Here is a 69,720-nt window from a genome sequence, read left to right as displayed (position 1 = left end):
ACAGGAGCACAGGAGCACAGGGGCACGGGGCACAGGGTCACAGGGGCACAGGAGCACAGGAGCAAAGGGGCACAGGAGCACAGCAGCACAGGAGCATGGGGGAACGGGGCACAAGGGCACAGGAGCAAAGGGGCACAGGGGCACAGGGGCACAGCAGCACAGGAGCACGGGGGCACGGGGCACAAGGGCACAGGAGCAAAGCGGCACGGGGCACAGGAGCACAGGGGCACAGGGGCACAGGGTCGGGGAGGAGCGAGATAGATAAGGGGATTGTTTTCAGGGAAAAAGTTTAGAGGCACATTTGTTGAAGAAGGGAAAGACAATAAAGAGGGAAAGTTGGAAGATTTGTGTAGAAGTAGAAATTCTTGACCTAGCAGCAGAGAGAAAACGGGCAGGAGCAGGTGGGCTAGGAGCACAGATGTCAGCCTTGAAAAGCCAAAAACAGAGACCAGTCCTCTAATGTAGAGGAGTGTGGTGAGGTAAAAACTAGGAAAGGAGGCTGAGAGATTTTAAAATGAATGGAGGAGAGTTGAGGGTTGTCCCGTATGAATAATTCAAAGGATAGCTGAACTTAAGGAGCGTTTGAGAGGAGCTGGGAAAAGCAGAAAGGCAGTCTGCACATTGTTCAGCAAACACAAAGGCTTTTTCTTCTTAAATCTTAGGTCTTAGACAGATATAAACTTCCCCATGTGAGTAGGGGAATTACAACAGGCCCCAATATCAACCAAAAGAAGTTACATCTGAACCCACAGACCTTAACAAATACAGAGGAGACTAACAGGCTGGGCTACTATAGAGAACATGAACCACATAAAAATCATGGACACCTAGCACTCAGAGGGATCTCCAAAGGTCGTCGGAGAATGCACACATCCCTGACAACACACACGGCTGCACACATGCACCAATTACACTATGCTCTGTGTACAGAGTTTAAACACCAGAAAGTCTTCTATGGAAAGAAGGAGAGAGGCACCACAGTAGATGGCCGGAAAACTGTGAATTGATGAGAAGGGAAAGATGGTTCACAGGACAAAGCCTGAGAAAACTGCAGTTCCAAAACTATGCCCCAGTTCGATTCAACAGATAAAATATTGCATGATGTTTGAGGATCTTTGTATCCAGTTCCCAGAACGATTATTTTAAACACCAAGAGATCGATCACAGGAAAAATAAAGGTTTCTGGATTCTTTGACCACATCAAGTCCCACAGGAACCATGGACACGTGAACTACACACTTGCTGAGCACATAACGTGACACTAGCCCATATTTCAGGACCTTTACTCTCACCTTGAATCCTATTTCATTGAAGTCATTTTTCTAATCGTTAACTGTAGCAACAGGGAGAAAACATTCAATGTGGCAAAGAGAGAAGCTATGACCCTTTGAGTCCATGCCTTCTCCACAGGAATCTCCTTGAAGTTTTTCGTCAGCTGTGGCTCAAGGTGTCCCACACCTCGAGGAACGGCACCTCTCCAGCACAGCTCTCAGCCTGCGGTTGCTGAAGAGCAGAATGATGGGGTGAACTCCTGCACACAGATAAATCACTGACTCCCCCACCCAGAATTTAAAGTCCAGAGGTGGAAAAATACCTGCAGCACTGAGCACCAGTGACAGGAAATACGAGATGAAGAGCATGGCAAGAGAGAGGAGAGCCAGCAGAGCCTTTATGTGTGCCTGCACACTGGGTTCTCGGAATCCTGAGGTTGTAAGGAGAGCCTTCTCCATGTGTCTTCCCAGAGATGTGATGAGCAAAATCATGCAAATGAAAAAGACAGCAGTGGGCATTGTCCAAGTAATCATTTTTAGAGGGAAAAGGTAGAATTTCTCACAGTAGCTCCATATGCTATTGCCAGTGACATTCCAAGGTTGTAGATGGTTCCTTAAATAATTCTGATATATACTGTGGTTGCCTATGAAAAATAGAATGGGCCGGACGCGGTGGCTCACGCCTGTAATCCCAGCACTTTGGGAGGCCGAGGCGGGCGGATCACAAGGTCAGGAGATCGAGACCATCCTGGCTAACACGGTGAAACCCCGTCTCTACTAAAAATGCAAAAAATTAGCCGGGCGAGGCGGCGGGCGCCTGTAGTCCCAGCTACTCGGGAGGCTGAGGCAGGAGAATGGTGTGAACCCGGGAGGCGGAGCTTGCAGTGAGCCGAAATCGCGCCACTGCACTCCAGCCTGGGCGACTAAGCAAGACTCTGTCTCAAAAAAAAAAAAAAAAAGAAAAAGAAAAATAGAATGGTGGTGAAGCTGGAGAGCCCTACAGAGCTGAAGAACATCCATGGTACCCACTCAGACAACTTGTGCTTTAGCCAGAGGAAGACAGGGTGGGTGAAGGTGGCAGTTTTCACACAATAGAAGACACTGAGCCAGCTAGAGAACCACAAGGTGGCAGCATTCAGGAAGTCCCACTGGAAAGCTAGAAACTGCAGTACAGGGTTGTATGGGAAGGCTGTCGGATACAGCAAAACATAAATGGTCTTACCCATTACCACCCACTGCAGACAAAAGCGAGAGGCCCTTAGGCTAACCAGTAACTTATCACAAGGCAACAACGTTCCCCGTAGCACCCACTCCACACCCAGAGCAGCAGTGATGAAGCCATTGCCTGCTATTGCTACCAGGCACAAAAGGAGTAAAATGATAACCAAGATGATGGCCTTCTGGTCAGTCACCGAAGATCCTAGAACCATGTGATCTCCATTCATCTCTCCAGTGGACAAGATGGGTCCCAAAGCTTCAAGGGCTATTTCTGTTGGGTTGCTCTGGAAGGTCTTGTAGGATTTGGTTGTCCCTCCACCTGCCCCGAGTGCAGAGGCTAGGCCAGAGTAGAGGACACAGGCTATCAGCGGAGGGTGGAGACGTTTTTTCTTCTCAGAGTAGATGCAAATATTGTCACGGCTCAATTTTCAAAGTCCCCATACCTGCCCAAAAATTTGCCTGCTCTTCTGCCTATTCTCTGCCCATGTCAACATCAAAGTGGATAATATATCAGGCCCTGGCATTTAGTGTCCTTACACAGGAGGTTATACTTCTCTAAGCTGACACCTAAGACAGGACCATGCACCTGCCGGCTCAGTAGTATCATCTGTGGGACACACCTGCTACTGAGACAGCACTCATATCCACAGAGCGAGGTGATTGTTACGTTGCAGACATTGTTCTGAATGCTCTCCTTAGTCTCACAACAACTCTATGAGGGAAGTGGTATGGCAAGATCCCTCTAACCAAGACAGAGAGAAAACTGAGCAAACCTTTACAGAGAAAGGTTAATTCAAGTCTTATTACTCACAGTGACCATCATCATAAAAAAGAACACAGGAGACAATTATACATAATGAGGCAGGCAAATTTTTTCAAAATTTAAAAATATATATTTTATAACTGCTGGCCTCTAAAATAGCAATTCACAGAGGAACCCCCAGTAGCGATAAGCCGATGGGATATGGCAGAATGAGCCCTGTACTAGGAGTCAAGACAGCCTTTAGTCCAAGCTTCACCCCTTATTGTGAGTTGTTGGATATGTCAGCCCCTCTGCCCCTCATTTTGTCCATCTATAAAATATGAAAAGTATCCTATGTTCTAATTCACAAAGATGTCTTAGAATCTCAGCTTAGAACAAAAGAAGATACTAAAGATAATCTTACAGATAAAAGAAATAAGGCCCCAAATTATATATTAAGACTCCTACCTAAAGCCACAGTTACGCAGAGGAAAGAACAAGATCCAAACTGATTCCAGGACCAGGAATCTCTGCCATGGTTAGCAATACATGTTACATCTCCATCTTCTTCATCCCTAGCTGAACTCAGAAACCCAAAGTTTTGAGTCTTGTCACAATCACTACGGATCCTCAAGCAGTTAACCTCTCTGAACACCCACCTTTCTTCACCTATAAAAAATATGGATCACAAATAAATATGACCATGAATATGGTAAATATATTGGAAACTATGAATCTCTGCATATGGACAAGCAGCAATGATGATGATGACAATGACTTTATTAGAATGGCTGTCTTCTATTCCATCCATCCTGTGGCATAATAAGTAGCACAAGGAGAATTCAGGAGAGCATCAGGGATGCAATAGAAGTTCAGGGCACCAAATGTCAGACCATTGACATCAACCAGAGAAGGGCAGAGTAAAAAAAGACCTCATTCTTTATGGAAATGAGCTTCAAAGAGTCAAAAAAAAATCAGCAATCAACACCCAGGTGAGTGTAAGTAGGTTAACGTGTCACAGGGAGATAGAAAAGCAGAAATTGTTCTGGGTCAAATACAGCAGTATTGAAGGCTCAGGATCAAGTAACATGACAGTAAGGGGGTTTTTAATAGAATACACATCTTCTGGCCGGCACCACAACCTACCAGTTCCGTATATAGGACCCCCACAAAATGGGAATAAAATGCATGTCAGCATCTCTTCCCAGTTCTCAGTCCACTTCCCAGTCCCCAGTCCACTTCCAGATGAAATTGTTTCTTTAACAGATAGGCGAACCATAGTGGACACAGTTCTTCTGGGTAAATGAAAGCAGATGAACTTAGGTAACTCACTCTGCCTTTCTGTGAAGATGCAAATTTCCAGGAGATAGAGTTCCCAACTGCTCTCTTCCTTGCCCTTTTTCTTCTGGCTGACACTTGGCTGTTTTCTCTTGGAACTTGGAGACATGGGGCAAACTTCAGGCTTATAGTTCTGGAGTACGGCCACCTACAAACCTCCCATGTGGAAAACTTGAATCTTTTTCATCCACCTCCCACACCTTCAATGATAAAGATGTGGATTTAACCTTCAGTTCATTTAATAATAATTTATTAAGCATATCCTACATGCCATGATAACCCTTTGAAAGACATTGGGCTACAACAATGAATCAGATATCTGCCCTCAAAGCATTTTTATGGGGTAAACATAAACCACAAACACTTACTGGATGTATACTATGTGCAGAGTAAGTTAATCCAAAAGAGGGAATAATCATTTGAATTTAAATATGCAATGTATTTCGTGGTGATTCTTTTGTTGTTTGTCTGTTTGTTGCATTTGGCTTTCTCATGGCTAGATTTATCTTCTTAGGTAAAAGCCAAGTCTGAGAGTTTTTAACTTTTCATAACCAGTCTTTACAAGTGTAATCATGAGGATAGTAGGATAGGGATTCTGAGTTGGCTCTCTATATGGAATACCTTCAACTCAGTACTCTCAACAAGTGACTCCCAGTCTGTGGCTCTGTGTGTTAGGGATCATGCTATTCCCATCCCAAGATTTCTCAGAAGAGTTTAGCAGTAACAGCCCCATAATTGTGAGACAACAAATATGCTGTCTTGTATGTTGGAAGGAAAAAGATGAGGCATCAGTAAAGGAGGGGGATACATGATTATATCCAGAACAATTAGATACATTTAGTCACAACAGAGGACTTACACAGAGAAGATGGCATATCAAGCCAAAAAGGTAGGCTGGAGAGAGATCACAGAAATTTTTGGAAGCCTTGATGAGACATTAGATTGTATCTTTAGTCAAGATAGAGCCACCAAGTGTTTTGGGGCTTTTATGAGCTAGAGTTTAAAAAAGGAGATTGAGAACATCAATCAATCAGGAACTCCTGAGACAAGTCCACTTAACCTGGTATCACTCAGCTGTGAAGATGGAGCAGAACATGAGAGTTGAATCACCACCCACTTCCCGTCCAAACACCTTCGGTAAACTTCTGGAGCTCTGCCCAAGGGAAGGGCAGTCTTCCAGGTGCTCACAGTTGAGTAGAAGGGATACAGGAGAAAGATCTCCCCACCCCCGCCATGCTCCTGCCTTCCCTGCCTCCAACTAACTTGTGGCTTGAGCCCCAAGGCTCAGTCCCATAATTTATTATTAATCTACCTGTAGGAAGTCATTAACTCGCTCATGTTGCTACAAAGAAAAAGAAAAATTCTTCATGATTGATGATGAGAATAATACCTGTTCTCTAGGTGGGATAATTCATAGACTTTAGGTGTCTATTTAATTTAAAGCCCGGCCACAGTGCCAGCTTCCCACAGGTCCCTCCATCCTGCCTCACCCTCACTCTACCCTCTGGGGGAATCCCCCTGGGTTCCTCACCAGCAACTTGAGAATCTCCTCTTTTAAACCTTTAATCATCTTCTTGCAAGAGAAAATTCTTGATCTTGTTATCTTGCCTCTGGTCATCCCTCTCTCTTCTCTTGCCATATCTTGGCCTCCAGCTAGCATTGTAGCATAATGTTTTGGGGCCTCAGCTTCCCAGTGTTACTGGACATTTGACTATAAATGCATTTATCTATTTGAAAATTCTTTGTAACCTCGGTTCTGTCCTGTTATTTACTGCTTCTATTTTGACTAGTTCAAACATATGAATCTCTCTTAACTATGTGTAGAGTTTTTCTCAATCTCTTTTAGTCTGTTGGTCTCCATACTTTTTTTTATCATGAATTCCATCAGTAAAATGTATATATATATATGTGTGTATATATATATATATATGAACATGCAACCCACCAGCTATGAATTGAATGTTTGTGTCCTCCCAAAATTCATACACTGAAACCTTAACCCTCAATGTGATAACATTTAGAGATAAGGCTTTCAGGAGGTAATTAGTTCATATGGGTGAAGCCCTCATGAATGGGATTGGTGTCCTTATAAGAAGAAACACAAGACAGATAAGTCTCTCTGCCATGTGAGAACACAACAAGAAGATATCTGGCTGCAACCCAGAAGAGGGTCCTCACTAGAACCCAGCCATGCTGGCACCCTCAGTTTCAGCCTCCAGAACTGTGAGAAATAAATGTTTGTTGCATAAACACCCAGTTTATGGTATTCTGTCACAGCAGCCTAGGCTAAGACACCACCATATGCATGTTTATTTTTAATTATATGCGTGTATATTTTACTAATACATTATATGCATCATAAAATACCCCAAAAAATAGGGATTAAAAGAAAAAGAAAAATATAAATTGAAACTGAAATTGCTACAGGCCTAGTGGATCATCTTGCACAAGCCCTGGCATGCAGACATCCCAATCTGGAGATTCCCATCCTCAGCAGCAGCATCTGGGATCCACCTCCTGAGTGAGCAGACAGGAAGAGTAGGATCATCAAAATTAAGAACTGTAGGACATTTCCTTTGTTTTCCATCTATCTTCTGTTGGCCAAAACCTAAAAGCATTTTTACATCAGACAATTCCTTTTCATTCGACATGAACACATGAAGTTATGGATGTGACAGACAGTGGCACCAAACTACTATGTGTCCTTAGCCTTCTGTGAGATACAGCTGGAAAAGTTCCTTGGGTGGAATCAGTCTTAAGCAGAGCACAAAGGAAGGAAATGGTGGAGATTGGCAGAGAAAGGAAAGAAGGAAGTATTGCGTGGGCCCAAGAAGCACATGAGGAAGAAAAGGACTTGGGGGAAGAGGGGAAGAAGATTTATTGGGCTGAAGTGGAGGGACGAGGCCGAGAGCACAGGCGTGGAGCAGAAGGGCAGGCGATGTCAAGTGGATGATGCTAGACAATCCATGTCACTATAAAAAAAATAAGCTTCAAGGGCAGGGCGCGGTGGCTCACGCCTGTAATCCCAGAGGTGGGTGAATCACTCGAGATGAGGAGATTGAGACCAGCCTGGCCAACATGGTGAAACTCCATATCTACTAAAAATACAAAAATTAGCCAAGTGTGGTGGTGCATGCCTGTAGTCCCAGCTACTCGGAAGACTGAGGCAGGAGAATTGCTTGAACACGGGAGGTGGAGGTGCGATGAGATCACGCCACTGCACTCCAGCTTGGGCAACAGAGTAAGACTCCATCTCTAAAGTAAAATAAAATATATTAAAAACAAGCTTCAGTTTGCCAGCAGAGACAACTGCTGACAGTTACAGTTCTCTATAAAGGGCATACAGACCAAAATGATGCTTGGCAAATATTAGGGTTGCTTACCTGTAGATTCATAGGGCTCCATGAGGAAATGAGGCCACCAGCAAAGGCCAAGGTGATTGAAGGCTAGGACTAGAGACTCACAGCAGTAGAGGGGATGGTAAGAACGCAGACAGCAAGATGGAAAAGGGATTCTGAGGCATGGACAAAGTGGGAGAGAAAGAAGAAACTGGAAAGAGAAAGACAGAACCCAAACCATATGCACTCCTGCCGGAACCAGGATCATTCATCACAGGACTGGTTATTGACACGGATGACTCAGGAGCAGAACCACCCTATGGCCAGCACCTTCCAAAGCCCTATGAGCCAGCAGCACATGGGCACTGCAGCTGAGGCCATGTCTTCAGGCTCTTTTTCAGTTTGGGGCTCCTCAGCACCAGGAAGGTAGAGTGCAGACAGATGTTGGCATAGATTAGCACTTCCCAGGCCCAGTGCCAGTGATTCTGAAAGTTTATGATTTTCAAAGCAGAAACAAACAAGAACAGGAAGTACAATGTACAGAAGATGAGGGAAACGGTGAGTGACTTTAGAGCCACGGTGTAAGCCTGGGTGCTGGGATGACAGGGCCCGGGCCTGCGGTCCCTCATCTGCCCCAAGTGCCAGCACAGTGAGACTATGAGCAAGACAGTGGACACTAGGAACAGGAGGAATGGAATCAACAACACAAACCCTTCATAAAGGAAAAAGTAGAGCTCAAATGAAGCCTGCACTCTATAAACTAGAGTTTCGTTTCCGCAGGAATTCAGGGAGACCTTCCTCGGACCAAACAGTACATTCCCAGTGGCTGATGAGATGACTTCCAGGCCACAGATGATCAGGGAGACCTGGATCAGCCTGGGCACTGACCGAGAGATCCTCCACTTCAGCCAGGCGAAGGTGGGGTGGGAGAAAGATGAGATCTTCACACAGTAGAAAGCAGCAAGCAAGGCAGTAAACCACAAAGTGAGGGCATTGAAAAGGTCCCAGAAGGTGTTCACATAGGGAACTGTGCGCCAAAAATCTAAGGAGGCCAGGAAGTTGTTCACCATGGCTACCCCATGGAGGCAGAACCGGGAGGCAGCGAGACAGGCCACAATCATGTCACTTGCAGACAGAGTCCGGCACCTTACCCACTCCCTGCCCAGCACTGTGACCAAGAAGCCATTCTGCATCATTGCAGCCAATGACTCCAGGCAAAAGATGGCCATGAAGATCAATGTGGGCGAGGAGGGCATCTTCTCCAGGGAAGTTCTGCTAAGTCTCGGCTCCTACTGCAGAGGACTGGGACACATCTGCAGGGAAAAACAGTCTCTCTGGCCAAGTCAAGCCACCCTGTTGACACCAGAGACTCAGAAGCCCTTGTCCCTGGATTCATAGAAAATCCCAGCCACCAGCAAACACCCCCAGTCCCCAACATTTGAAAAGATAATTTCTGTAATCTCCTTTGGCATGCAAACCACTCCCAGCTCAAGGACACCGTCTCTATTTGCATAACCTGTATTTGCCTATCCTTTCTCAGAGCCAGATGCAGGGAAATGTTAACAGAACAGAGGCTGCCGGGGTGACTGAAAATACCCACATTCTGTACATTATGTCTTAACTGTACTATTTCTTTCCTAACTCTTCTTTAAAAGACTTTGTTACTCTTATTGTTCTCCCCAAACCACAAATCTTCCCTTCGCGTCCTGCCTTAATATTTTATTCAGTAGCCTCTATACACTGCCTTAGCTCACCTCCTGAATGGGTGGAACAGAAAAATCATTCACATGCACAAGGCTTCAGATTACCAAGAAAAGGCTCCCTAACCACTGACCTCTCATGCTGCCTAAAATTTCACTGTCAAGCTCCACATTGGAGTTCATGGAATCTCCAGTTAAAATGTGGATTTCTCTGATGTGTTACCATCAAATCTATTAACTATTATCCCCTTGGCTCCAGTGTGCTTGATCAACCAAAAGTAATCAGTTCCTAAGAAGCCTCTGAGGAAATGAGAGAGCGTAGATAAGTCATAATGAGAAGACAAGAAAGACAGAGAAGGGAAACTGACCCAGAGAGGACATCACCATAGGAGCTGGGGGAAGCAAGAGTTGGTGGAATGACAAGAGGAGCTCAGGGCAAAGCTGGGCCACACGGGAAGTTCTGCTTTATGTGGACTGAGCTCTGTCCTATAACAATCCTGAAGATATAATAGTAAAAACCATCCTGCTGGAACACCTTGTCTCTTTTTGTTGAGACAGAGTCTCGCTCTGTCACCAGACTGGAGTGCAGTGATGTGATCTCCGCCCACTGCAACCTCCGCCTCCTGGGTTCAAGCAATTCTCCTGCCTCAGCCTCCTGAGCAGCTGGGACTACAGGCGTGCACCACCACGCCTGGCTAATTTTTGTATTTTTAGTGGAGACAGGGTTTCATCATGTTGGCCAGGATGGTCTCGATCTCTTGACCTTGTGATCTGCCCAACTTGGCCTCCCAAAGTGCTGGGATTACAGGTGTGAGCCACTGCACACGCCCCACCTTGTCATTTTAAAAGTGATTTCACACATGTTGCATTTCGCCTTTACTGACAACCACACGAAATGACACTGGTTCAGATCAGCCAACCCAGGCTCAGGGAGCCATGAGGACAGGTTCAACTGAGGAAAGAATGCCTATGAATATGGAAAAAGTAAAAACAAAAAGGTTAAGAGGGAAGAGAGAGAAGGAAGGTAGAAGAAAGCAGAGGTGTGGGTAGAAAAACAGGGAAGGGAATCCCCCGGCAAATGTCTCAGATCTTGGAGTCAGGGCTCTCCACCAAGATGAGTCATAGAAAATGGCCTTGCCTACTTCCCACGGTCTCACTCAAGATTCTACAGGTGAGAGAGGCCTGTGTGTGAAAGATTAAAGAGAAAAAAAACAAGGACAAACATTTATGGTGGCAACTTCAAGAAAAAGAGGTTCAGTTCTCGAATACAGCAATTGCTTGAAGAGCTGTTTGTTTGTTTGTTTGTTTGTCTGTTTGTTTTGAGACGGAGTCTCGCTCTGTTGCCCAGTCTGGAGTGCAGTGGTTCGATCTTGCCTCACTGCAAGCTCCACCAAGCAATGAGTGGCTTCTGCATGCTCCACAACATTTTGGCTTGTCTCAAAATCCTTTGGCCAGAGCCCAGCTTCATGATGTCATCAAGAAGCGAGCCGAGGCCATGGTACACACGCCCTGTTGTGGTCACATGTAACCAAGTAGACATTCAATGTTTGCAGGCAAACTTCATGTTCTCTGCAGAGGTGCCAAAGTGTGCACTTTGCCAGAACAAGTCTTCCCCAGGACTTTTCCTTTCCTACAGTTGATAGCTCTAGACAGTAAACATTTTCTCCTGTTTCAATACTCTTCTATAAGAAGGCTGACAGAGTACCTTTCCCCCAAGCACCTGTTTATCCATCTCTCAATGCTTCACTAGATATATCTTATGGGGGTCCCATGTCCCATTCATAGTCTGCCACCAAAAGAGGTCATAAGCAAGACAATGTTTTAGGTTTTTTCAGTTTTCCAAGACTCCTCCAAATATGAAATTGCAATCAAAATACAAGTTGTTTCTCACAAAAGTTTGGGTCACATTTCTCTTTTTTAAAGGTGTCTCATTCCTACAGCTGAAGCTAACGAATTATTTTCTGTAGCATGATTGGAGATATGTTTTTTAGGATGAAGCCTGAGTCTTCTGTGAAATGGCAGTAATGGTAAACAAGTAACAGCAGAAGACTGGATTAAAATGGAAGATTCTGCAAAGAGCTACTAGCACTTCCCTCACGTTAGCCCTTGACACTAGTAAAGTGCTTTTTGGTTTCTGTTGATTCATTTGTTTTTTGTTTTTATTTTCTTATCACATTCAAGAATACATTGGTTCATCTTAGAGACATACAAAAATACATTTCATTTGACAAGGTTTCTCAATCTTGGCACCCATTTCCAACTGGACCTTTGAGTGACGTGCATTGCAGAACTACTTCCACATATTTCCATGGCATTATCAGGTAACTGATGGCCCACTCCAGGAAAAGGTGGAGGAAGAAGGAAATAACAATGTTTTTAATGGCTAGGCTGTGCATAAATGCTAAGCTAAACTAGGCACAAATTTATTAATGATTTCCCTGCAGGATAAGTCCTAAATATTTTTTCACACCCTGAAGACCTCCTCTGACTCTTATATTTAAGTAAGTAATTTAGAATAAACATTGGCTTTAATAGTAATCCAGCAAAAAAGAATTTTAGCTCTCTGAAAGTAAATTTGGGAATTTCTAACATCTTCCATTATCAAAATGTGAATGTATAGTTAAATATTGTTTAATATTCAAGTAAATCTACAGACTTTCCTGTCAAATAAAAATAGTATTTGATAGTTATTTTTTATCATTATAAAGTTAGCCTGCAAGGAAGTTGAGTCCAATTGTATTTCAACTAAAAGATCTTTAGAATAAATCTTTCTCTTTGCCTTGCTCCATTCGAGCATTCAGAAACAATAAAATTAATATCTAAAGGAATAAATCGAATGTTCTTTCCATACTGCCATGAACTTCACTCAATGTCTAATATCTACTGGAGGGATAAGTTACGTTCAGTAACTTCTAAATCAGTGGTTTACAAATTATGCTTTCCAGGGAGTTCTCATGGTAGGGAAAGGGTAAGAGGAGAACTGAGAAAGTAAAACCACAAACCCTCATTTCCTTTTCAAACAGAGCAGTCCTGCTTATATGTATTTTATATACTGAGCTTCTACATATATTTCAAAGAAAGAATTCCATTGCAAGAAACAAATTTAAACTGCTGCCATAGATGGATCCAAAGTCAATAAGAGCGGTAAGGACAGATTGCATCAACGCACCTTCTTTCCTTTCCTCCCCAAAGCTCTTCTAAATTAACTGTGAAAGATTTTTGAGGCCGGGTACAGTGGCTCACGCCTGTAATCCCAACACTTTGGGAGGCCAAGGCAGGCGGATCACAAGGTCAGGCGTTCAAGACCAGCCTGGCCAACATGGTGAAATCCCGTCTCTACTAAAAATACAACAAAAAAAAAAAATCAGCTGGGCATGGTGGCGTGTGCCTGTAATCCCAGCTGCTCGGGAGGCTGAGGCAGGAGAATTGCTTGAACTGGAACCCGGGAGGCAGAGGTTGCAGTGAGCCAAGATCACGCCACATTCCATCTTGACCTACAGAGAGAGACTCCGTCTCAAAAAAAAAAAAAAAATATATATATATATATATATATAGAGAGAGAGAGAGAGAGAGAGAGAAATTAAGGCATAAATTCAAATAAAATAGTTGGAAGAGTGATCAAAGATACAACAGCCCTATGAAAACAGAATCCTATCCAAGCAGAAGGAAAAGTCAAGAATGAACCTGAGTTTTACCCAAGATTTGCCATACCAGGTTCCTCTAGAGAAAAATTAGTTAAAAGTCAGTTTAAGATTCAGATTCCCAAATCACTGTTCCCCTTTTGTATACCTGGAATACTCTTTTGTATACCTTTTGTATACTCTCTCACCCTAGTATTCTCTGGAAAGGATAAAACAGGATCACTGAGCTGGATACATCTATAGCACAGTTGAGACAAGGGTACTATATTGAAACAGGGACATTAGGTGAGCAAATGCTCTCCTCTCATGTGGTTTTCAGAACTCTGGAACCCAGGCTTTTACCCTACAGGCAGATGAGTATAGTCTTTTCCAAGAACTCAAACATTCTAAAAGGAAGACATAAAGACAATGTCAGATATTCCTCAAATAATTGGTCCAGCCAATTACTTTATAGTGAAGCCCATAGTTAACAAGTCCCATTCATGAGTTCAGAGTTTCCAGTCAGCCTTTCCATCTCTTTTACAATAGGAGCAGGCAACAAGGAGCTTGCGACATCTGAGAATGGCACCTAGCATGGAAAGTAAGACTGAAACAAAACAGGTATTTGGAGGAAGAAAACAATGCAAGAAGAAGAAAGCTTTCCCAAAATGATATCAGTATTTTTAGATTTATGAGAATATAATAATAACATACAAAACAACAATTACTGTTTAAAAGAAATACTCAAAATTTTTTAAAAGAAAGTTCTTGGAATTAAAATGACAAATCTGAGATTAAATGTCAATAGAAGAGGTGAAAGCTAAAATTTATTAAATATCTCAGAAAAGAGAGGAAATAAACCCATAGGTTAAAAACAAAAGAAAATGCCAATCCAGGATGTCTAATAACCAAGAAACAGGAGTTCTAAACAGAGAGATGTCATAAATGGGCGGAAAAAAATCAACAAAATAGAAGAAAAGTTCCCAAAGCTAAAGAACATGACTCTTCATATTAGAAAGACTCACCAAGTTTCTGTCTCATTTCATATACTTTTAGAAAACTGAGCACAAAGAGAAGTTCCTACAAGCTTTTAGAGAGGAAAAAAAAGGAGAGGAAAAATACTAAATTCAAAATATAATATTAGGAATTCAAGTTATTTTAGACTTTTCCATAGTAATTTTGGAAGCTAGAAGGCAACAGAGCAATGTCTTCAATATGCAGAAGGAAAATTACCTCTACCTTGGAATTCTCTATCTGGATACTCAAGTACAAGGACAAAATAAAGACTTTTCAGGCATGCAAAGTCTCCAAATAAAGTTAGTTTTCTATGTTCTCTTTTTCTGGAGGATGCTGGAGAATACGTCCTTCCAAAGTGGGAGAGTAGGCACGATAAAGGAAGACATGAGTCCAGGCAACATGAGGTGAAAGGTGAGAGATAGGCAGAGGAGGCCACCACGAGGACTGTAAGGGCAGACCCAGGATGGAGGGAGGTGCATAAGTCTAGACTGGAGCAGGATATGAAGCACCAGGAGAAATTTTCTCAGGCAAATAAAATTTGAGGATACTTGATGATGGAATTGAGAACAAAAAGCAAACAAAATAAGGTAATTGTTAAATCAATGGAACCAAAAATGTGTACAGGAAAGAAAAATTAATTGCAGTTTAATACATGATTTCACCACGAATAGCATTTTCATTGGCATAATATTTTAAACACTAAATATTCATTTTACCATTACAATAAAGCTATACTGAAAAGTGGGAGACAGAAGGGGTTTGCCAGGGGAATGAGGGTGAGGAAGAACTAAGGGTTCATATTCCACAGTGGAAAGCACACACATGCACACATGCACACACACACGTGCACATGCACACACATGTAAACACACACACACATCAGGTAAAAGAGTTGAAAGTAGTTGCCTTGGGAAACAGGAATTGGAGGAGGATGGAAACTAAAGCCTCTATTTTTAAAAAAATAAACAGAGAAATATCTGGCCCTTTAAGTAGGAATACCTGGCTCTTTAGTCTAGATGCATATATCACTTTGATAAAATCTTAAGAAAAAAAATGTGAAAAGTCAAGAAAGAGAGGGGTACAAGTAAAAACAGTCAAATTGGTCCTCTTTGGTTTTCGTAAATGATGGTGCCTCCTAGAAGCAAAGACTGATTTTCCTCTCACAGTTAGATACTGGACTGCTGTCCTCTGTAAACAGGAATTAAAGTCATCTAATATTGCTCATAATTTTATTAGAATCTTCCAAGTATGTGTTCTTCATAATTACTTGAAGGAAGAAAGGGCAGAAGACAATATGAGTCATGTTTCTAAAATGGCTTAATCATCTTGCAAAAAAAAATCCTAATCCAAGATTTCCATTTCTCAAATAATAACTTTTCTCCTGATTTTTTTTTATCTCCACCCTATTCCATCTTATTTCCCCCTCCCATCCTCAGACAGCCCCCGCCCGCCACTCAGCAGCCCAGCCCTTCCTTAAGGCACCGGGGGTGAGGGGAGTATTGGTGGTGGTAGATGATGAAACACTTCTTCTTAGAACAAGGCCAGAATGCAGCAACCTACATACTCACTCTTAGTGGTAGGACAGTACTGGGCATGGGAGGGTAAAATAAAGAGGTAAATGAAGAGGCATCTGCTGTCTTTCCAAAATAATGGGAAAACTAGCCCATTTCCTCTTAAACTCAATGGAGAAGGACTTTTAAAAAGCATTCCCAATCTTTCAGCTCCTGACAACGCCCACAGAAATCCCTATGGTTTTACTTGCCTGCACGTGCAGAAATGAAGAATGTAGAGGAACTTCAGTGTGGCTAAGGTAGTGGCATTTCCAGCTGGGTAAAACTAGGAGGGGATTTCAGAGTGGCGCAGGAGCACTAAGGAGTGAATGTGGAACCAATAGGAAATGAGCACCAGGCTCCCAGTAAGACGGTTGATAGATGAGTTCATTTTCTTCCTCCATCAGATAATGGGAACAAAAGTAAGAAAAAAATGTTTTCTAAAAAATCACAAGGCCAAGCACAGTGGCTCAAGCCTGTAATCCCAGCATTTTGGGAGTCAAGGCAGGTGGATTACCTGAGGTCAGGAGTTTGAGACCACCCTGGCCAACATGGTAAAACCCCATCTCTACTAAAAATACAAAAAAAAATGACCAGTTGTGGTGGCAAGTGCCTGTAATCCCAGCTACTTGGGAGGCTGAGGCAGGAGAATTGCTTGAACCTGGGAGGCGGAGGTTGCAGTGAGCAGAGATTGTGCCATTGCACTCCAATCTAGACAATACAGCAAGGCTCTGTTGAAAGAAAGAAAGAAAGAAAAAGAAAGAGAGAAAGAGAGAGAGAGAGAGAGGAAGGAAGGAAGGAAGGAAGGAAGGAAGGAAGGAAGGAAGGAAGGAAGGAAGGAAGGAAGGAAGGAGAGAAAGAGAGAAGGAGAAAGAGAAAGAAAGAAAGAAGGAGAAAGAAAGAAGAAAGGAAGGAAAGAGAGAAAGAGAGAGAAGGAGAGAAGAAGAGAAAGAGAAAGAAAGAGAGAAGGAGAGAAAGAGAAAGAAAGAAAAAAGAGAGAGGAGAGAAAAAGAGAAAGAGAGAGAAAGAAAGAAACAAAGAGAAAGAAAGAAAGAGAAAGAAAAAGAAAGAAAGAAAGAAAGAAAGAAAGAAAGAAAGAAAGAAAGAAAGAAAGAAAGAAAGAAAGAAAGAAAGAAAGAAAGAAAGAAAGAAAGAAAGAAAGAAAGAAAGAAAGAAAGAAAGGGAGAGAGAGAGAGAGGGAGGGAGGGAGGGAGGGAGGGAGGGAGGGGAAAAAGGAAAGAAAGAAAGGAAGGAAGGAAAGAAATCAAAAGCCACAAGATATTAAGTAGTTCCAGAAAAGAGATACAACCTCAAATTAAGCCAACATTAATTAAAAATCTAATATGAAGCTGACATTGTGCTAAACACATTCACATCCATCATTTTTTCATGTAATCTTGTTTAAGGATGTCGTACGCACTCCAGGATTTGCTCTTTTTTATGAGATACACTGTCTGTGCCTCTGTTTTTCTCAGAAAAATGTAGTGAAGCTGTGCCATTCTACATTTGCCCTGGATGGAACTCCATGATACCACCTCGCTGCACGATATTTCACATCGCCTGATGGAACCCAAAGAAACCAGCTTTATTTCTGTGCCACTTCTCAGTGATTAAACCTCAAACTTCAGAACCAAAATTGCTGTTCTGAATAACTAACAAGTGTTTTCTCACCTTCCCTGTTTTTCCTTTTTCCCATAATATTTCATAATTATGTCACCAGGTGGCAATGAGTAAATATGCCCATGCAGGCAAATATTTAAAAGAATCAGAAAATAGGGTGACATTGCAAGGAAAGTTGCAAAAATAAAATGTTCATCATGACATTCTACCATTTTAAATTAATTTAGCATTGGTCTGTTACAAAATGCATATAATTTAGATTCAGAAGAATTGGGCTTCAGTTATACTTTTGTCACTTTCTCAAGATGTAACCTAAGATAAATCTCTCCCTCTTTTTCAAATTTGATGTGTACAAATGTAATAAGAAGCACTTGGCAACGTCAGGAACATTTGATAAGGCAAGACACATAAAGATATGTGCGTAGCCAGGCACAGCGGCTCATGTCTGTAATCCCAGCCCTTTGGGAGGCTGAGGCGAGTGTATCACCTGAGGTCAGGAGTTCAAGACCAGCCTGGCCAACGTGGTGAAACCCCATCTCTATTAAAAATACAAAAAGTAGGCCGGGCGCGGTGGCTCACGCCTGTAATCCCAGCACTTTGGGAGGCCGAGGCGGGCGGATCACAAGGTCAGGAGATCGAGACCACGGTGAAACCCCGTCTCTACTAAAAATACAAAAAATTAGCCGGGCGCGGTTGTGGGCGCCTGTGGTCCCAGCTACTCGGGAGGCTGAGGCAGGAGAATGGCGGGAACCCGGGAGGCGGAGCTTGCAGTGAGCCGAGATCGCGCCACTGCACTCCAGCCTGGGCGACAGAGCGAGACTCCGTCTCAAAAAAAAAAAAAAAAAAATACAAAAAGTAGCCAGGCATGGTGGCATGTGCTTGTAATCCAGCTACTCAGGAGGCTGAGGCAGGAGAATCACTTGAATCCGGGAGGCGAAGGTTGCAGTGAGCCGAGATTACTCCACTACTCCAGCCTGGGCGACAGAGTGAGACTCCGTCTCAAAAAAATAAAAATAAACAGAAAAAAGAGGGCCCGGGCGTGGTGGCTCACGCCTGTAATCCCAGCACCTTGGGAGGCCAAGACTGGGGGATAAGCTGAGGTCAGGAGGAGTTCGAGACCAGCCTGGCCAACGTGGCAAAATCCTGACACTACTAAAAATACAAAAAAAAAAAAAAAAAAAAAGTTAGCCAGGCGTGGTGGCGCATGCCTGTAGTTCCAACTACTCAGGAGACTGAGGAGAATTGCTTGAACCCTAGAAGAGGTTGCATGAGCCAAGATCGCGCCACTGTACTCCAGCCCGGGTGACACAGCATGACTCCATCTCAAATAAAAATAAAAATAATAAATAAAGAAGGAGGTATTTTTATTTCTTACTAACAAACATATCTCAAATCTGGTAACAGCATTGTCTTAATATTTTGAATCCTGCAATGGGCGTCAAAGACCTTGAGCTAAATATCTTCAAAGTTCCCTGCCAGCCTAAGATTCCAGGATTCCGACTTTCTCTCTCTTTCTCAATCACTGTCTAAGTACTTACCTCTTTCCTTTTCATCAGTCTCTCTGGGACGAAGTCCAGCTTTACCATCTCTTCAAGAAATGCCTTCAAGCTACTGACAATTTTAAATTAAAATACCTTGCTAATCAATGAATCTAATAATAATAGCTTCTGCTTATTTTGTTCCTATTCTGAACCTGACATTTGTCTAAGTAGTGGCATTCCCGTCAAAGAGCTGTCTTACCAGAGATTAAATCTCACAATGTGTTTAGTTTACAAACAAGTCAGACTAGCTGAGGAGGACCTTCTTGGAAGAGTAGGGTGAGCTCTTTGAAATCATGAGTGAGACACTCCTCTGAGAAGCCCAGTCAGCGTGACCTCCCCTAAGGAAGGCTGGATTCCCAGAGATAAAAGAAAGGTCATAACTCTGGGTTTTCTGAGTGAACTGGAATTTGCTACATCCCAGGTCTGGAGACCACGTAGAGAAGAGAAACAGAAAATGAAACAGCCATCCTCTGGAGAAGTCACACTTCGTGCCCCTGCCTAGTGAGAGCCCCTAAGTTGAAACAATATTCTTCCCTGAGGATTTGTTCTGACATGCACACAAAAAGGCACAGAGAAGGGTGCTTCTTGCTGCAACCCTCTAGAGGGGGAAAAGAGCGTCAGCATTATCATTAAATCATTGGTTCTTAACGTGAATAGTGCCTCCCTCTGAAAGGTATTTAGGAAATTTACGTGAGTGTTTTTGGTGGTCACCGTCTTCGGGATTACTATTGACATTTATTGGTTGCAGCCAGGATGCACCACAAAATGAAGAATTTTACCCATCCAGCAAGGACTTTGGGTGTCCTGCCAGGCATTCATGTGGGCGAAAAACATCTGAGCCAAGAATTTAACTACACTATATATAAAGTAATTCTTGCACACTTTTAATATACAATGACTTTCCTAAAAATGAAACCATCAAATAAATTGAAAGACTCTGGAACTTTGTTTAATTTGAATCTTTACTGTGAGTTATTTATCATCTCAGAAAAATCATGAAGTTGATGGCAACATCACACGCATTATTTAAATCCGTAACAAAACACACCTAAATCTGTCTGGATTTGGATCTGTCACATTCCCTTGCATCTCCCTATAGGGGCAAGCACCTGTCTATTTCATTATGTTATCTACTACAGTGTACCACCTACCTATCAAATGTGAACTATTTATATATCAAAATGCAAATTATTTTTATTATAAATTGCTTTCCTTTATATTCTTATATTCAGTTAGGACATCATATTGAGTTTTAATCATTTTAGGTAAATTAATAGAGTTTATGAATTTCAGTTCACCATAATATGGGGGTCATTCCCTCAACATTTTTGTAAAAGGAGGCATTGGTCCAGACACAGTAACTTTTTTTTTTGAGATGGAGTCTTGCTTTGTCACCCAGGCTGGAGTGCAGTGGCACCATCTCGGCTCACTGTAACCTCTGCCTCCCAGGTTCAAGGAATTCTCAAGCCTCCGCCTCCTGAGTAGCTGGGACTACACGTGCCCACCACTGTGCCCGGCTAATTTTTGTATTTTTAGTAGAGACAGGGTTTCGCCATGTTAGCCAGGGTGGTCTCGAACTCCTGACCTCAGGCCATCCACCCACCTCTGCCTCCTAAGTGCTAGGAATACAAGTGTGAGCCACCACACCTGGCTCAGACACATTATGTTTAATTACATAAAATATGATACGTTATACTGTGGAATATCCTGCCACAGTTAAAAGGATTAGCTAAATCTATATATACTGATATGGAGAAAGCTCCAAGACAGTCAAATGAAGAAAGTTGTTTCAGAAAAATGTATACAGCATGTACAACTGATATCAAGTATATAAAAATCTATATATATAAAAACACGCTATGCCTAATTAGAGAGAAAGAGAGAAAGAAAAAGCATGGGGGGAAGTCTGAAAGTTTAAAAATAAACTGATACCCAGGAGATTGAATCAGGAATGGTAGTCAAGGTGAATTTCTGCTTTATTTGTAATGCTGGAATGTGTACAAAGAGAACGTATGCAGGTATTCATTACATAAGTGAAAAAAAAAAAAAACTGGTAAAACAGAAATGTTGAAAAGAATTGCCAGGAAAAAAAAGCTGTGCTCAAGCTTTCATGGTTGTCACCCAGTATTCCTGGGTGACGGAAACAGCTCCACTAAAGAGTGGCTTTCTATAGGAACGGCCTCTTGGCATAGTGTCTACCAGAAGATGCTGGTCCCAGCATCTCCTGGTTACTGGAGGGAGCTCACCGAGCCTGGCATTCCTGAGCCTCTCTGAGCCCAGCCCACAGCACCCTGATGCCCCACAGCACTGGGCAGCCACATCAGACCTCTGCATTCTTGTGCACACTGCACTTTGACTTAAAACCCAGCCTAGTCCGGGTGACGCCCTCCACTGAGTATAACCTTGGGGGAGGGGGCAGTCCAATGCTGAGGTGAGCCAGGCCAGTGAGCAGCATTGCATTATCATCATTAGCCGTCAAGAAGGCATGGAGCTTCACTGGCTTTTGGGTTTTAAGGCAATTACTTTGCAGCCATCAAACTGGGCTCCCACCCTCTTCCAGATCAAGACTCTAGTAAGCATTAGGAGACCCAGAGACATAACAGGATTGGGGTTGGAGTACCAGAGGAGGGTTAGAGTGAACTCCTGGGTCTCCTGCCGTCGCTATAAGGTGGAGGGCTTGGCGCACTCTGAGGAAGAAGGAGGCAGCGCATCCTACATGACTACGTCATAGCCATCTCAGGGGTTATGGTCAGCATAAAGAACTCCCTTACAGAAGCTCATGGGGCTCATTGTCAATATCAAGTGCAACAGAAAAACTAGAACTCACCTTTTGGTAAGGCAGATACAGCAACAGACCAGTATATTTCTCAAGCCCAGTTTGGAGGAAGAGGTTTTATACATAAAAGATCAATTTGTACAGTCATTTCCCCAGGTCCCCCCAGCCTGGGGGACAAATGACACATCGCAATGGCACTAGGCCCTATGCGCCCTGCCAGCTTGGTCTGTGGGTCTCCAGACCCAGCCCTCTCATGGGCATCCAGCCCCTGCACAGCTGTCCCGGACTCTGTTCCCACAGCGGCTCTGCTGCCTGCTGTTGCTGTCCGTCTCCACCGCTGCTCGGCCTGCCCGTGACCTGCCACCAGCCTCCTGCAGCTCTCAGCCTTAGAGGAGTGGTCTTACCTCTGAGAACTGTGCTCTTTCCATCAGCTTTAGGTAGCTGAGTCTTTAAGGGATCACACAGACCTTTTTTCCCCATAGAAGATATACTTTCAATGGGTATCTCAGAAAGCAGACACTCTGAGGAAACTTCCTGGATGACAAGGTCAGTGTCCCATTTTAGCTCACATATCTGCATTCTCTCCAACTCTGGATGCAAGTTCCCTGCCTTCCAGGCATCCAATGAGGCAACATTCTTCAATGCTCCTTTACTTTGTACACCATCTAAATCCCAGAGTCTTCAGAACGTAGCCATCGCTACCAAGGCCTTTGCATAAATAAGATTCCTAGTGTCTACACAGAGTGGTGAGAGTTAAATGCAGCAACTGAGTGTGAGTTCTGGTGTCAGACCTTCTGGGTTTGAAGGTCACCTTGACTATTCCTAGCTGAATAACCTTGATTTCAGTTTATTTATCAGTAAAATGAGCAAACCACATGAGTTCTCATAAGATTGAATGGCAATGTACGTGAAGGGCGTGACATGGTGCTAGTTCATATAAGAACTGCAAAACAGCTATCAGTGTTCTGTCCCAGAGCCACCAACGTACAGATAAAGGCCCTGTTCCAACTTTTCCACACAGCAATGTGCATCTTAAAGGCTGTATTATGCCCTATATACTGCTTCATTTTAGTATTCCCTTCTTATCTCTGAACTCTTCTTCAGAGTAAGAATTCTAAAATTATATTGGATCTGGCCAGGCTCAGTGATTCATGCCTGTAATCCCAGCACTTTGGGAGGCCGAGGCGGGTGGATCACCTGAGGTCAGGAGTTCGAGACCAGCCTAACCAACATGAAGAAACCCCATCTCTATTAAAAATACAAAATTGCCGGGTATGGTGGTACATGCCTGTAATCCCAGCTACTCAGGAGGCTGAGGCAGGAAAATCACTTGAACCCAGGAGGCAGAGGTTGTGGTGAGCCAAGATTGTGCCATTGCACTCCAGCCTGGGCAACAAGAGTGATACTCCATCTCAAAGAAAAAGGAAAGAAAAAAAATTATATTGGATCAATTGTGACTTTGTTTCTGAGAACTTCAAGTAAACAGCTGATATGGTTTGACTGTGTCCCCACCCAAATCTCATCTTGAATTTCCATGTGTTGTGGGAGAGACCCAGTGCAAGGTAATTGAATCATGGGGGCAGGTCTTTCCCATGCTGTTTTCAGAACAGCAAATAAGTCTCACAAGATCTGACGGTATTATAAGGGGGAGTTTCCCTGCACAAGCTCTCTGTGCCTGCTGCCATCCATGTAAGATGTGACTTGCTCCTCCTTGCCTTTCACCTTCTGCCATGATTGTGAGGCCTTCCCAGCCAGGTGGAACTGTAAGTCCAATAAACCTCGTTCTTTTGTAAATTGCCCAGTCTTGGGTATGTCTTTATCAGCAGCGTGAAAACAGACTAATACAATGGCATTCACAAAATTTTAGATCTTAACGTTAAAGGGCCCTTGAGAGATTATGTAGTCTTGCCCATGACTTTAGATAAGATCTTATTATCCCCATGCAAAGCCAAATGAAATCAACAGAATTGCCTAAGATTGCATGCCTAGTAAAAGATGAAGGATCAAAGCCAAAAGGCTTTGATTTACCCGAGAATATTGGAACTTTTGGCCATTTCCATTGCATGTGAGTGTCCATGGTTCTTGGTGATGGACTCTTAACTCCTTAAGTGCCACGAGAGTTTCTTAAAGTAGTTATGTTTGTCCATTGCTCTCCTCACCAGCCACTTACAATTAGGTGCTTCATAAAGACTTGGTGATAAAGGTAACACTAATCATGATAATAACAAGGGCCATCTTTCTACTATCCTATTGTTTGTTTTATTTATGTATTTTAGTTCTGAAAGTTGCAAAAAGGCAGTGAGGGATGCATTTCAAGCTGGAAGAAGAGCAATGAAGAAAAACAGAACAAATCCTCACAAGGAAATAAAAGGCCAGTGAAGAACTGAATAAAGAACTGAGTGAACCTCAGAGCCCCTTCTGAACAAACAACCTTTTGGCAGAAGGCCAGACCCTCAGGGAGGACGGCGGGAGGTGTCGGTGCTGCTGGAGAGAACTGGAGAGCAAAGGCACCATCAGAAAGTGACTTTTATATTTAATCCCGCTAGACTATTGGGAGACACAATGTGAAATTCACGTCACAGAGCAGAAGCATAGAGCAAAATAGGAGGATTAGAAGAGCAGACAGCAGGAAGAGAACATATCAACAGAGGAAAGGAAAGAAAAATATCAGGACTTCACTAAAATTTTCGTTCATTTTGTTCTCCTAGCAGGTGACAAGCAGCAGAGGAAAACAAAAAGACTGTCTTAGTCATGGGTAACTGTCCTTAGTCTTTGGAATCCCATCCTTCCAAGAAAATCAAGACTCTAAATCCAAAAGCACCACATAATGATAAAGTTTTTATAGAAGGTATTGCTGGGGGACAGAGATGGAGGATGCATTCCCTCCCACAACCCACTGCAAATCTTCATAAATGCCCCTTCCGTATCTTGGCTGTTTTTAACCAATGCTCTCCTCCTGAGCATCTGACATGTCTCTGCCTGCTTCCTGGGCTTTTCTCAACAATCCTCATCCAGGCTTTTCTGGTTCCCTGCCTCTCAGTTTCCGTTGCCAACCCCATCACTCAAAGTCTCCCATCCGCCAAACAAAATGCCAACCCCATCACTCAAAGTCTCCCATCCGCCAAACAAAATCCTAATTCGTCACCATTGTCTCTTTTTTTTTTTTTTTTTTTTTTTTTTTGAGACGGAGTCTCGCTCTGTCGCCCAAGCTGGAGTGCAGTGGCCGGATCTCAGCTCACTGCAAGCTCCGCCTCCCAGGTTTACGCCATTCTCCTGCCTGCCTCAGCCTCCCGAGTAGCTGGGACTACAGGCGCCTGCCACCTCGCCTGGCTAGTTTTTTGTATTTTTTAGTAGAGACGGGGTTTCACCGTGTTAGCCAGGATGGTCTTGATCTCCTGACCTCGTGATCCGCCCGTCTCGGCCTCCCAAAGTGCTGGGATTACAGGCTTGAGCCACCGCGCCCGGCCTCGTCACCATTGTCTCTAAAGCATTTTCCCAGAGGGCAGAAATTTATTTCCAGCACCCCTACGTTCACACTGAGATAAGATTTTTTTGAACCAAAAATATAACTACCCATCTGAATATGAGTATCGGTTAATTTCCCTCACCTCCATGTCTAAACAGCCAACACATCCTGTCATACTACAAGTAAAATGTCACTCATCCCCTCCCTCTATCCACTCCTTGACCAAGTTTGAGCCCTTACTGTTTCTTCCCTGGACGATTATCTCTCTGATTCCAGTTGCTGCCTCTTCCAGCTCTTCCCAAAATGCTCCTCTGAGCACGTGTCTCCCATATTCAAAACTTTTCCTGGTTCCAGGTTAGATAGGGAGGAAAGTTCAGAGTCTAGTCTGGTCACCAATGCTGACTCCAGCCTTAGCCCATCTCCCAATTTCCCCTCTTTACCCCAATCCAGTCGGTCACACCACCCTGCAATGCCATTCCTTAGACAGAGGCCATTTTCCCATTTCGTACAGGTATCGAGCTGATGCTTGTGTGGGCCTGAAACATTTGCTGCACAGCTGACTCTTCCCAGCCCCTGCACAGTCCTGGACAACCTGCTTCAAGCCCCCTCATCTCTTATTTAGACCAAGACAACAGGCTCCTAACCTACCCATGCTTCTGCCCTCAGCACTCCCCTGCCTTGCCCCATCTGTGTTCTGCACTCTGGGCAGGTTGATCTCTTCAAAGGCAAGTCAGAGAATATGCATCTTGTTTTACTGGACTCCCTCTAATGGTTTCCATCTCACTCAAAGTCAAAGCAAAAATCTGTGAAATGGCCTGGGAGACCTTAGGTGTGCTGCTCCCCATCCAACACCTATGACCATCTCCCTCCTAAAGCTCTGGCCTTCCTGTCCTTCCATGAACCCCATGCATGCCTGCCTTGGGCTTTAGGGCTGTTTCCTTGGCCTGGATTGCTCGTCTCTCCGATGACTTTTGTAGCTCATTCTTTCCCTCCTTCAATTCTTTGCTCAAAAGTTACCATATCTGTATAATAGAGCCCTCCTTATGCAATTCCTATTCCCCTTACCCTGTTTTAATTTTTCTCCCAGTATGTCTCACCATCTGAAGAATGCATTTTGTTATTCATTTATGTACCATCTGGCTCCTCCCCCTAGAATGTACACTCAGGGAGGGTGGGGTTTGGGTTTTGTGTTTTGTTTTGTTTTGTTTTTTTTCAATTTTGTTGTTTGCTGGTATATCCCCAGCACTTATAACAGTGCCTGACTCATAATAGGATCTCAATAAATTTTTGTGGAATGAATGAATAAAAACTGCCTGTTGAAGTCATTCTACTAGGCTCAACACAAAGGCCACCTTCTCCCATACTGTTCCTGTCAAAATTAGCCTACTGTATTCCTTGGCCACTTGCTTCTGCCTCCACCTTAGGGCTCACCCCTTTCACATAGTGCATCCCCCTCCCACAGAGGTGCTCCTGGAAGGTAAATGAGCCCATTTGCCTGTGAAGAAGCTCAGTCTCAGAGACGTTAAGAGAAATGTCCAAGTCTTACACATAGGAGACAGAAAGCTGGAGTCTACAGAATCCAAAGGCTACTAAATACCCATTCCGTTAACTCCTAGTGCTTCTCAAAAACAAACAAGAACTTTCTAAGCAAACACTCAGTACAGTGGGTGTCAGGTTTTAATTTTGGTCTAATATTTAGTACTTCCCCAGAACTGTTGAAAGAAAGAAGAAAAGAAGGAAGAAAGGAAGGGATGGAGTGAGGGAGGGGAAAAGCTTCAGTCCCTTCTTAATTGAGGCTCTGTTCAGAAAACACAGCAGTTTCACTGTAAGAAGACTTAATCAGGGCCAGGTGCGGTGGTTCATACCTGTAATCCCAGCACTTTGGGAGGCCGAGGCAGGCGGATCACCTGAGGTCGGAAGTTTGCAGACCAGCCAGACCAGACCAGCCTGACCAACATGGAGAAACCCCATCTCTACTAAAAATACAAAAAAGTAGCCAGGCATGATGGCACATGCCTGTAATCCCAGTTACTTGGGAGACTGAGGCAGGAGAATCTCTTGAACCTGGGAGGCGGAGGTTTCAGTGAGCCGAGATGGTGCCATTGCACTCCAGCCTGGGCAACAAGAGTGAAACTCCGTCTCAAAAAAAAAAAAAAAAGATTGCTTAAAGCCAGGAGTTGGAGACCAGCCTGGCAACATAGTGACAGCTCATCTCTTAAGGAAAAAAAAAAAGTTAATCAGAGTGTAAGTATATCTCTCTAGCTTACAACCTAACAGATACACTACAAACAGTGGGCACCATGTTTTCCCAGCCAGCACCTCCTAGATGACTTGGTTTCTGGTTTTTTTGTACGTATCCAAAGCAGAAAGCCCAAAAGTGAGACAACATGGTGGCACACCCCTCCCTCCCTGCCTCACCTGGTCAAAAGACTATCATTACTGTGATGACTACGTCAAGTTAAGAAAGCTACTTTCTAGCCTAAGAGCCTACCATCTTTATAATAATAGGAATCTATAAAAATCGCTGTCACTTTCATATCATGTTGATAAATATTCCCATAGTATTCTAAGATTATATAAACAGAAATTATCTGTGGTTCTCACACCCGGAATTTGAAGATACGGGTGCAATTATCAAATTTTCCCACTAGGTGGCTCTCATATTTTATGAACCACGCATGGCCTGGGTCTCCTAAACTCAGGGATAGATTTGCAAATGTGTACATTAATTTCTTATCAGAGGTGGTTATCTATATGTTCAAATGTGTCTGTGTCTGGGTAAGTAGACTTATAATACTTTCTAACTGGAACTTGTTAGGAAAACATATAAATTACCCTATTACCGATCCCTTTATAAATAACTTCTTCAAAGCAAAATGTAAAAGAAATCCAATCTGTGCCCAATTAAGAGGTCCCATATTTATCAAATTCTTTATTTGTTTATTTATTTATTTTGAGACAGAATTTTGCTCTTGTTGCCTAGGCTGGAGTGCAATGGCACAATCTCGGCTCATCGAAACCTCCACCTCCCAGGTTCAAGTGATTCTCCTGCCTCAGCCTCCAGAGTAGCTGGGATTATAGGCATGCACCACCATGCCTAGCTAATTTTGTGTTTTCAGTAGAGACGGGGTTTCTCCATGTTGGTCAGGCTGGTCTCGAACTCCTGACCTCAGGTGATCTGCTTGCCTCGGCATCCCAAAGTGCTGGGATTATGGGCGTGAGCCACCGTACCCGGCCCAAATGCTTCTTTTGTAAAACAACAATATAATATTACCTCCTGACAACAGAACAAGTAACTTCAAATAGTAAGTATGGGTTATGCCAGCCTTCTTCCCAACCCTCTGTAGAAGTTACAAGAACTCCTAGCCTAGCTAGAAATAACACTAAATGTTTTTCAAATAAATTATGCTTGCTTAATCCAGAAGACAAAGCTGACAGTTTATTTCAGCGCCCTCTTCTCACAGGCTCGCTAAATTAAAATGGACTTCAAGACATGGCCGGTTTATCACTTTCTCTTCCCCTCCCGAGCTCCAACCAGTAAACTTTTTGACAAGGACCAAGCTATCGCTGTGCTCCCGGGGGATTCCGGTATTTAACACTTGTCTCAACCTGTTCTTATTAAATTTCTGACATGCCCTAGTTCACTGAGACACATTTGTTCTCTTCCTTTCCCTCCCTCGCTTCTACCTGCCCAAGCATTAAGGCAGCATATTAACTTCTCAGGTTAGCAACACTATCTTCTCAGGCAGTCAAGCAAACAAGTTCAGATAGAAACACAATGCTTTCTCATGAGACACGCACAAATATCATCGTAAGATATTTGAGTCACAGCCACTTCACATGACTAACCCCTCCACATTTTCATTTCATGACTCAAGAAATCAAATGAAATATTAGGACAATTGGGGATGGTTTTACTTGTACTTTGGTATGAGATCTGTGCAGAATGGGGGTAAGGAAGGTATTGAGATAAAGGCTTGTATCTGAATACACACTTGGATATAACACACAACTCCACGTGAATTCCCGTTTGACTCCCTTTTTCTCTCCCATCAGCTCCAGATACAAGCCCACCTCACTCCCTGTGGCTGCTACCATCCACCCTTCAACTTCAGCTTCCCCTTCCGTGTGTCCCACTGCTAGAATGCAATGCAGGTTCACAGCTTCTCAACTACCTCTTGTCTCTAAAACAAAGAGAATGATTTAGAGGATGTTACTATTGCAGAGGTAGATACTGGATTAAAAAAAGAAAATCAGCGCAGGGAGAATTGCGCTGAAAGTGTTAGAGTGGTATTTATTTTCATATTGCATCATAATGTAAATAGGTGGGAAATGATCCCTCTTAGCAATTTTTTCTTTCTTTTTCTTTTTTTTTTTTTCGAGAAGGAGTTTTGCTCTTGTTGCCCAGGCTGGAGTGCAGTGGCACGATCTCAGCTCACTGCAACCTCCGCCTTCCAGGTTCAAGCAATTATCCTGCCTCAGCCTCCTTAGTAGCTGGGATTATAGGTGCCCGCTACCACATCCGGCTCTCTTAGCTTTTTCTTTAGTTTTCTCTTGCCTCTTCTTGAGATCGAAGCTTCATCCAAACATCCCTTTTAATCCAGGGGCTGGTGCTACTTTCAGCAGACTATCCTTAATTCCTTCTAACCCATCTTGCAATTAAACCTGTACAGGAGGACACAAAAATAAAAAACATGTATCCTTAAATGGCATGGTGCCACCAGAAGCTTTTGCTTGTACACTTTCTCATATTTGTACTTTCCTCATATACTATGACCAACAACATTATCATCATTTCCCCCATTTTGCAGATGAAGAAGCAAAGGCTCAAAACAGCTAGGTGATTTGCCCAAGATCACTTGTCTGTGAAGTGACAACATTAAAATCTTCTAAAAGATAGCTTTGCTTTTGACACTTCAGAGAAAACTTCCAACCACCTCTATCTCAAAACAGTTGTATTTCTAGCAAGAAGACAGCTTCCTAAACAATATCAGGTGTCTTCCTCTTAGCAAACTGACTGGAAGAAAGAAGGACATGCAGGGTTTCAGGGGGAGGGTGTATAATTGGGACCTGTGGCACTGCTCACAGACCGCCTCTGCATACTTTTAATCAATTAAAGAGTCGTTAGGAGGCTGGGTGTCATGGTTCACTCCTGTAATTTCAGCACTTAGGGAGGCCAAGGCGGGGGGATTACTTGAGATCAGGAGTTTGAGACCAGACTGGCCAACATGGTGAAACCCCGTCTCTACTAAAAATGCAAAAATTAGCTGGGCATGGTCGCAGGTACCTGCAATCCCAGCTACTCAGGAGGCTGAAGCCGGAGAATCACTTGAACCTGGGAAGCAGAGGTTGCAGTGAGCCAAGATCATGCCACTGCACTTCAGCCTGGGCAACAGAGTGAGACTCCATCTCAAAAAGAAAAAAGAGAGAGAGAGTCATTTGGATTAGGAAAAGTCTACTTTAAAAAAGGAAGTACGTTTTGTTTGGAAAGATTAAGCCTCTCAGAGACACACAGACAAGCTGTACAAACCATGGAAGTCGTCCAATGTAGCAATTCAAGGGTAGAACCTGAACCCGTTTAACCACAGGTCAAGAGGTTTTTAAAAATAAGGTGTTCTTTATACAGTGGGATACCATACAGCAATGAGAATGAATCCACACACAACCAAGGAATACATCCTCCAAATGTAATGGTAAAGAACTCGGACACCAAAGAATGCATATCAGATGATTCCATTTTATAAAGTTTAAAAATAGGCAAATCTACTCCATAGTGTTTTAAGTCAGGTGGGGAGCGGGGTAGTAAAACAAAAGTGAGGTGTTAGCAAACATCTCTGCTTCTTGAAACTCCAAATAGAGGTTAGGACACAGGACTGGGAGTCAGACAGAGCTAGGTTTAAATCCTGGTTCTGCAGTTGAGTGTCTTTGAACTACTTTAATTCCCTGTGTCTCAGATTTTTCCACCTATAAAATGAGACTAATGATACCTTCCTCCAAGGGTTGGTGTGAGAAGTCAATGAAAGTCATGTATGTGAAATGCAGCAGCCTACGTAGGTGCTGTAATAAGTGGTAACTGTTATTATCCCCACCCCTGTTGCCTGGTGGTAAACGGGATCAGAGAACAGATAGGTAAGAGCACAGACAAGAAGGAAAGGGAAGGACCTAACTAGGCTTATGATTAAAGATGTGCAGAATTCACCAGAAGGCTGTACTGGCGAGTGCCATTTCCTCCCTCCCACAGCCCACAAGGTCTCCTGGATTTTGCTGCCTGCAAGTTTGGGCTGGCCCAACACAGTCAACCAAAGTCAGTTGGGTGCCATCCATGCAGGCCCTTGCTAGGGGACCTTATACTGTTATAGGAAAGGGGTCTGGATCCAGATCCCAAGAGAGGGTTATTGGATCTCACACAAGAAAGAATTCAGGGCAAGTCCATAAAGTAAAGTAAAAGCAAGCTTATTAAGAAAGTAAAGGAATAAAGAATGGCTACTCCATAGACAAAGCAGCCCCGAGGGCTGCTGTTTGCCCATTTTTATGATTATTTATTGATTATATGCTAAACAAGGGGTGGGTTATTCATGTCTCTCCTTTTTAGGCCATATAGGGTAACATCCTCAAGTTGCCATGGCATTTGTAAACTGTCATTGGTGCTGGGGGGAGTGTAGCAGTGAAGACGACCCTAGGACCCTCTTGTGGCCATCTTGGTTTTGGTGGGTTTTGGCCAATTTCTTTACCGCAACCTGTTTTATCAGCAAGGTTTTTATGACCTGTGCCTTGTGCCGACCTCCTATCTCATCCTGTGACTTAGAATGCCTTAACTGTCTGGGAATGCAGCCCAGTAGATCTCAGCCTCATTTCAACCAGCCCCTCCTCAAGATGGAGTTGCTCTGGTTCATATGCCTCTGACAATACTAGTCCAAGAAATTAATTTGTACTAATTCTCTCATAATAGCTGCTAGCAACATACTGGGTTACCCTGCTGGTGATGTTGGTTGCATTTTAACCAGAGCCTGTGGACATACAAGACCATGACCTAGGCTGGGTGTAATTTCACCTTATCCTCAGTCAGAAAGGAGCTGGGTAGGGAGTCGAAGGGGAATAATATGAACAGGGTAATGTTAAGGTCAAGGTTACAAGAACAAGCCACAGCCTGGGCTGCAGGGACTCTGCAGGCTTTCCTTTCTGACTGCAGAATGAGAACAGGGACAGACGTCAGAAGGGGAAAGAGGGGTCCCTCTGGGAGGCCCCGTCTGCTGTGAAGCCTATGGTTCCTAGGGGATCAGAGCACAGGAGTTTTGGGGTTTGATTTTGTACTGTTAAATGATGTCTTAGGGCATCTCTATAGGGAATACTGCCCAGCATTGAAAAAGAGAAACTGCTGATGGAGGCAACAAGAAAGATGGATTGTAGAAGGATGAATCTTAGAAGGATGGATCTTGGGAGCATCATGCTAAAGAGAAAGACCCAGAGTCCAGAGACTGCAGAAAATTCTGGAAAGGACAAAACTTATCCAAATGGACAGAAACCCTAAGGCTGGAGGTGGGATTGATTCACAGGAGCACCAGGGAATGTTTTTAGATGATGAAAGTGCTCTGCATCTTGACTGAGGTGGTGGCGCATCTACATTTGTGAGAGCCCATTAAACCATACACTTGGAATGGCTGCAATTTATTTTATGCACGTTATCCCTCAATAAAGTTGATTTTGGGATGGAAAAATAATGATGTCATCCCAGCACTTTGGGAGGCCGAGACGGGCGGATCACGAGGTCAGAAGATCGAGACCATCCTGGCTAACACGGTGAAACCCCGTCTCTACTAAAAAATACAAAAAACTAGCCGGGCAAGGTGGCGGGCGCCTGTAGTCCCAGCTACTCAGGAGGCTGAGGCAAGAGAATGGCGTAAACCCGGGAGGCGGAGCTTGTAGTGAGCCGAGATCTGGCCACTGCACTCCAGCCCGGGCGACAGAGCGAGACTCCGTCTCAAAAAAAAAAAAAGAAAAGAAAAGAAAAATAATGATGTCTTAGTCACTGAGGTTGTTCTGCTCTGGGAGCAAGCTGGGAGGCCTGCAGGAGAACTCCAGCAATTCCCAGCCTCCACCATTCTCCTAGCCAATTAACGTTTGCTCAGTACCTTACAGTTAATAAAGTACTTTCTCCTCTTTTGATCATTACACCGACTCTGTGGCCTGGACATGATTAATCTCATTTCATAGCTAAGGAAACTGAGGCACATTATGGCTAAGGGAACTGGCCAAAGTCTCCTGACTCAAAATCCTGCTATACTTTTATTTTCTGAGACCACCCCTGAATATAGCCTCAGAAATCATCCACGTCTAGGGAAACTGAAACCGTGGTCCAGAGAACGTAAATAATTTGACAACAGTTGTACTGCTAGTTAAGAACACATACTAAACTTGAAGGTATGCCTCCTCTCATGACAAACCAACCAGAAAATGTCAAATCAAGATAATCCTGAAAGGAAACAGAAAGTGGACATTCATTCCCCATATGCAGAGACTTTCAGACCAGTCTGAAATTAAAGAGCCAATCCTAAAACAAAAAGCAAGACTTTTTTTCCAGGGCTCTAGACTCCACCTCTCACTGCACGGAGCAGTCTCCCGCACTCCACCCACCCACCCACCCCCTGGAGTCCCAAGGGTCTTGTAACTTTAACAAACTGCAGCAGCAAGCACACGCATTACCTCACCACAGTCTGGCTTATTTCCTAGCAGCAATTGTCCAAAGCTTGCTCCATTTCCCCCCTTCTGTTGGCTTTGCACCCTTCGCCCATTCCTCCCTGCTGAAATCACAAAGCTCTGACCCCCGCCAGCCAGTGTGAGCCTCCTCCTCCTTCCTGGAGTCCTTAACATTAGAAGCGAGGCCTCTGGTGCAGAGCAATGTGTATCAGATGGCCCCTCTGTATACACATTTTAAAAGCATGTAAGTGTGGGAGTAGAGGGAGAGAGGGAGGGAAAAATACACGATGATGTGTACACAGTATCATGGGCGTCCGTGTGAAGAGACCACCAAACAGGCTTTGTGTGAGCAATAAAGCTTTTTAATCACCTGGGTGCAGGCGGGCTGAGTCCGAAAAGAGAGTCAGCAAAGGGAGATAAGGGTGGGGCCGTTTTATAGGATTTCGGTAGGTAAAGGAAAATTACAGTCAAAGGGGGTTGTTCTCTGGCGGGCAGGAGTGGGGGTCACAAGGTCTCAGTGGGGGAGCTTTTTGAGCCAGGATGAGCCAAGAAAAGGAATTTCACAAGGTAATGTCATCACTTAAGGCAAGGACCGACCATTTTCACTTCATTTGTGGTGGAATGTCATCAGTTAAGGCGGGGCAGGGCATTTTCACTTCTTTTGTGATTCTTCAGTTACTTCAGGCCATCTGGGCGTATACGTGCCTGTCACAGGGGATGCGATGGCTTGGCTTGGGCTCAGAGGCCTGACACACGTGAGGAAGGAATCCTAGGAGGACTTACAAGAAACAGTTGATGGTGGTTAACTTGGGGAGCAGAAATTAGACGGTTGGAGGGCAGAGGGTTCTACTTTCCATTTTGTTTCTGTATGTTCAACATGAATTTCCTAACCAATGCCCATGAATTACATTTATTTATGCAAATAAGGATAGTCTGAGCCAAGAACTGACGGGCTGTGTTTGTCATATGCGTACCTGCATAAGAAAGGAAAAAAAAAAAAAAACACCTGAGACGCATTAAATTTTGGAAATGAGAAAAAGCACCTACAATCCACCACCTCCCTTCATTCACAGTACCGAAATGTGCAACAATGTAGATGATAGAAAAACTATGAACAATTTACCCAAATGGGATGGAGCCAAGGAGGAGTGAAAGAAGGAGGGCCAGGAGTGGACTCTTAGCCTCTTTTGTAAATGCATCATTCCCCTTTGAGCCACTGTGGCTCCTGTGTGTACCTTGCCTGGGGTCCACTCCTGCCCGCCGTTTGAATCATCTGTGCAATTATTTATGTCTCAACCCCCAGCATCCCCAAAGTAATAGCTTATATAGGGCAGACATTGTCCTTCTGTTCTTAGATGCTTCTAGAGCTTCCTGCATGCATAGTAGAAACTGAACAAATATTTACTAAATAGAATATAAGGAAGTCTCAGCAGAGCGCAGTAAGTCAGGCCTGTAATTCCAACACTTTGGGAGGCAGAGGCAGGGAGATCACTTGAGGTCAGGAGGGATCACTTGAGGTCAGGAGTTCGAGACCCGCCTGGCCCACATGGTGAAACCCCTTCTCTACTAAAAATAGACAAATTAGCTGGGTGTGGTGGTGCACGCTTGACGCTTGTAATCTCAATTACTCGGGAGGCTGAGGCAGGAGGATCGTTTGAATCCGGGAGGCGGAGGTTGCAGTGAGCCAACATCGTGCCACTGCACTCCAGCCTGGGCCACAGAGCGAGATTCCATCTCAAAAAAGAAAAAGAATATAAGGAAGTCTGCAAGGAGGTTAGAGGGCACCTTCTTAGTGGCTTGACACCACTAAGATGGGTTAAAATATTCTTCCCTGCCACCTGTGGCTGGAACCTTAAGCAGATATTCATGTCTGCTGTGGAAGTGCATGGCAAGGTTCAAACTCCTTTTCTTGTTTACCCAGCCCTGGCCCGCACCTGCCTTTCTGCCCTGATTCCCAAGACAAATCCTGCGCCCCAGCAGTCAAACTGGTCCATTCACCACTCCCTGGGCGCACCTTGAGGCTCCCTGCCTTCAGGCCCTTGCTGGTGCCTTTCCCAATCTCTGCCACTGAAAACCCAGGTCACACCAGCTCTCCCTGAACACTCAACTAACGTGCCCCGACGACTGGGTTTGCTTCCTCTTCTAACCTCCAGATGCTTCACTGCGGGCTGTACCCCACCTTGCACTGTGGTCATCTAAGCCTCCCCTGCTGGAGGGTGAAGATGTGACTCTTACCCCTGCCTTCTCCGGTCCTATTACCCAGCTCTGGGGTCTGCAGAAAGAGAGAAAGAGGAATATAGGAGTGTAATTCAAGTCAGAGGTAGAATTAGGTTAAAAGCTGGATCAAGACTGGGTTGAGTTTAGGATTAGAATTGGGAAAAGGTTCATCAATTCTTAATCCCACCTACTAGGCGGCGCCCGCAGTCCCATTAGGGTCAAGATGCCTCCAGTTCTTGAATGTGATTACCAGTCTAGCAAGTTTCTTTCCTGCCCTGCTGTCCCTTTAAGAAGGTGAACCAGGTGAGGCCGGGACTCCGCCCCCGGCACTGGCCCCGCCCCCCGCCCCCGCCCGGCCCGCCCGGCTCCCCCAGTCCCTTGCGACCAGACCCTGCCGTCCGGGCAGCTGTCCCAGGTCCCGGCCCGGAGCCATGGAGCGGCGCTGGCCCCTGGGGCTCGGGCTGGTGCTGCTGCTCTGCACCCCGCTGCCCCCGGGGGCGCGCACCAAGGAAGGTACCAACCCCCGCCCTCGCGCCCCCGCCCTCGGGCCCCCGCCCCCGCGCTCCCACCCCCTCCCGGGGCCAGGCCAGCACCCCCCTGCAGAAGCCGGCATTCCTCAGGAGGCCCTGTTCCCCGAGACCCTCGCCAGCTATCTCGCTGTGCCCGACCGCCGGGCTGTCGACTGGCCAGGCCCATCTTTGGTCTTTAACCCCAAGCGGCTACTTTCCCGGGTCAGTCACCCCAACTCCCGCAGGCCAGCAATCGGCGCCTGGCAGTGAGGAGGGAGTTCCTGACCCTTGCCAGGAAGCAGCACCTGCACCCGCACCGCTGCCTGCATTCCCAGATAGTCCCAGCTTCAGGCGTCCACCCCGGAGATCTGAGCCCTTGGAATTTGAAGGTGGCAAGTCGCCTCCTGCCAACCTAGGCCAGGGACAGAGGGACCCGCCTCCGGGGGAAGGGTTAGGACTGACGCCACAGGGGTTCCCAGTTGTCCGAGTCGAATATTCCATGTGAAAGCTGGAACACCCTGTCCGGCCCTACTCCCCACCACTTCCCAGGCAGGGAGCTGTGCCTCTTATCCCCACTTCACGATTCTGATCACTGGCCAGGTCAGGCCAAAGCAGGCTTCGGACACTGGAGGTGAGCCTCCCTACCCACGAAACCACTTCCGAGGTCCCCGGTCCACCCTGCCCACTCCTGGCTAGCATAGGTGAGCTCCTCCTGCCCTCCACCCGCTCCAATCCTGCAGCTGATGGGTGCCCCAGGCCTCAGCAGCCTGGGTAACCGAAGAGTTTTGTGGGGCTGCTCTTATTGCATTGACTTTGGTGGAAGACCCAGCGCTCCAAACCTTGTCCCACTCTGCCTTCCTTCCTTCACACACAGAAAGAGTGAAATCCCTGGAGCTCTTCACTCCTCAGTCCTGAGCCCTTTTTCTCCCCTAAGCCTCAGGAAGTCACAGCTTTTAGGAACAGGATGTTGCAGCCTGGGGCTGGGGCCCCAGAATGAGGAATGTGAGCTGCAGGGGCACCTCCTCCCCCAGAGGTGACAGACTTCTTTTCTCCCCACTTTCAGTTACTCTGATGGACACAAGCAAGGCACAGGGAGAGCTGGGCTGGCTGCTGGATCCCCCAAAAGATGGGGTAAGTGTCAGGGGAGGGAAGGATCTTGGAAGACTCCTGAAGGCCAGTGGGAAATGGGGTGGAGAGGTGGGTGGAGGAACAGAGAAAAGAGCAGGAAAAACTGGAAGTGTCTCCTCAGGGAGGGGGAGAGGAGGTTGAGTCAGAGCCTCCTGAATGGGACAAGGGGTGGGGCGGGGGGTCAGAATTCACCCCAAGATGAACGCTTGAATGGCCTGGCTCCTCCAGTGAACACTTTGGAATATTGTGAATACAAGTTGATACTTGTGAGGGGGAGAGGAGCTCACATACCCAGGGAGAGAATGCACCATGCTGGGGACAGCTGAAGACTGAGACCAGTGCTTTGCTTGGGGAGGGACAGAAAAGGCAGAAAAGCATCCTCAATCTGAGATCCATTCATCCCAATGAAGTTGCATTGATAGGTTTCAGGGGCTGGGGAAACCCCATGAAAGTGTACTGTAAATTCTGTATACGTAAGCGGGCATTTTTTTTTTTTTTCCTAGAGAGGCCAGCCAAAACTTTCATCAGATTCTTCAAAGGGTCTTTGACTCCTCCAAAGTTAAAAGCTGCTCCCCTAAACGTTTCTGAGCCCTTAGCTCATCCTCCACACCTCCTCAGGCTGACTCCATGCACACCATGCATTCCAGCTGTTTGAAAGTGTCAGAGCTTGTTCCAATTCCCTTCCTTCCTTGAATGTTCCTAAGACTCAGTGAACAGGTTGTGGGGTGAGTCCGAGACAGCATATTCAGACTCAAATGCAGAGAGCACCTCTGATGATGTACGAAAAATCAAACTCAATTTTTTCCTACTGCACTCTCAACACAGATCACTTCGGTGACCTGTGGTCACCAAAATGCGTGGAGGGATTCCTCCTGCCTGCAGTGAGTTCTCTGGCAGATTCTTCACTGCACAGTAGCTGAGTGTCCTCTAATCTTATTCAGTTCTTACTCTATCTACCTGGAGATAGCCTCAGGTTGAGGGCTCAGCCCCACAAAACTGCCCCCCTCTAGACACCAATCACAAGTAATGGGTTGTCACCTATACTTCTGTTCCATCGGATGTAATCAGGTTTACCTGACCACCCTCCTCGGGTTCAATTAGTTTGCTAGGATGGCTCTCAGAACTCAGGGAAACATTGACTTATATTTACTGGCTTATGATAACGGATATTACAAATGATACCGTGAACACCAGATGGAATAGCTGCATGGGGTAAGGTATATGTGAAGGAGGAGAGCCACCCTGCAGCGACCTAATCATGTTTGGCTGTCCAGAAGCCCTGCAAACCCTGTCCCTCTGGGCTTTTATGGAGGCTTCATTACATAGGTGTGATTGATTAGATCATTGGCCATTGGTTATCAGCTCAACCTTCAGCCTCTACCTTTCCTGCAAGTTGGGGGTGGGGCTGAAAGTCCCAACTCCAATCACAAGGTTGCTTCTGCCACCCAGGCCTCCCTGACCCCAGTCTAGTTCCCATCCCCGTCAGTCAGCTCATTAGCATATAAAAAGACATTTGTCGCTTTGGGGATTTTGAGCGTTTTAGGGGTTGTTTGCCAGGAAATGAGAACAAAGACCAAATATATATTTTACAATTCACAGCACCCTTTCTGCCGGCAGCACAGCTGGCCACAGAACCACAGGGGGCTGCCTAAGTTACTGGAGCATCTACAACTCTGGCTCTGAAACCCCTTGTCTCAGGGTTTCCTTCCTTACCCCAGTACTTGAGACTTCAATCCAGCCTCTGTTTCTGGGGTCAGGGTTACTTGCTTTCTTTCCCTCTGGGTCCTACAGTCCTGGCTCCATTCTCTGTTCTCTGTTCTCCCACAGAGTAGCCTGTAATTAGAGCTAATAGACTAAACCATAGTGGATCCTCCAGGAGGGGCCGTTTGGAAGATCCAGCCCTATTAGGTGACTTACCTCATAAACCAGCTAATCACCCACAGTGATAGCTGCAGGTCCATCTGCGGGCTCCCATGGGCCTTCCTTGGGCCGTTGACACCTCCACCCAAATAACTCTTCCCTAATTTGACTGGAATGGCAGCAAGGCCCCTTTCTCAGCTCAGACAAAACAGTCCTGCATGCTGGGAGGGCAAGGAGACAGCCAGCAGTCACACACTCCCACTATCTACCTTGTCCCCCTCCTTCTCCCCATCTTTTCAAAACACACACACACACACATACACACACACACACACGCATGCAGGCCTTCAGGTCCAGAATGCACCCATGTGGCAGCCAGCAGTGCCTGAGTGATAAGCTAAAGGATCCTTACTGCTGACCCTGGACAGCTGGCTCTCGCCCATCTGTCACTGCTGGAACTGGGAGAGGGAAGTCACAGCTGGGAACATCTGCTTCTCCTGGCTCCAGCTGCAGCCGCGGCAATCTGGCTAATGAGCTGCACATTAACCACCCGCCACCCTGTCCACCTGACCCCCGCCAGTGCATCCACTTGGGCTGTCCCAGCACAGCCTTTCTTAGGAGCAGACTCTTGGTGCCTTTCTCATTCCAGCTTCCTTGCCTTTTAGATACCCCTTGCCCAATCTTTGAACACCCTAACATAATGCAAAAATATGTGCCTCGTAGCAGCTTCTGTTTCTGCCCCACCTCACCTCAAATTTTTGATTAGTGATTTTTTTTGCCTTTTCCCAGAGCTGAGGGTAGGGATGAGGGCCCCTGTATTATAATGGAGTAAAAACCTGGGGAAAGTGAACTTTCTAAGGGCCTCAATCTATTCTGCATTAAATTATGGAGTTGCAATAAAAATATCAATAGAATACTTTATAGAATTTGAGAGCTTTTGAAAATTCATCTGACAGAGGAAATACTTAAAAATGGTTCAGAAGAGTTTTTGAAGAATGAAATGGGAGACTTGTCTAACAAGCAGATATCAGAACCATCAGCTATAACTACAACATATGGCTTGCACAAGGTCACTCAGGTTAATGGGATAGAATAGAAAGTCCAAAAACAAGCCGACATATATGAGATTTTAGTATGTGATAGCATTGGAATTGCAAATCAATATGGAAAGTAACAACTAGTTAATAAACTGATAGTTAAATATGCATCATTTTTTAATAAAAATATAAAGATATATCTCTCCATTATACACAAAATTCATTCTAAGAAAGCTAAAATCTAAACCTAAAAGCCAACCTACACAAATTTTAGGAGAAAACATAGATCATTATAATCTTGAGGTAGGAAAACTTCCCAAGTAAAATATACAACCCAGCAATCATGAAGGGAAATACTGTAGATGTGATTATGGAAGAAATTTAGAATGTATGTCCACATCAAAACATCATTAGCAAAGCTAACTGGTATGGCAGACAGGGAGAAAATATTAGCAACATGCATTTGAAGGAAATGATTCATGTCTATAATATGTTTAAAAAAAAACTCATCCAAATGAATAATCAAAAGACAATAGAATGTCATGCAAAGGTTATAGACAGATAATTGCATAAACATGCCAATAGCCAATGAACAAAAGAGAAATATACAACTTCGTCCTCTAAGAAATGTGAATTAAAATGCTAAGAAGCTGTGTTTTGACCCTAGGATTGGCAGAAAGCAAAAAGGTTATTAATATTCTATGTTGATGAAGTTTTGAGAAAATGAACCCTCTTGTGTTGCTGGTGGAAGTGTAAATTGATAAACCTTTTTTGGAAGACAATTTGACAGTATCTTGTAAAACTTGTAGTATGTCTACCCTTTGATATGGCAGTTCCGTGGAAATCTTACATCAATCTGCACATGATTTCTTTAAAAAGAAAAAAAAAAACTAGAAGATGTCTAAATGTCCAACACTAGGTGAATGACTAGATAAATTATGGCCTTCTCTACAATGGAGTATTACTTATGGTTTGCTAAAGAAAAAAAAAAGTAAGATAGTTCTATATACACTTTTGTGGCTATCTTTCAAAGACTTTTTTGAGAGGTAGTCTCGCTTTGTCACCCATGCTGGAGTACAGCGGCAAGATCTTGGCTCACTGCAACCTCCACCTCCTGGGTTCAAGCGATTCTCCTGCCTCAGCCTCCCAAGTAGCTGGGATTACAGGCAGGTGCCACCATACCTGGGTAATTTTTTTGTATTTTTGGTAGAGATGGGGGGTTTCACCCTGTTGGCCAGGCTGGTCTTGAACTCCTGACCTCAGGGAATCTGCCTGCCTCAGCCTCCCAAAGTGCTAGGATTACAGGCGTGAGCCACCACTCCCGGCCCTCAAATACTTATTATTTGTGAAAACAGAAAGTAGGTTACAAAATAACACTTGTATGATCCCGTGTTGAAAGCAAAACTCAGAAACATTCAAGCAGTTCTCTGGAGGCATTGAAAATGGTCTGGAAAGTTTTGCTAAAAATTGTTGAGAGTGGCTTCCTCTGAGAATGAGAGTGGAAGGATGAGGGTGAGGGAATTAAACTTTATTCTGTGTAAGTCTTTACTTTTTGACTTTTCACAATAAGCACACAGAGGTATAATGATTAAGAGCATGAATTCTGGAGCCCAGAATGCCTGGCTCATTTTCCAGCTCTGCCTCTCCTAGCTGAGTACCTTGGCAAGTCACTCAACCTCCCTGTGCCTCAGTTTCCTCATGGAAAGTGTTTAAACCGGTGACTGGGCCACAGTAAGCACTATGTTACTGCTAGCCATTAATATTACTAAGTTTAAAAGTTCTTTTCAGATAGAAGAAGCTAACAGCCTGGCCAACATGGCAAAACCTTGTCTCTACTAAAAATACAAAAAATTAGCTGGGTGTGGTGGTGCATGCCTGTAATCCCAACTACTCAGGAACCTGAGGTGGGAGAATCACTTGAACCTGAGTGGCGGAGGTTACAGTGAGCCAAGATTGTGCCACTGCACTCCAGCCTGGGCGACAGAGCGAGACCTTTGCCTCAAACAAACAAACAAAAAGTTAAGGGGAGTCAACTAGATAGTATCAAGAAGTCCAGCCAAATCTGTCAATTGTTGATTTTGATGATGGCTATAATTGAAATATTGGAGAAGATGAGAATCCCCTATACAGTTCTGTGCTTGTTCTTACCCTCCAAATCTAAGGGGTTTTAATAATTAAAAATAAATCTTGGCCTGTGTGTGGTAGCTTACACACTTTGGGAGGCCAAGCAGGAGGATCATCTGAGTCCTGGTGTTTGAGATCAGCCTGGACAACATAGTAAGACCTCATCTCTACTTAAAAAAAAAAAAAAGGTAGCCCAGTGTGTTGGCAGGCACCTATAGTCCCAGCTGCTTGAGAGACTGAGCCCAGGAGTCTGACGCTATAGTGAGCTTTGATTATACCACTGTGTGGCCGACAGAACGAGACCCTGTCTCTGAAAAACAAAAAAATTCATCAATATCCTCTTGAACAAACAGAAGGGCTTTGCCTTGGGGGTACCTGACAGCTCTGCTGATGAAATAAGGGACCAGACTAACTGAAGGGACCAGGATCAACTGGGGATGTTAAGGGACTATTGTCTTACCCATCTTATAATCAAATAAATCCCCAACCCTAAACACTCAGTCTACTGTCCCAGAACTGAGGGGTGGGGAGAGGCAGGACAAGTAGCATAAACCTGAGGGGCTCTGACACAGCTGCTTCTCCATCAGCTCTAAAAACCAAGGGTTTGGGGAGCAGGAGATGATCTGGTCCCTGACTCTGATTCCCTCCTTGCAGTGGAGTGAACGGCAACAGATACTGAATGGGACACCCCTGTACATGTACCAGGACTGCCCAGTGCAAGGACGCAGAGACACTGACCACTGGCTTCGCTCCAACTGGATCTACCGCGGGGAGGAGGCTTCCCGGGTCCACGTGGAGCTGCAGTTCACCTTGCGGGACTGCAAGAGTTTCCCTGGGGGAGCCGGGCCTCTGGGCTGCAAGGAGACCTTCAACCTTCTGTACATGGAGAGTGACCAGGATGTGGGCATTCAGCTCCGACGGCCCTTGTTCCAGAAGGTGCTGCTTCCCTCCATGCCATCTGGGTCCTGGTGCAGATCCCTGCCTGGCTCCTTATTGGGTGCCAGAGAAGGTTGCAGAGACAGGAAGAGGGTACAGAGGTAGAATCATGAAAAGTATTTGGCACTTGAGGCCTGGGCATGGTGGCTTGTGCCTGTAATTCCAGTGCTTTGGGAAACCGATGTGGGAAGATCACTTGAGGCCAGGAGCTTGAGACCAGCCTGGGCAACATGGCAAAACTTCATCTCTGCAAAAAATTAAAAATCACCTGGGCATGGTGGTCTATACCTGTAGTCCCAGCTACTCAGGAGACTGAGGCAGGAGGATCACTTGAACCCAGGAGTTTGAGGCTGCAGTGATCTGTGACTGTGCCACTGCACTCCAGCCTGGGCAACAGAGCAAGATCCTGTCTCTAAAGAAAAAAAGGAACAACGTGGCATTGGAAATCAGAAGGGCTGGATTTGAGTACCTTTTCTGCTGTGCCCTGACTTCGGGGATGTCATTTAACCTCTCCAGCTTTTGTTGCCTAGTCATAAAATAGTGACAATAATAGGGCCAGCTATATCTATTTTATAGGCTTTTATAAGCATCCACTGAGATCACAGGATGCCATGGTGGAGGGGGGAAGTGTAGCACAGAGTTATTCAGACTTTTCCTATCGATACCCGTGATGTTCATAAGCAACCTACTCCCTTAGTATCACTGGAGTCACGTAGCAAGACAATTCCCTGCAGGCTAGTACTCTCTAACACATCTCTTTCTTTCCTACTCAAAAAAACATCCTGGGATGCAGAAGAGGAAGGAGCATTTTATGATACGATGTGCTCTTGTTTCTTTCCAAAGAGAAAATGTTGTAAAATTTGTTACTAAGTAAGAAATTGATAATGACATGCTCTATAACTGATCGTGTTATTGGCACTGGGTTTAGGGAATGCCTCTGAATAGTAGAAATGTTATGGACTGTAGAGTCCCAGTGCCTGGATTCCAGTCCTAGCCCCATGATGTGGTCACTGTGTGATCTTATACAAGGTCTTTAACTTCTATTAGCCTTGGTTTCCTCATCTATTAAATAGAGACGATAAGCCATCCTGCCTCATAAGAGGATTGCATGAGCTAAATAGCATAATGCACATAAATGCTTAGCCTGGCACCTCACACATACAAAGCTCATTGTTCATGGTTGTGTAAAGTATTAAGCAAACAATTGTTTCTGTTATGTGGGAAAGAAGCAGGACTTTGCCATTGTTCCCCTTTCTTCCCCACCCTCTACCCAGGTAACCACGGTGGCCGCAGACCAGAGCTTTACCATTCGAGACCTCGCATCTGGCTCCATGAAGCTGAATGTGGAGCGCTGCTCCCTGGGCCACCTGACCCGCCGTGGCCTCTACCTCGCTTTCCACAACCCAGGTGCCTGTGTGGCCCTGGTGTCTGTCCGGGTCTTCTACCAGCGCTGTCCTGAGACCCTGAATGGCTTGGCCCAGTTCCCTGACACTCTGCCTGGCCCCGCTGGGTTGGTGGAAGTGGCAGGGACCTGCTTGCCCCACGCGCAGGCCAGCCCCAGCCCCAGGCCCTCAGGTGCACCCCGCATGCACTGCAGCCCTGATGGCGAGTGGCTGGTGCCTGTAGGACGGTGCCACTGTGAGCCTGGCTATGAGGAAGGTGGCAGTGGCAAGGGATGTGTTGGTAAGAATGGAGGTGGTGAGAACCTGAGGAACCACTCGGGAGGATTGCAGGAGTACCCCTGCAGAGAAGGCGGCCAGAGCTCTGCCTCAGTGGGTTTTTAACCTGAGTGTCCCAGAGCAGCAGACACACACATGCAGAGATGTTTCCAGTAGAAGGGATTGGGGCAGGAAGGGGTGGTGGTGGTTCTGCCTGTAAAAACATTTACAGAACCACTGCTCTGCTGCGTTCTCTCTCCAGCCTGCCCTAGCGGCTCCTACCGGATGGACATGGACACACCCCATTGTCTCACGTGCCCCCAGCACAGCACGGCTGAGTCTGAGGGGGCCACCATCTGTACCTGTGAGAGCGGCCATTACAGAGCTCCCGGGGAGGGCCCCCAGGTGGCATGCACACGTGAGTCCAGGGGGTGGGGCGTGACCATCTGGAGGGAGGGGCTGGATCTTTGCTGAGATTTTGTCAGGGTTGGATTTTTCCAGAGTTTGTCAGATATTGGAGATGGTCCAGGGTGTCAGGCACTTTTAGCCCCTGCCCTGGCACCTTGCTCTCCCTAGAAGAATGCAGAGATGTAGTCAAACCCAGTAGAAATCAAATCTCCCTAGGAGGACTTCAGAGGACATCGAGGATTGGGTGGTGGTGGAGGCCGGGGAACAGCAGCTCGGGTGACAGCGCGGTTGGCTTCTACTGATGGCTCCTCTTCTCCCACAGGTCCCCCTTCAGCCCCCCAAAACCTGAGCTCCTCGGCATCAGGGACTCAGCTCTCCCTGCGTTGGGAACCCCCAGCAGATATGGGGGGACGCCAGGATGTCAGATACAGTGTGAGGTGTTCCCAGTGTCAGGGCACAGTGCAGGACGGGGGGCCCTGCCAGCCCTGTGGGGTAGGCGTGCACTTCTCGCCAGGGGCCCGGGGGCTCACCACATCTGCAGTGCATGTCAGTGGCCTTGAACCTTACGCCAACTACACCTTTAACGTGGAAGCCCAAAATGGAGTGTCAGGGCTGGGCAGCTCTGGCCATGCCAGCACCTCAGTCAGCATCAGCATGGGGCATGCAGGTGAGAGGCTGAGAGGGGCTGGGACAGGGACCTGGCTTAACAAGGGCTTAAGACCACAGGGACAAATTGGTGGGCAAGAAGCCATAGGAAAGTTACTAAGGTTGTTTCCTTTTTCCTTACATATCCAACCTTATCCCTCCGGACCCCCAGAGCCACTGTCGGGCCTGTCTCTGAGACTGGTGAAGAAAGAACCGAGGCAACTTGAGCTGACCTGGGCGGGGTCCCGGCCCCGAAGCCCTGGGGGGAACCTGAGCTATGAGCTGCACGTGCTGAACCAGGTCAGGATGCTACTGAGAGACAGTCTTCAGTATCTGTGCCCGGCACACCCCAACATTCCTAGCCTGGGATGTGGGGTGGGAGGAATCCACCCGAAGTCTACTGTGTGGCTTTCTCAGGGCAAAAGGCTGTGAAGAACCCTGTTGTAACCATTCTGCTCTCCAGCCCCTCCCTATGTGCTCTGATGCTGTCCATCACATCCACCGGGGTCTGGTTCAACACTGCCCGCTTAATGCAACTCCAACCCACAGGATGAAGAACGGTACCAAATGGTTCTAGAACCCAGGGTCTTGCTGACAGAGCTGCAGCCCGACACCACATACATCGTCAGAGTCCGAATGCTGACCCCACTGGGTCCTGGCCCTTTCTCCCCTGATCATGAGTTTCGGACCAGCCCACCAGGTGGGGTATCTTGTGTTCTGCCCCAACACACATACACTTGTTGCCCCACTGAGGCAACTCAGCTCCTGTTCCACATAGCGACCCTTCCTCTTCCTCTACACACATGCACACACATTCCTTTCTTCCGGGAGTAGGGGACAGACACCGATCTGATGCACACTGAAAGATCTGACCCCTAGGTGTACCCAGGGCCCTGTCCTTTAACCCCCCTCATTTCTAAGGACTGTGAGTCCCAACACTTCCTCACCCCTTTGTGCCTCCAGTGTCCAGGGGCCTGTCTGGAGGAGAGATCATAGCTGTCATCTTTGGGCTGCTGCTTGGTGCAGCCTTGCTGCTGGGGATTCTCGTTTTCCGGTCCAGGTGCCAGCTCCTGCCCCCTCCCCAACCACCAGCCCTGGGTCAGAAGCCCCTGACTGCAGCCCCAATGACCCTCCCATCCCCTAGTACCAAAGCTCAGTGAGTCCTCACACCCATCCTGCACTCCCTCCCCATTTCTGGGGAAGATTCAGCCAGAGTCCCTCGGACCCCTGAGGTGGTCCTGGGGCCCTGAAGGAGCTGGTCCCCAACCCCTGCAGGAGAGCCCAGCGGCAGAGGCAGCAGAGGCAGCGTGACCGCGCCACCGATGTGGATCGAGGTGAGCCAGATGCACCTGCGTATGTCCCCACATGCATGTGCACACCTGTGTGTGTGTGTCCGTGTGTGTGTGTTGGGAGGTGGGAAGGGATCAAGGGACATAGTTGCTAGGCCAACTCTGGGGGGACATGTGGGGTTTGTTGTCCCCAGAGCTCTTGTGTTTTGCTACCTAATTAACTTTGGTTAATTAACTTTGTACTGATGGCCCCCAGTGGCTCTGATGCAATTATCTGTTAGTGTCCGTTCGCTGCTGGTGCTGCTGTCTTGTCACCTTGGGCTCTGGACAGCCCTCCGCATCCTGGAGGCCAGGCCTGTGGGCCGAGGCCAGGCAGGAGGAGGATTGATGTCCTCAGAGGCTTATGAGGACATCATAAGCCTGCTTGTCACCTCATTAGGTGACCCACAAAGGGGAGAGTGAGTGGTCCATCTGGGCAACCGGGGTGGGAGCCAGGCATGGCTCTGTCTGGGAATGTGAACGAGGTGCGACTGACCAGAGTGGTGTGGGGACTGGCCGCTGAGAAGATTGGGCAACTCAGGCAGCAAATATGCTCTTTGGGTTTGGATCCTGGCCACCGCCCTGGACCTTGTGGAGTGAAGACAGCGGAGCTTGGAGCATAGACAGGGAGAAGAAAGGCTTAGTTGCTAAATGGAGACTTTCTCCCACCTCAGCCCAAACAGGAGTCACCTTGGGAAACAGGGAGGTGTGGAGAAGTGTGTGGTCCGCTGCTGGGCCTTCTGACCCCCATACTCCTGAGCCCTGATGTTGGTACTCCCCAACCCCCTGTTCTGCCCATAGAGGACAAGCTGTGGCTGAAGCCCTATGTGGACCTCCAGGCATACGAGGACCCTGCACAGGGAGCCTTGGACTTTACCCGGGAGCTCGATCCAGCGTGGCTGATGGGGGACACTGTCATAGGAGAAGGTGAGTCCCGCCGTGCACCGCAGCAGGACCCCCCTGTGGGGCAGCACAGAGCCACCAGCAGGCCCCTTCCTTCCAGCGCTTCTCTGGGGAGCCCAGCTGGCTTCTCTGGTCCAAGAGTTACCGGATGGACTCACTCTCTGCTCCGCTCTGTATCCTCTTTGAACCATTGTGTTCTTGTTAAAAACCCCTCATCAGGTGCCCTGGAGCAACCCCTGTCTCCTACACACTTGCTTCTGTGGTTTTGGAGTTTCTGATAAAGGGCATTGAACACATTGTTTTCATCCACAGAAGTGTTGCTGTGCTGAGGGCCCGGATGTTCTCTGATAATGCCCAAATGTAGGAGCCATTCCCTCCCTAGCCTGGCATTCCACCCCATCAGAGGCCCAGTGTCCTTGGGCTGCCCTGATCCCTTGGGTCACCAGAGGAAATGGGTCTCAGTGGAGAACAAAGCTTGGCGGTGTCCTTGCCAATTGTGCAGCTGAGCCAGGTGAGCTGGGACCAGAGGAGCTCACAGAAGAGAGGCGGCCATAGCCAGCGTCCCTGCCACTTGGGTACTAGCCCCAGACTGGCTTGCTCTTCATGAGCACGGCCTGGTCCCGCTCCACAGGGTTCATTCACCCTTCGGTTACCAAGCGCCTATTGTGAGCCAAGAACTGTGCAAACACTGGGAGACAGTGGTGAACAGGTCACAGCATTGCACTCCAGCTCCAGACTCTGACCTTCCCCAGGAAGGACAGCCCACGCCCTGTCCCGGGAAGGGCACTCCATGCTTCTGATTCTCCAGAAAAGAAAAGGGCCGGGGGACTGGAGGAGTTGCTGCCTGTCCCCTGGAGGAGCCCTGCAGTGCATCGGGCCACAGCCTATGTTCTTTCTACCCAGGAGAGTTTGGGGAAGTCTATCGAGGGACCCTGAGGCTCCCCAGCCAAGACTGCAAGACTGTGGCCATTAAGACCTTAAAAGACACATCCCCAGGTGGCCAGTGGTGGAACTTCCTTCGAGAGGCAACTATCATGGGCCAGTTTAGCCACCCGCACATTCTGCATCTGGAAGGCGTCATTACAAAGAGTATGAGGAGCGCTCTCCCTCAGCTGGGGGCGGGAAATGCAGGAAGGAGGGGCGAAACCACTGGAAGTGGAGGGAGGATGTGCGGCCAGGGGCAGGAAGCCTGCTTCTGAGTGTGATACGTGTGTCTGTGTCTCAGGAAAGCCGATCATGATCATCACAGAATTTATGGAGAATGGAGCCCTGGATGCTTTCCTGAGGGTGAGGAGGGCAGAGGACTAGCTGGGGAGGGGGATGCGCCATGGTGCCCTGGGCACTAGGAGGAGACCCGGCCCATCCCGACTCACCCGCTCACCCTGCTACAGGAGCAGGAGGACCAGCTGGTCCCTGGGCAGCTAGTGGCCATGCTGCAGGGCATAGCATCTGGCATGAACTACCTCAGTAATCACAATTATGTCCACCGGGACCTGGCTGCCAGGAACATCTTAGTGAATCAAGACCTGTGCTGCAAGGTGTCTGACTTTGGCCTGACTCGCCTCCTGGATGACTTTGATGGCACATATGAAACTCAGGTGAGAGCCCAGTACAAACCCAATGCACATTCACATTGCCCCATAACATGCCATTCACACAGTCACGTGCATAAAGCCTCAGCCAGGTGCAGTGCCTCACACCTGTAATCCCAGCACTTTGAAAGGCTGAGGTGGGTGGATCACGAGGTCAGGAGATCGGGACCAGCCTGGCCAACATGGTGAAACCCCGTCTCTACTAAAAGTACAAAAAATTAGCCAGGTGTGGTGGCGTGCACCTGTAGTCCCAGCTATTCGGGAGGCTGAGGCCGGAGAATCACTTGAACCCAGGAGATGGAGGTTGCAGTGAGCCGAGATCACGCCACTGCACAGCAGCCTAGCAACAGAGGGAGACTCCGTCTCAAAAATAAAAATAAAAATAAAATAAAATAAGCAAAAGACTCGTGCTCAGGTGGACACCGTAACTTTCCGTCCCTGACCCATGTGCCTTCTTAGGGAGGAAAGATCCCTATCCGGTGGACAGCCCCCGAAGCCATTGCCCATAGGATCTTCACCACGGCCAGCGATGTGTGGAGCTTTGGGATTGTGATGTGGGAGGTGCTGAGCTTTGGGGACAAGCCTTATGGGGAGATGAGCAATCAGGAGGTGAGCCCAGAATATTCTTCCTCATCTCATCTCTAACTCACACCTCTTATTCCCTCCCAAGGTCCTCCCATGGCCTTTTCCTGCAAATGTCTTTATTTATTGATGACCCTTGGTTTTTCTGTACTCCTGGCTCCTCTGGTCCTTTACCTCATGCCCTGTTCTCTTTACTCCTCCCACCCTGATCCTCCCACTGTGATCCTTCCATCTTGGCCCTCCCACCTCCTCCCATCCTGCCTAAAATCTCCACTGCAATTATCTTATGTGACCCTCGGTTTCTCATGGGCCTCCAGGTTAGCTTGCTACTCTAGAGCATCCTCCTGTCCTGCCGTGCAGGTTATGAAGAGCATTGAGGATGGGTACCGGTTGCCCCCTCCTGTGGACTGCCCTGCGCCTCTGTATGAGCTCATGAAGAACTGCTGGGCATATGACCGTGCCCGCCGGCCACACTTCCAGAAGCTTCAGGCACATCTGGAGCAAGTGCTTGCCAACCCCCACTCCCTGCGGACCATTGCCAACTTTGACCCCAGGTAACCATGTGGGGGAAGGACTAGGGAACCCAGAAGCAGTGCTAGGAGAGTGGAAATGGGCATTCAGCCACCTCCGAGTGCTGGGCCTGGGGAGCTCTGGACCAAGTCCAGTGTATGAGGCAAGACCACAGACATGCCCTTGGGGAAGAGTCCAAGAGGTCAGCTTTAGATCACGCATATTTGCAGAAAATCAGTTACAGCTGGGCCCCAGTTCCCTCACTTCACCTGGGCTCGAGGTTGGGGGTCCCATCTTTTCCCTTCTCTGGCTGCTTCACCTAGGACACCCCTGGAGCCATCCTTGCCAATCCCACTGCGTTATACTGTGGCCCAGTCTTGGGATGCATCCTCTTCCCCATAGAAATATTTCTGCATGTGGAGGAAAGGGTCATCCATTCACGAAGTTTTGGAGGACTGACTGGTGTAAGCTGTTTGCTGGACATTGGAGATACAGCTGCACTTATGACCTGGTACCTGCTCCAGGGAGCTTGGGCAGCCAGGCTGGGGTAGGGTAGGCAGGAGCAGCCTTGCAGGGTTTGGGAATGCTCCTGGATCACATGGCTAGTTTGTGGGGAGCCGAGGGCTGGTAGGTTGCAGATAGCGCAGGATGACTGCAGCATCGTCTTTCGGAATAGCATCCCTGAGGCTGGAGAGACAACCAGAGTCAACACAAAGAGGACCAACCCTGTTGAGAAGTTTGGACTTTACCCTGAGTGCAGAGAACCAATTCTTTTTTTCTTTTTCCCCCCGAGATGGGGGTCTTGCTCTGTCACCCAAGCAGGAGTAACATGGCACAATCTCAGCTCGCTGCAACCTCCACCTCCAGTGTTCAAGTGATTCTCCTGACTCAGCCTCCTGAGTAGCTGGGATTACTGGCACATACCACCACGCCCGGCTAATTTTTATACTTTCAGTAGAGACACGGTTTCACCATGTTGGCCAGGCTGGTCTTGAACTCCTGACCTCGTGATCCACCCGCCTCGGCCTCCCAAAGTGCTGGGATTACACGTGTGAGCCACCTGGCCTGGCCTAGAGAACGAATTCTTAAAAACTCTCCACTGGAGGGGACATGGTCAGAGTTGTATTTTACCAAAAATATGGCCTGAATGTAGAGAACGAACTGATGGGCAGGGGTAGGTGGGGCACTCCGGTCAGGGAGACAGGCAAGGCTGTACTTCAAGTGCTTTATTGGGTAGCCAGCGTGGCCAACTGACCTCTGTATCCAACCACCATATATAACCTTGTTTCTGGGAGAAAACATGCTCCAAGTCCCAACTTTTGAAACTATCTTTTGGAGCGCAACTCCCTCGTACACTGGAGACTGCATGTGCTAATCTTTCTGGAATGCTGGATATTTTTTCCCCCAGCAGATTTACTTTGCTAATGGTTTTTGGCTCTGGTGAGCTTTAGTACAGGAACACTCATTGTATTGTGGGTGTCAGAGTGCAAGAATAACAGCCGAAGTTGAAGGTGATGAGGAAGGACTGCTTCCAGAACTCAAGCAGCCACTACGAAAAAAGGCAGGACCACGCCCAGGTGCCAGGGCCTCTGTTCTACCTTCAGCTTCCTCTCAGACAGGAGACTTCCATGTCTTAACCAGCCCCCAGTCAGGTGCCCAGAACCGGCCACTCCTTCAGGAGACAGGCTGGTGATCCACTTCTGTTGGGGCTTCCAGGGCAGTCCCTTTCCATAGGTCTGTCGACAGAGCAGGACTGTCAGCCAGTCCGCTGTTGTGAGTACACCGGGAAACAGGCCAGGAAATGGGCTCAGAGATAATGGTGGGGTCGATCCAGTCTAGATGATCTCTGTGCCCAGACACCGAACTTCAGTGCTGGCGGCCGACGCTCAGAGGCTAAGGCCAACCGTGTCACTGACGAGCCCATATCCCACAGGGTGACTCTTCGACTGCCCAGCCTGAGCGGCTCAGATGGGATCCCGTATCGAAGCGTCTCTGAGTGGCTCGAGTCCATACGCATGAAACGCTACATCCTGCACTTCCACTCGGCTGGGCTGGACACCATGGAGTGTGTGCTGGAGCTGACCGCTGAGTAAGGAGCTGGGCTGTCTGGGCAGGGGAGGGCTGTCGGGGTGGAGCCTCCGTACTCATGCCCCCACCCTTCCTTGCCCACAGGGACCTGACGCAGATGGGAATCACACTGCCCGGGCACCAGAAGCGCATTCTTTGCAGTATTCAGGGATTCAAGGACTGAGCCCTCCTCTCACCCCACACCCAATCAGGGAGCAAGGAGCGAGGACGGGGCCAAGGTCGCTCATGGTCACTCCCTGCGCCCCTTCCCACAACCTGCCAGACTAGGCTCTCGGTGCTGCTCCTGCCCACTGTCAGGAGAACCCTGCTCTGCACCCCAGAAAACCTCTTTGTTTTAAAAGGGAGGTGGGGGTAGAAGTAAAAGGATGATCATGGGAGGGAGGTGAGGGGTTAATATATATACATACATACACATATATTTTTGTAAATAAACAGGAACTGATTTTCTGCCTCCATCCCACCCACGAGGGCTGTAGGCATTACAAAAGAGCTGACTACTGAGAATTCTGGAAAACAAGGTTTTTTTTTTTTTTTTATTTGTAGCTATAGCTACAACCTGGCAGCACGGGGGAGGGTGGGAATGTCCTGGAGGGTCAGGGCATCTCCCAAGCCTCCGCAAGCAGAGTACAAAGGCTGCTCCGGGGGCTGGCCGAGAGCGTGGGTGCAGCAGTGAAAGCAGCAACACTAAACCTGGTGCCCCGCTCAGGTGGGGTGTCTGGAGGACGGTGGGCAATCCCTGCAGGATGGGCGAGGACTAGACCCCAGGGTGGGGACCCAGCATCCCTAGGCCATCTTGGGCCCTGGGTCAGGGCACCTGGGATGCTAGAGTGGGGTCGGGAATGGGAGGGGCTAAACATCAAAACAATAACTGAGGTGAGGGCAGGTGGTCTCAGTGTGGGTGGTCCACGATGGGGCATGGACTGCGGTTTGAAGAGGGCCTGTCCTCACTCAGCTCTGGGCTCTAGCAGTGTGGCACTTCCGACAGAGCACGTGACCGTCCAGGGGGAAGCAGCCATTGTCATCTGCCTCAATCGACAGGGGCTTCCCGCAGTCCTGGGAAGAAGGAAGGGTGAGGGGCACTGGACCAGAAGGCCCCTGCTCTGCTCCACCCTACCCCACCCCGTGCAGCTCCATCGTGGAATTAGAAAGATGCTTCATGGCTCACAGCTGGTGTCATCGCATTTTCCAGCCACACCCAACTCCCCATCCCTATCCTGCTTCCAGTCACCCACTAGCACCTTCCTGCAGGAGGGCAAGCAGTGGGTAGAACTGCTTCCAAGGTGTTTGCTCCCCTGCCCGCCACCGCCCTAATAAAAGAGAGGTTTGGGGGCCTCTTCCATCCTGGCTCACCTCCATTCGAAGACTTCTTCTCTCAACTCCTGTCTCCCCATCCCCTACCACAGTAAAACACCATGCCCTTCCCTCCTATTGGCTTGTCCTGTTTCTTGGCTTATCCATGACTCAAAGTGACCTCAGAAGTCCCACAGCCCTGTTTCCTGCAGCGGCAGGAAGGATTCAGGCAGGGCAGATGGGCTGCCATCATGAGCCACCCTCAAAATCACAGCCCTGTTTCCTGAATGCTGGCGCTTTCCACCACCCAGTTAGTAAGCAGCATCTCCCGCCACCTCCTGGTCGGAACCAGCCCAAGGAGCCCAGAGGGATGGCTGACCTCACACTTGTAACACTTCATGTGGAAGTTCTTGTCCAGGGCAACCACTCGCACGGTCTCATCTCGGCCAGGCTCAGGCATGATGGGCTCAGAGCAGACGGAGCACCTCGGGGCGTACTGCCTGAAGGGGGAGAAAGGGCCAGCAGTTAGCCAGGGCTTTCATCCCCTGTGTGCACACACAGAAGCCAGGCTGTGCAGCCAGGAGGCAGACTTCTCTGCCCTGCATCTCTAGGTGGAGGAAGCTCACCAGAAGGGCCTAAGACTGAGCCACCATGACTGGCCCTCATCAAAGGGAGTTTCCTGCCTCCCCAGTCACTCTCCCAAAGCAAGATATCCTCCCACACACCTGCCACGGTGTTCTCTCCCACTAGATCCTTACTGTCCCATTCACACTGCAGCTCCTGCAGAAAGCCAGCCCTGAGGTACCCCTCCCATCCGATCCTGCTTCCCTGACCCTCACCTTCCCCCAATCCACCCACCCCAACGCATGTTGCCTCTGCCCTGACTGCCTGGCACTGTGGAGGGATGTGAAGTTGTGGCCACCCCAGGTGGAATCCTAAAAGTGTCTGCCCAAACACTGACCCCCACTGGAGGTGGGGGTCAGATTCTGCACTGTTCCCACAGCTGCACTGAGGTTCTGTGGGTCAGCCTGGAAAAGGAGTCACCTTCTAAACACTGTTTCTGAGGAGAAACCAGATTTCCAAGCAGCTGATCTCCAGAAGAACTTTTAGAACCCAGCCTGTGTGAAATGAAGTCACTCCAGCACACTTCACGAAATGCTGACATAGACACACAATAAGCTTCAGTGATCAAGGACGAGGGAGGGACCAGCCAGCAGCAGGACTCGATGTCCAGGCCTAAGGCCCCTGGACAGCTACATCCAGATGACTTGGTCCCTGCTGTCTACACACAGGACATGGGACCAGAAAGCAACACCAAGGGTTTGGGGCTGTCCTGATGCTAGGGTGACTACCAGACCAAGCGCGGCAGAAGCCCAGAAGGCAGATGGCAGGTCCTCACTTGTGGTAGTCGGGGACACAGTGGGGCCGGTTGGCCTGGTCCACAATGAAGGAGGTGCCCTCCAGGGGGCGGGCACAGACCACGCAGGTGAAGCAGTGCGGGTGATAGGCCTTGCCCGTGGCCCTCAGCATGCGGTCGGTGATGGGCTCCCCGCAGGTGTTGCACTTCTCCAGGGTGTCCTGAGGAGGCAGCAGGAGGAGGTTGGCAGGGAACTGGCACCCCACAGCCAGCTTCCAGGGCCTGACTGCCCAGCACAGCCCAACTCACAGTGTAGCAGCTCTCGCAGTACGGCGCCCCCTCCAGGCTGTAGAACTGCTGGCCCTGGAGCTGCTGCGCACACTGGTGGCAGGTGAAGCAGGCGATGTGGAACAGCTGCCCCAGAGCGCGGACGGCCGGCTGCGCCCGGGCCAGGGGTTGATGGCATCGACCGCAGAGTTCTGGGAAAGCCGGAGAAGACAGCAGTAAATAGAAGGAAGTATGTAGGGCTGTGAGGGATCAGCCCGCTCGGATAGGGGGCAGGGTGGGGCTGTCCCGGTGGGGTGGGCTCACCGTTGACGGCCACGTTCTGCCTCTGAGGATGCTCCATGTCCTGCATTAGCTGCTGGGTCAGCTGCTCCAACTCCTCCACCTCCTTCAGAGTCAGGGGCCCTGGGGCCCCAGGGGAGCGCACCTGCAATCCCAACACTTTCTTCACACTCTCGAGGGTTGCTGCCTCCACCCCCCCAGGCCAGCCTACCCGGCTTCTTCCGATGAGGACTTAGCTCCCAGCTCATGTCCCAGATGCTCAGGCTTGACCCTTAAAGCTTCTCCCTTGTCCCCCTACCCCCGCCATCCCCAGCACCACACAAATAACAGGGGAAGAGGACCTAAGCCTGGATCTCGTACAGCAAGACATTTCCGCCCGCTTTGCCCAAACCCCCTGAGCAGTCACAGACAGGCCAGAATGACTGAGCAGACGGAGGCCACGCACACAGCAGCTCGGGTCACTGAAGCACCAGACACTCCAGGGCCACGCATCAACTCCACAGAGCATGCTCGGACATCACCCCCATGGGACAGGGGCACGCAACAGCGTGCACACACGCGCACACACACCTACCCGGCCTGCCTGCTGCTGAGCAGCCCCTGTCAGCGTGGGGATACAACACAGGCAGGAATTGCAGGTTAAACCCACTGAGCTGTCTGCAAGAACCCAGCCCCACCCCCACACAGAGACCCTGTCCCTCGAGTGAGGGACTTCTGGACTACCTTACTCAGGTCCCTCCCCAGCAGCCTCAGAGAAGGTCCAAAGGCCGTCCCCTAGGCCAGTCCAACCTTTCCATTCAGGGGATCCTGGGGACTGGGGTGGGGAGTGGATGAAGGACAGCGCCGCCAGTAACCCTGAGAGGTAACCCTGAGAACTCCAGGAGGGGCTGTCTGACCTGCACGCCCACAGGAGCAAGTGCACTGGGTGGGTCTTTTCTATGTCTGGAAAAGCCTACCCAGGACCATGTCCCCATCACCGAGTGTGCTACCTGCGGATGCCTTCATTCCCGTAACACCTGGAACCTCCAAAGCTCCCCTGCTACCTCCTTCCATAGCCCCTCTCCCCTCAGCCCTGGCTTCACTGCCCCTCACCCTGACCCCTATCTGTACCCAGAGTTGCATCCTTTCTGCCCAGTGAAGCATGCGTCCATAGAAGTCCAACTCCCCAGATCTTAGCCATTTTCCCTTAAGATCCTGCCATCTCTTAACTGACTCGTTCCCTGGAACACTCACTTCAACTTTGTCTCCTCCAGTCTTCCCTTCCTGGCATCTCGGGGACAGAGTGAAGGGCCTCGTCAGTCCTTGCTCTCCAGTGCCATTCTAAATGCCTGGCTCCTCCTTCAGAAGCACAGAATCCTCATGTGCATCACCTCCCATGGGTATCCCCGTTCATCAGGACCCTCTATCCAGAACTGTCCCCTCTGCCAGCCTGCACCAATGCCACCGCTTCAAACCAACCTTCCCTCCAACTCAGTCATCGTCCATCATGGGACATCCTTGACCTCAGATTTACCTCCAAGTCCCCTGCCAGCCATGATCTGCCTCTCCTCTTCCCCATCCACACCTACTACGCGAACCCAGAAAAGCCTTAGTTCCCCCACCCGCAACCCACCCCTGGACTTTGTCCACCATGCCCCAGCCTGGTCCCCTGACCATGTACTCCTACAAGGTTCACTGTCCCTCCGGGCACCTGCAGCCACCCGCAGCTATCCAGCCCAGTCTCCACCCCAAGTCACACCACCACCCGCTTCCTGTTTCTGCTTCCAAGCTGCAAAAAGCAGTGGAGAGGTCGCTGAACACTGCAGAGTGAGCTCACAACACTGCAGCGCCCGCACGACCTCCAGCCCGGCTTCCCCACAACAGCTGTTCCAGACCTCTCCATCTTCTTAGCCGCGACCTGCTTCACCCACTTGCTGGCACCATGACCTCACCTCCCACATGGCTGAGGACATGGAAGCCAGCCAGCTTAAGCTCCCTCATCGTCCTTCCTATCCACACTGCAGCCACTCTGTCCTTGCTGTCTGGGATGCCTCTAGGGGGAGGAGACATCACCAAGATCTCTTCCAAGGACTGAAGCAGGCTGACCCTGCTTTCCCACAACACTCACCCTCCATCACCTGCTTCCCCGGGTTACACACGTACTCGAGCCCTTCTCCCCTAACTTGCAAAAACCACATACACTACACCACAGACTGATACACCCTCACACATACATACCCACACACCACTCACATGCACACATACATACACCACACACCACTCACACATATACTACACACATTCACACTCACACATATACCATACCACACACACAAACACCACTCACATGCACACTCACATTCAGATATACCACACCAAGCCAGGCACGGTGGCTCACGCCTGTAATCCCAACACTTCAGGAGGCCAAGATGGGCAGATCACTTGAGGTCAGGAGTTTAAAACCAGCCTGGCCAACATGGTGAAACCCCGTCTCTACTAAAAATACAAAAATTAGCCAGGTGTAGTGGCACGTGCCTGTAATCCCAGCTACTTGGGAGGCTGAGACAGGAGAATCGCTTGAGCCTGGGAGGTGGAGGCTGCAGTGAGCATGGGCGACAGCCTGCACTCCGTCTCAAAAAAAAAAAAAAGGATATACCACACCACACATACCACTCACACGCACATGTATACACGTACACCACTTGTGTGTATATGTGTGAAAGTATGTATGTGCTCATTCGCTTGTGCATATTCATACATATATATACAATGAATGTATGTGCTCATTCGCTTATGCATACTTTCACACATATATACACAATGACACACTATACACATCACACTGACACACCACTCACACATGCACACACCTTAGCTCACACATGCACACATATACTCATATACACACTTTCACACAATCACACCACACTCATGCCACTCATACATTCATGCTCACACATGCACATATACTCACATACACATACACCATACCCACACCCACACACTAACACACACACCATTCACACACATGCGCCACTCATACATTCACATATGCATATACACACACACACACACACCACACTCACATCACTGATACACAGTCCTTCCCTTAGTCCTTTTCCCTGCCAATCTTTAAGACCAGGCTACACCAGTAGCCCCACTTCTCACCACCCACTCTCTCCTCAACTCCTCACATTGTGTTCCCACTACAGGGCACAAACAGGCCATCCCAAGACCGGTGATGATTTCCCAACAGTCTAATCTCTAGCCTTGAGTCCTCACTCCCTCAAATACCCCGCTGAAGGGCTCAGCTTTCTTCTCCAAGTGCACCCTGACTCTCCTCCTGACTCTTCTTCCCACACCTCCCAGTCCCTGCTGTCTGTACTCCCTGGGAAGCTCCTCAGCTCCGACCCTGACCCTCCAGCGTCACAGTGTCACTGTGTCCCACTACCATGCTAGACATCTCTGGCCCTGTCCTGAAACCTGGCCCTGAATTTCTAACTGAATGACGGCCCCAGCTGAAAGTTCTCCTGGGACCTGTTGCTCAATACGCTGACAGCTGGACCCCTCCTCTTCCCGTCCAAACCATTTCCCCTTCTGGACTTCTCTATTTTGTCAGCAATCTTGTCATCCGCCCACACCCCCAATCTCCAAATCGCCCTGGAGACTTTGTTTTTCCTCTTCCCCTCACCCTTGTCTTCCAGTTGCTTATCCCTGGCTAAGTCCTGGAGGCTGTGCCTTCCCAACAGCTCTGGCACACAGCTCTCACATGCGGGGCTTAATATTCATTGCAGCTAATATTACTATTGCCCAAAAGTGAACTCATACCCATCACTGACTTCCCTCGAATACACATCTCTGCTGGTGAAACTTTCCAGAAAGCTTCCAAAAACACTGCTTTCACCAGCCCTCCTGACCCACCCTGCACCTACTCAAAAATCATGAATGTGGCCGGGCGCGGTGGCTCAAGTCTGTAATCCCAGCACTTTGGGAGGCCGAGACGGGCGGATCACGAGGTCAGGAGATCGAGACCATCCTGGCTAACACAGTGAAACCCCGTCTCTACTAAAAATACAAAAACTTAGCCGGGCGAGGTGGCAGGCGCCTGTAGTCCCAGCTACTCGGGAGGCTGAGGCAGGAGAATGGCGTGAACCCGGGAGGCGGAGCTTGCAGTGAGCTGAGATCCGGCCACTGCACTCCAGCCTGGGTGACAGAGCGAGACTCCGTCTCAAAAAAAAAAAAAAAAAAAATCATGATGCCTCTCCAGTGCTCAAGAGCTCCTTGGGTGAACCACTTCACCTCCTACGCCCTCCAGCCCCGCTTGCCTCTCCAAGTACAGCTCCATCATTTTCCTACAGGAACCTTCCACTTTCTGCTCTCCAAACATCCCTCTCCTCTCCGGATTCTTACGTCCTGCCCATCCTTCGAAGCCTCTCCTAATTTGCCAGGCCCCAAGTGGACTTCCTGGTCTGAGTGCCTGTGACTCACAGGATTCTGCAAAGCTCACTGGTCCTTGGCATTTCTTCCTATGCTGTGTCTGAGTGTAAGTAGACATCCACACTATCAGTGGACTCTATGGATGCTTGGACCAGCATCATCATCACCAGAAACTGGAAGGTCTTATTTCCTGAACTAGAAGGCAAGAACCATTTTGTAATTACAGCTTTTGTATTTTGAGCATTCATGTGCTAGATACAGAACCCAACACTCTCTAGGTTATTAGTTCACCTAATCTTTACAACCACTGTATGGAGTAGATAATGTTAAAGATTGAGAAACTGAGGCTCAGGGTTCACCTAACTTGCCCAGTCTAAGGGCTTGGGAGAAGCCCGAACCAGGAATTCCATTCCAGGTCCATCTGACACCTGAAGGCTGAGCTTCTTGCAGAGATCTCGTCCTTCCCATGTCCTACCCTCCTGAGCACAGAGCACAGTGCCTGGCACGTGGTAGATGCTGGCTCAGCCAATGTTTACTGGGGCTGACTCTTATCTCCAAGCCCTCAGGCAGAAAGAGTGCTCAGAGGAGCAGGGAGATTAACTCAAGACCCAAGAATGGGAAAAACCAAGGTGGGACTGGTGATCTCATCCCTCCCTTTAACTTTCTGGGGTAAAGGCGCAAGGAAAGGTCCACCAGATCCTCCTAATTCAGAGCCTGTGCTCTCTGTGCCCTCCCAGCCAGGCCCCACCCAGCCCCACACCCAGCCAGGCCTCTCCTCCAGAAGAGCATTTTCTTACCACTGTTCCACCAGGCTAACCTCAGAGGATGAAACTTCCTGTCCCGCCACCCCCGTGTCCACCCTGACTCTCCAATCACCTTCATGCTTCTGTTCTGGCTCCTGACTCAGCCCCGCCCCAGCACCCGGGTCCCAAGCCTTGTCCTATCACCATCCCTTACCTGGTTTTGGTTCTGAGCCGGTGCGGGCACTGGGTGCTGCTTCTCCTGCACTCGGGGCTTCTCCCTCTGCTGAGCATAGGTGAAGCTGGGAGGTTGAGGGGAGCCTGTGCCAGCGGAAAGAGCTTCGGGATGCCCCAATTTTTGATTTGGCTGTGACCCAGATCCACCTGGGGCTCCAGGACTGAACTTGGAAGCCACGGGAGTAAACTTAGGAGTCACTGGAGAAAACTTAGGGGCTGGAGCTGGCGATGAGGCTGGGGGACCTCGGGGCTGGGTGTTAGCCAAAGACACAGGCTGGGGCTGGGACTGGACATGGAGTTGGACCTGAGGCTTGGGCTGGGGCTGGGGCTGAACATGGAACTGTGTCTGGCTCTGAGCTGGAGCCGGAACCTGGGGCAGAGGCTGGGAGCTGGAAGGGGCCTTCCAAGGAGGCAGGGGTGCTGTGCCCCCAGCTGCAGGCTTAGTACTGGACTTGGAAATGAATGGAGTGGCCACTGGTGGGGGGACATATCCAGATGACACCTGCAAGGGGTGGGAGAGGGAAGAGAGATGCAGACAGGAGGACACCATCCTCCATAGCTCTATCCCCTGTCTCTCTGGCCCTGGGCCCTGCTTTTCCTACTTTGCGGTCCCTTACCCGAGCTTTGAAAGGATCATTCTTGGTCATGTCATCCAGCAGTGAGGACAGAGAGTCGATCTCCAAATCAATACTGCTCACCTTCTCCCTGGGCTAGAGGGTCAGAGGTCAGAGCACCTATTCCATGCCTCCATTCCCCCCACCCCCAAGGCAGAGGTGCAGGGGAGGTAAGAAAGGGCCCTCTTCTCCTCGCCTTGGGGGTGTCCGGTACAGCCGCCCCTCCCAGGCCTCCATACCTGCGGTGGGGACGGTATGGGGGCCTCAGGCCCTCCCTCCTCTTCCAGAGGAGGCGGCGGGGAAGGGAAGATCTCCTCCTCCAGAGGCGCAGGGGGAAATGATTCCTCGATCGGCGGAGGGGGCGGCGGGAAGGCACCTCCCAGAGCACCCTCCGCATCGTCGCCATCCCCGGCGAGGGGAGGTGGAGGCAGGGGAAAGTCTGGGGTAGGAAGGAGAAAGACGTCGCCCGGGGTCCCTCTGCCCCTCACCCAAGCTCCCCTCGGTTTACCGCTCTAACCCCTAACCCAAGAATTCTCTCGAGGGTCCCAGAGCGTGTGGGGACGCAAAGGCGGGGCGCAGGGCGCCCTGGGAGTACCAGGTCAGGAAAGGCCGGGGGCACGGCCGAGGAGTGGTGCAGCTCCCGTTACACTTCGGAAAACGGACCCGGAGGGGAAGATTCGTGCCCCACATTCCCGCCTCCCACCCCCAAGCGGGGGACTTGGAACGGTCCCAGGAGCTCTGGCTCCCAGCCACGAGCTCCACGATGAGGTAAGAACATCTGCTCGGGACAGGGTGGCTGCGCCCAGCCCCCTAGGCAACAACCTTTCCAGACATCCCCAGATTCCCGAAACAGTGCCCCCCCTCCGGCGCCCGCTGGGGTCCAGCCCCCAAGCCCCGCCGCATACCTTCCGGGGGCGGCGGGGGAATCTCGCCCACCCGGCCCATCTGTGCGCGCTGGGCCCCGGGTGCCGGGGGAGGCTCGCTGTCCCCGGGCCGGAAGGGATTCACTTTGGGTTTTGGGGCCACCACAGGGCCGAACTTCTTCTGGGGGGCGTAAAAAGCCGGAGCCGAGACCGAAACGGAGATCGCGGGAGACGGGCGGGGGGCCGCCATGGCCGGGCCGGGCTGCTGGGGTGGGTCGCCGGGTTACGCAGCGCAGAGCCCGGCTCAGGAGCCCCGGGCGGTCCCAGCTCCCCTTGGCGACCCCCATGCGCCCCCTCCCGGCGCCCCGCGCCCCCTCCCCGTGGGGCCGCCCTGCCGCTCCCCGCACCTCACCGCGGGCCGGAGCGTGCGCGCCGCGTCTCGGGTGGCCTCCTCGGCGCCGGGTCCACGGACTCTGCGTCCCAGTCCGGAGCAGCCTCCAGCCGGGCGGGGAGGGACACACGGAAGGAGGAGGGAGGGAGGAGGGAGGGGGCGGGGAGAGAGCGGCGCCCAGACCATACAAGGAGCGGCCCGGAGAGGGGGCGGGGAGAGCGGGGAAGGGCGGACCAGGCAGGAAACTCCCCCAGGAAGGGGCCCTGATCCTGCCTCAGGCCAGAGGCTCCGCCGAGGTCCGCCCGCCGCCACCCCACTCCACTCACTGCCGCCCCCGCCGCCCCGGCCCGGCTCAGACCCCCGCTCCCTGAGCACAGGCCTCTGATGTCATTTCCTGACCTGCCCTCCCCCCATGCCCGACCCGCGGGTGCCCGAGATCTGACTCACAGTCCCCCTCCGGGCTTAGCCGGCGGAGGTGGGGCGGGTGCCGCAGAGGTAGCCACGCAGCCCCTGTGCGCCTCCGGCCCGGCCCAGCGACCTCCTCTCCGGCCTGCAGTTACCCGGTCCCCTCCCGCCACCACCCGCTACCCGACCACCTCCGAGTCCGCCTGGGGTGGCCGAACGTATGGAGCTGGGCTCCAGGGTGCACAAGGATGGGGGATGAGGAGCGGGGCGTTCTCCCTCCCAGCACCCCCCAGCTGACTCTGTGCCCGGAGCGGGTGTGTGAGCTGGAACCTCCAGCATTCTCGGGGATACGAACTTCCAACGCTGGGCAGCCTCTTAAGGCTTCTAGGAATTCGCATCCTCCGCGCCCCCGCCATAGGATCGGTTGCGAGAGGGACCGTTCGGGCCCGCGGGGCCGGGAATGGAGGTGGGAGGGCGGGGCCGAGGCGGCGGCCGCCTGCGGACTGGGGACCCGGGAGGACGGACGCGGACGCGGGCTGCTAGTCTTTTACAGCTCTTCAGCGCCCACCACTACCCACTCCTCTAGAAGACCCCGGGCGACGGTGGGGCTCTTGGGCATTCTGAGACTGCGCTTGGTGGAGCCCCCTACTGGCCCGACCAGATTTCTCAGCCTGCGACTCAGCCCCAGGCTACGCGAAAGAGGCCGGACCCGGGTAATTCTTCTAGTTCTTCTTCTTCTTCTTCTTCTTTTTTTTTAATTGCGCTGGGAAACTTACCCAATCTCGGCCCCAGTTCTTTCCCACTCACTATCTGCAAACTAAGGAGTCATGGCCTTTCGCCCGCTAGTCCAATATGCATCCCTAGGCGCTTCATTTTATCTCCTCTTGTCAGCTTTTACTGCCTCCTGAGGCCTTCCTCTTGTTCACCCTGAGTGTCCAGTCCCTCCAAATCTGACTACACTCTACTGGCAAGGAACACCTGGGCCATGTTTTAGAGATCATCCGAAGACTAACACCAAAAGTTTATGAAGAGAAAGCAGAGGCCGAGCTGGAGATGGACCCGGGTCACACCCAGGTAGAGGCAGGATCTAAACTGAAACTGGTGTCAAATCTTTTTGCCTTGAAGCAACACTGGGCAGGATAGAGCAGAGTGAGGTCCGAGTGTGAAGATCCAGCCTGATGCCCAAACTGACGCCTCTTCATTCTCCTCCGCTCCGTCTGTAAAAGTCAAGGGTTAATCCATCTACTTTATTGCATTATATGGAGAAATAAATGAAATGTCATAGCTGTATGCTGTATATGACTCAGTATTATTATTCAAATTCCAGTTCTGCCCAGAATGAAAATTCTGACCCGGTTACACTAAGGCGTTTTCCCCCATATGTCCCTTTCTGGGTTGCCAGGCACATCTCTCAGGGGCCTTGGTATTTGTAATGTCCTCTCTTTCCTTCAACCTTATTAAGTCCTTAATTATACCTAAGACGACATCCTAATCACCTTCGCAAACCCCACTGATCTTTTTCTCTGGCATCTCATTGTCTTTGTCACCACCAGTATTTCTCACAGCCACAGGCATGTGTGGCTATGTATGATGGGAAGTAGACAGCGCACACCTCTCTGACACGCTCAAGCCAGTCCTGGGCCTGTCTCTGAAGACCTGTTAGAAATTTGATACTGGATTTCCTGTGCATGTTGGAGATTGTGTCTTGGGCTTCACAGACCAAAAGTCTCATCACAAATCCTTCAAACTATGGCCCCTTTGGGGGAAAAAAAGATAGTTAAGAAGATGATTTCCAGATAACTTCATAGGAATAAAAGCCATCTATCCTCTAAATGTCTCCTTAAGTAATGTGTGTGTGCAAAATAGAGTATGTGTAATTGTTAGGCAGCTGAACCTATTTATAAATCAGAAATAGAAGAGTGCGTAGGCAGGCATAGTTTTACTGACAACTAAGAGCATTCAGGATGCAGAATATTCAAACAAAGACTTTTAAGCCAGCCATTCTAAATACAAGTAGAGACACCCAGAGTATCCCAGAAGAACAGAATCACTGCCCAAGATGTCTCAAGAGGAGCAGCAGAGTCAATGCTCTTAAAATGAAGACAATAAGCTGGGCACAGTGGCTCATGCCTGTAATCCCAGCACTTTGGGAGGCCAAGGCAGGCAGATCACTTGGGGTCGGAAGTTTGAGACCAGCCTGACCAACATGGTAAAACCCCATCTCTATTAAAAATACAAAAATTAGCCTGGCGAGGTGGCGGGAGCCTGTAGTCCCAGCTACTGGAGAGGCTGAGGCAGGAGAATCACTTGAACCCAGGAGGCGGAGGTTGCAGTGAGCCAAGATCACGCTACTGCACTCCAGCCTGGGCAACAGAGTGAGACTCTGTCTCAAAAAAAAAAAAAAAAAAAAAAATGCAGGAAATGAACAAGAGTGGTCTTAATGACTGAGCATTTTTCTTAAGTAAGCAATTCTAATTGATATCCTTAGGCAGTATGTGCGAAGTACAGCAAATAAGTTCCTGATTAAAGAATGTCCAACAGCTTAAGACCAGGGCAGGGAGACAGTGAGAAAATGGCCACTGCCCTTTACTACCTAAAACATCTCCACGCACCTCCAAGGATTTATAACCATCAGGAACCAGCAAGTTTTCTTCAAGAGTGCACAGCATAAAGTACCAAGTTAAGAGCGGTCATGGAAGGAAAAGGAAAAGACAGTGTCACGACAAAAAAATGATTTCTAAAATGGAAAGAGAAATGCAACCAGGAGGTTCTTTCCATATGCCAACTGCAGATGGATAGAGGTTCCCTCATAGGCCAGGCACCACGTGAAGCATTCTGAAAACAGCAACAATAGCAGCACCCTAATAATAACATCAACAACTATAATAGCAGCACACGCTGAGAGAATGCTTAGAATATTGTTTGAGGTGCAGTGCTAAGCACTGTAAATATATTAGCCCTGGCCAGGTACAGTGGCTCATGCCTGTAATCCCAGCACTTCGGGAGGCCGAGGTGGGTAGATCACCTGAGGTCAGGAGTTCGAGACCAGCCTTGCCGATATATAGTGAAACCCCATCTCTACTAAAAATACAAAAATTAGCCGGGTGTGGTGACGTGTGCCTGTAGTCTCAGCTACTCAGGAGGCTAAGATGGGAGAATCACTTGAAACTGTGACGTGGAGTTTGCAGTGAGCCAAAATAGCACCACTGCACTCCAGCCTGGGTGACAGATAGAGACTCTGTCTCAAAAAACAAACAAACAAACAAACAAATATATATATATATATATATATATATATATATATATATATATATATATTAGCCCCATCTAATCATCACTATAAACCTGTGAGGAATATACATCATTACCCCATTTTTAATTTAAGGAAACAGGCTAACTGGATGTTGGATTTTTCACTCTCTAAACTGCAAAAATTTTTTGCAACACAAATATTAAGACTCTCCTGCCCCATTCTTGCTTCTATCCTTGTATTCCATCACTTCTCCTCAGGCCTTCCTACCTCGCCCATCAACAGCCCCTTTCAAGTCTGCCTTCACCCCAACACCCCTACTTTATACCTGTGGGCCACCATTTTCTCTTTCTGTCTCATGACACCATCAAATTCTGTCTGTCTATGTATCTGTCTATCTGCATGTGAACACATACACACATTTTGTATATGCAAGCCATATGTATACGTGAAGACTTCAAGAATTGTTAACAGTACAGTCAGGTTCAGTGGCTCACGCCTGTAATCTCACCACCTTGGGAGGCTGAGGTGGGCGGATCACTTGAGGCTGGGAGTTCAAGACCAGCCATGGCCAACATGGAGAAACCCTGTCTCTAGAAAAAATACAAACATAAGCTGGGTTGGTGGTGTGCGCCTGTAATCCCAGCTACGAGAATTGCTTGAACCAGGAGGCAGAGGTTGCAGTGAGCCGAGATCGTGCCACTGCACTCCATCCTGGGCGAAGGAATGAGACTGTGTGTCAAAAAAAAAAATAAATAACAAAGAATTGTTAACAGTAGTTAATGTTAGGGAGTAGATAGAGGAGGACAGAAGGCTTTTATACTGTTGTATTTTGTCCCTGTGAACATGTATTACTTTATAATCTGAAAAAAAAAAAAGAGAGAGAAATGAGCCATTGTATATTTTTCCTGATATCGGAGCACCTGCCTTGCACTGAGTACTGTGTGCACTCGGCCTGCGGCTTCCCACTTGCTACCAGATTTACTGCCCCCCTCATCCCACTGGCCTGCGTGCTAGTACAAAAGAATCTCTCCCTGGAGGGACTGCAGACCCGGTGGGTGATGAACCATGGATGGGTTGGGCGGGCATCAGGATGAGATTAGGGTGAAGCACACAGCAAGACCCAGAGATCTTTGCAGCCAAGGCCAAGGTTGAGCAGCCTCCTGCCCTGTCCAAGGGCCACTCCCCCAAGAGAGGGGTGGGAGTGACAACCACAAATGCCTAGTATTCCTTCTTTCTTCAGGGTCAGCCCAGGAGGCTGACATCAGAGCATCATCCCCTATACACTTTCCCTCCCATTCCCAACCTCAGTTCAGCCAACATTTACCAATTAACTTCTATATTCCAGGCACTCTGGATATCAATAAAAATAAACTCAGTTCTTGCCCTCAAGAAACTCTCCATCTAGGGGGGGTGGGAAATACTTAAGGAGATAGTTTTAGTATAATAAGTGTTACGGTTAGAAAAAAAAATGTTCTAATCACCCGCCCAATAGAGCTGGCTTGGTGTGGTTACTAATTACAGAACCTGGATGGCCTTCTCACCGTGTAACCTCATTATTATCCCACCAGATCAGAAGCAGCAGTGAAGATTCCAGGACCACAGAACGAGAATCAACGTAAGGCATCCAGGGAGCAGAGGTCAGAGAAGCAGAAGGCAGGAGTCCCCTCATCCCAAGGGCTGGGCCAGCAAGCGTCAGCAGCCAGAAATGTGTGGTGGGTGGAAGGGGCAGAGCGAAGCAGATGGTCAGATGGCGAGGAGTCAGCAACCAAGGGAGCAGAGAAGGGCGGACAGGAAAAAAGACCCAAGGCACCAACAGCAGCACAGCCAGGTTGCTGGCACCGAGGCAGCCGCTAGTGGAGCATCAGCTGCCTTCATCCTTCCTGCACCCAGAGGAAGCCAAAATCAGAGAGCCTGGCCCTGAAGCTGGAGTGTTTGTCACTGAAAATAGTCGACTAAGGCACTGGTGGGAGTAAACACTGCAGAGTGGAGGCTGAATGTAGGTAGATAACCCATCTTGCTTGAGGTGACAAGTACTAGTTGCTTCTAGTTGCTCCCCTACCTCCACTTCCTTTAATAAGGTGGGCTTCATATGAAGAAACCCGCTAGGCTGAACTGACACAGTAAGTGGGTGCTTCTCAGCCACCCTCAGAGCTTGCTCAAGCTTCCTTAGG

The 69,720-nt window shown here is 48.5% G+C and overlaps 3 protein-coding genes and 1 long non-coding RNA gene across 22 annotated transcripts; 1 reads left to right on the top strand and 3 right to left on the bottom strand.

Moving 5' to 3' along the window:
- Positions 1-1,442: 1,442 nt before the first annotated feature.
- TAS2R60 (taste 2 receptor member 60) lies at positions 1,443-2,716 on the bottom strand. Its single transcript, XM_015448198.3, has 2 exons — positions 2,251-2,716; positions 1,443-1,933 (listed from the first exon to the last, which is right to left on the bottom strand). Exons 1-2 carry the CDS (start codon positions 2,714-2,716, stop codon positions 1,443-1,445), a joined length of 957 nt encoding a protein of 318 aa, XP_015303684.3.
- Positions 2,717-29,750: 27,034 nt separating this feature from the next.
- LOC107129337 (uncharacterized) lies at positions 29,751-39,872 on the bottom strand. Of its 4 annotated transcripts, none has more exons than XR_012432977.1 (3): positions 39,663-39,872; positions 30,485-30,606; positions 29,751-29,862 (listed from the first exon to the last, which is right to left on the bottom strand). It is a non-coding gene; the product is annotated as an uncharacterized lncRNA (long non-coding RNA). The 4 variants fall into 4 exon arrangements; XR_012432976.1 differs by lacking the exons at positions 29,751-29,862; positions 30,485-30,606; positions 39,663-39,872 and adding exons at positions 34,532-34,669; positions 36,127-36,163; positions 37,457-37,545; XR_006696699.3 differs by lacking the exons at positions 29,751-29,862; positions 30,485-30,606 and adding exons at positions 34,727-34,865; positions 36,127-36,163.
- Positions 36,489-53,903, top strand: EPHA1 (EPH receptor A1). 4 transcript variants are annotated; one of them, XM_015448194.3, is made up of 18 exons: positions 36,489-36,621; positions 37,681-37,748; positions 43,421-43,702; positions 44,977-45,109; positions 45,623-45,778; positions 46,091-46,435; positions 46,586-46,713; positions 46,963-47,113; positions 47,377-47,473; positions 47,689-47,747; positions 48,543-48,668; positions 49,548-49,733; positions 49,870-49,931; positions 50,036-50,242; positions 50,696-50,845; positions 51,179-51,372; positions 53,262-53,417; positions 53,501-53,903. In XM_015448194.3, the coding sequence occupies exons 1-18, from the start codon at positions 36,540-36,542 to the stop codon at positions 53,577-53,579; spliced, it is 2,661 nt and encodes an 886-aa protein (XP_015303680.2). In that variant the 5' UTR covers positions 36,489-36,539; the 3' UTR covers positions 53,580-53,903. The 4 variants fall into 4 exon arrangements, with proteins under 4 accessions (XP_015303680.2, XP_005551098.2, XP_073892300.1 ...); XM_005551041.4 differs by having other exon boundaries at positions 44,977-45,385; XM_074036199.1 differs by lacking the exon at positions 36,489-36,621 and adding an exon at positions 37,095-37,248.
- A 17-nt stretch (positions 53,904-53,920) lies between these two features.
- Positions 53,921-63,977, bottom strand: ZYX (zyxin). Of its 13 annotated transcripts, none has more exons than XR_012432971.1 (11): positions 63,908-63,977; positions 63,543-63,765; positions 62,877-63,076; positions 62,641-62,733; positions 62,004-62,525; positions 57,205-57,230; positions 56,655-56,775; positions 56,373-56,542; positions 56,106-56,284; positions 55,086-55,206; positions 53,921-54,469 (listed from the first exon to the last, which is right to left on the bottom strand). XR_012432971.1 is itself a non-coding variant. In XM_045388206.3 (10 exons), the coding sequence occupies exons 2-10, from the start codon at positions 63,748-63,750 to the stop codon at positions 54,365-54,367; spliced, it is 1,719 nt and encodes a 572-aa protein (XP_045244141.1). In that variant the 5' UTR covers positions 63,751-63,765; positions 63,908-63,977; the 3' UTR covers positions 53,921-54,364. The 13 variants fall into 13 exon arrangements, 4 of the variants coding, with proteins under 4 accessions (XP_045244141.1, XP_005551102.2, XP_005551100.3 ...); XR_012432972.1 differs by having other exon boundaries at positions 63,543-63,762; XR_012432967.1 differs by having other exon boundaries at positions 63,913-63,977.
- Between the last annotated feature and the right edge of the window lie 5,743 nt (positions 63,978-69,720).

Source organism: Macaca fascicularis, chromosome 3 (genome assembly GCF_037993035.2).
Source record: "Macaca fascicularis isolate 582-1 chromosome 3, T2T-MFA8v1.1".
Classification (NCBI taxonomy): Eukaryota; Metazoa; Chordata; class Mammalia; order Primates; family Cercopithecidae; genus Macaca; species Macaca fascicularis.
This window is presented reverse-complemented; position numbering and strand designations above follow the sequence as displayed.

Excerpts from the sequence above, each read along its gene's own strand:
- TAS2R60 (XM_015448198.3), bottom strand. The coding sequence starts at position 2,716 with ATGAATGGAGATCACATGGTTCTAGGATCTTCGGTGACTGACCAGAAG. Across the intron at positions 1,934-2,250 it reads AGGGCTCTCCAGCTTCACCA|CCATTCTATTTTTCATAGGC; the intron begins CCATTCTATTTT and ends ACCGCGTCCGGC.
- EPHA1 (XM_005551041.4), top strand. The coding sequence starts at position 36,540 with ATGGAGCGGCGCTGGCCCCTGGGGCTCGGGCTGGTGCTGCTGCTCTGC. Across the intron at positions 45,386-45,622 it reads CAGTGGCAAGGGATGTGTTG|CCTGCCCTAGCGGCTCCTAC; the intron begins GTAAGAATGGAG and ends TTCTCTCTCCAG. Across the intron at positions 49,932-50,035 it reads CCCTGGATGCTTTCCTGAGG|GAGCAGGAGGACCAGCTGGT; the intron begins GTGAGGAGGGCA and ends ACCCTGCTACAG.
- ZYX (XM_045388206.3), bottom strand. The coding sequence starts at position 63,750 with ATGGCGGCCCCCCGCCCGTCTCCCGCGATCTCCGTTTCGGTCTCGGCT. Across the intron at positions 56,776-62,003 it reads CGGCTCAGAACCAAAACCAG|GTGCGCTCCCCTGGGGCCCC; the intron begins GTAAGGGATGGT and ends TTGGGATTGCAG. Across the intron at positions 56,285-56,372 it reads ACTGCGAGAGCTGCTACACT|GACACCCTGGAGAAGTGCAA; the intron begins GTGAGTTGGGCT and ends CTGCCTCCTCAG.